The 72089-nt window shown below is 42.3% G+C and overlaps 1 protein-coding gene and 1 pseudogene across 2 annotated transcripts; one reads left to right on the top strand and one right to left on the bottom strand.

The window, feature by feature from the left end:
* Positions 1–16359: 16359 nt before the first annotated feature.
* LOC148013740 (uncharacterized protein At2g33490-like) lies at positions 16360–63729 on the bottom strand. Of its 2 annotated transcripts, XM_087668040.1 has the most exons (9): positions 63077–63729; positions 43882–43954; positions 43701–43775; positions 43534–43595; positions 43361–43429; positions 43240–43268; positions 17997–18171; positions 17714–17917; positions 16360–17590 (listed from the first exon to the last, which is right to left on the bottom strand). In XM_087668040.1, the coding sequence occupies exons 1-9, from the start codon at positions 63197–63199 to the stop codon at positions 16661–16663; spliced, it is 1740 nt and encodes a 579-aa protein (XP_087524166.1). In that variant the 5' UTR covers positions 63200–63729; the 3' UTR covers positions 16360–16660. The 2 variants fall into 2 exon arrangements, with proteins under 2 accessions (XP_087524166.1, XP_087524167.1); XM_087668041.1 differs by lacking the exon at positions 63077–63729 and having other exon boundaries at positions 16363–17590; positions 43361–43433; positions 43882–43944.
* Positions 31508–33812, top strand: LOC148013741 (uncharacterized; annotated as a pseudogene).
* Positions 63730–72089: the final 8360 nt, after the last annotated feature.

Below are 72089 nucleotides of genomic sequence, written 5' to 3'. Positions count from 1 at the left end.
CAAAGCAAGTACTGGTGGTAGAAATTTTATCTTTTTTGGTGGTACAACTTGGAAACCACATTAGAAGGAAAAAGAGTAATTTTTGAATTTATTTTAAGGTCATCATTGTAGAGGATATCTAGTCTTTTAGTGAGAAGGTGGAGCAATTAAGACAAGTAGTGGTGTTCATTTACTTGTGCCAATTCAAACTTGCCAAAGCTTGAGTCGCTTGAGCTATTCCTTGCCCTACAACAAATGTCTATTTGCATGCAAGTTGAACATGAAGATTCCTACAAAGAATATGCTAGCTTGCAAAACCAAGAGAATGGATTTTCCACTTACAAGTGATCGTAACTCCACCCCCACAATGTCTAAAGCCCCAACCCCCACAACCTAAAGTCTTTTCAATAACCTCCATGGGTACAAAGGGACAATGTTCACAACAAGATCCTTAGTAAAAGATATGTATTGAATATTGAAGTTGTACGTGCATACATCTAGGATTCTATTTCATAGCTCAAGAGAGCTTACAAACCTAGGCTTAGGGTTTTGGATCAAGGGTTTCCTCATAGTTGGAAGCATTTGACACATTTGTGTATTTGCACATAAGTATGCAAAGTTTGTGAACAATTGTTATATTTTGTTGTCTGTGCTTTGCATATTTAGAAATACTTCCATATTGATGATGTTTTATATCGGTAGGTTATGATTTTCCCAAATCTATCTACATTCTACTACTCAATCAAGGATACTCAATCGAGGAGCTCCACACAAAGTATGGCTTCAAACAAGAGCACACATTGCCTAAGATATTCCCAAAGATGAGTGGGTAACTCTTGTCAAATGAGCTCAAAATATTTATATTCACATGATGAAGCTAGAATTGCTTAAGAATTGTAGAGTTCTATATCAAAAGAGGTACCAACCAATCCCCTCACAATGAATTGATAACAAAACTTGCATCAAAGTTTGTGTACGAGAACTATGGTCCAACATTAACTAATCAAATGGCATATCATATTGAATGGGTGAGTTTCACAAAATGTCCTCAATAACTTAAACATGTAGAAATGAGGACTTGAAGGAAATCCAAACAAGTTTAAAAGAAAGAGTGATTGCTAAGACTTCGTGGATGATTAGATGGACTTGAAGGAAATCCAAACAAGTTTAAAAGAACGAGTGATTGCTAAGACTTCGTGGATGATTAGATGGAAAAACTTTAAAGAAAAAGCACAACTTTTTGTTTGCTTGAAGGATCATAATAGCCAAGTGGTGCATTCATAAATCTCCAAGGTTTCCTACTACAATGTGGAGTACTTGCACCTTTTTTTGGGACTAGTGTGCCTACCTCCGATCTGCAAAACTGGGGTATTTGTGAAGGATTTCTATGATTTTGTGCTTCTATGATTTCACATTGTTAGGTGTAGACATCACTTGGTGATTGCCCCACCTGGATCATCTCATGGTGTATGGCCTATTGTTGAGGGTACATAACTATCATTGGAAGAGGTGGAAGATCACTAGAGGTTGGGGTTCTTGTTGGAGACAAAAATGGTGTGCTTTGTGAACTCATGTGCTATAGTGGGGTGTGTCCTTTCTCAAAGAGGAGTAAGTTAAGCCTTAGTAACAAAGTGGGAAAGTTATTTGTTGGCGTTCTAAACTCACTGAGTTCGTAAACACTATAGAGAGGTTGAGCTACCCAACATTGTTGATTTCTATTCATCCTTTTTTTATCATACGAGAGCAGTCATATATGGGAATAATAGTTTTTGAAATGTGATTTTGCTCTAAATCAAAGGGTGTGAATGTGCAAGCTACTTTTTCTATACATTAGAATTGTTAGGAGCTATGTAATAAGTAAATGCTACCTTCTTTTAGTAATGCTACTATATTGGAAGATCCAATAAGCCCCAATGACCTTGTTATGAGGGGCCCTATACGGGAGTACTGTAATATTTCCACTATGAAATATTCAAGACCCTAAATCTCGTGCAAAAGTGGTTCAAAGTAATCTCCCGCAATGGAAAAACCTTGGGCTAAGTGCTCCCTCCGCATGCATCAACAAACACCAGCCCCGCGTTATGTATAGGAGGTCGTGGCTCAAAAGCCGTAGTTCCACATGAGAACACCCCTTCAAGGGACAAAAAAGGGATAAATTTTGCAAATTTTTTTATGTATTAACTCCCTCCCCTTCAGCCGTTGCATGGCGGGGAGAGGGAGTATGAGAGGAGCTTTAGTGTGGAGTAGGAGAGTACGGGGAGGAGGGCATACACCCTGCCACGTGTGTGGCTACCCCCCCCCCCCCACCTTCAGCATATAAACCCCCCCAACTTGGGAGGGGCATGAGGGAGTTGCCTGTCGCCGTGAAGCTGCTGCTGCCGCCTGAGAGCTACCGCCTTCGCCACGCTGATGTCACCTCTACCTTCATCATCGCCATCATCTTCATCATCATCATCATCGTCTTCATCTCCCCCATCGTCATCATCTTCATCTCCCAATCATCATCTTCATCATCATCCCAATCACTCTCTCTCCACATCATCTGCATGTTTTCAAAAGCTTGGAAGCTTTCATAGGCCTTATTCACCTATGCCTTCCCGAGTTCCTTAAAGCCGTGACTGCAAGGCCTAAATTCCTACGAAAAGAGGAGAATCTCGGACAGTAGTACCCTCGAAGTGCGTAAGGGAGCTAAGGAAGATTCACTGCGTCAATGGCTCCTAAGCAAAAGGTGAGAGGAGCACACGCGAGAGCTTCCACTCCAAGTACGCGAGTGGACAACGCCCCAATTCTTAATGCCCAAGTTCTGATAACATTCCCGCATGAAAAGGATGCTTTAAGCATATTTTTAATTCACGTAGGGAAATTTAAATGCATTTACACATTTGATTTACAAAGTTTACTGGCATATTGAGCACTTGCATTTGCTTGCACTTCCGTGGTCAAGAGTAGCTGCATTTTCAACATATGACGCATAAGTTAAAAGACAAATTTGTGCGAAGGCGTCCTTGCTGCATCTCGCAAAGGTTAGGACATATAACACATAACGCATTTAGGTAATAAATTCTTGGTTGTCTCATGATTAAGGCAACCATAGACAGACGTTAAAAAAGTTGCATTGAAAGAAAAAAAGATTTAAGAACCTTGTCAATAAAACTGATATAATCCAATTCGCATGCAATGAATAGTTACAATTTAGATTGGGTTAAGTGATAAAGGACGGATTAAAATCAATGATGGACTCATCGCATTTGCTCATGCATGGAGTTCTTTTATCAAAGTTTGAATGCATCTTCATTAAAAATATTAAAGCTTTGATTTCGTTGCATCAACGTAGGGTTTATAAGAGTTAGCTCTGAATTGTCAATCATTATAGTTTAGGGCAAGGAAAAGTAACGATCATTGTAGATCTTATAACTACATAGCAGGAAAAGTCTATGGTCTTAAAATCACATATTTGCATGGAATGTTATATCTTGCAGTTACTTACATCTTTTAGGGGAAAGTACTTGCAAATTTAGAAAAAAGTATTTGCATCTTTAAAAGGAAAGATCATCTTAAATCGTGGGTTGGTTAGATCAACTAAGTAATTCACATATAATTAAATAGCTTACATGAGAATCATAAGGGTATGATTAGTTAGCATATGACGATCACCTCAAGGTACTAGGTAGGGTTAAGCTATGATAAATTTCTGCCTAGTATCACACTTAGGTTGCCGACTTAATACTTCCAATCTTAAAGGTCCTACCCACATTCACGGAATGTTAGGGTTAGCTAAACGCCCATGCAAGAATGATCTAGGGTTCTCACCCTAAGGATCAATTAACCAAATACTAGACTTCCATATGAATTTAGGAACCCTAGGGTCAAAGCATTATCGGCCTAGTAGGGTTAAGGTTGGGTTGGGTCAAGAGGACTCCCAAGCTCTTATCTTGATCAAAGGTATTCTTGATCAAGAAAGACCGTACGAAGAAAGATATAATCCCACAAGTCAGATACTGACACAAGCTGCAACGCCGTAAACACAATATTAGTGAGTTTGGGAATCTCTCAATTCCCATTTTTTGAATACTAAAAAGGTGGCACCCGGATAACATCCCCATAAGTTTCTCAAAACCATATGATGTGACCTATCATTGGAAAGCACTTGAAAAATGGAATCTATTGAGCTATAGAGCGCTCAATTTAGAGTTATAGTGTTCAAGTTATGACAAATCCAAAGATTTGACCATGTGTCCCAAACTTATGGGAAATTCCCATATTTTCCAATATGGTGTTCGTACGATTTTGTGTCTAAATCACAAAATAGTATTTCCACTCCTTAGAATAAGGTGGGTGAGTTCTAAGTACAAGTCTAATTTTCTAGAGGATGAGTAGTCATCCTACTACATCACCCTTCCTTGGGGCTGATTTGTCAAGTTAGGGTATTTATGAATTGCCTAGCATCAAGTGAGGAGAACGAGGTTGTCCAGGATTTATTGACCATAATATATGGAAACCTAAAGTAGTGACAATTTGGGTTAACAGGGTATAAACCCTAACCCAAGGAGAGAGGGTAAACAAGCAACTCAGCTTACAAAACCCTTGGGATCTTGCCAAGTCAAAATTGATCCAGGATCGAATGCTAGAAGCATTCGGAGAGAAGGAATCACACCTTAGCACATGGCCATACAAACGACCACTGGAATGCTCGTGATTGTATACTTAGGAGCACTGTTTGTTCTTCTTTGCTCAAGGAACTAATGCTGGAAAATAACTAATGCTTCAGGTTGAAAGCCTGGAGGGAGAGGCAACATCAGTTACCTCCAACTGTTTGCCTGACCCTATATAAGGGGATTGTTAGCCGCGCCGAGTACATGGACCGAACCCGCCACGAGAGGTCTCTCTGTGGGTGCTATTTGGAGTAGGAGGACGCTTGGGTGCGAGGGGAGGCTCTGGCCGTAAATCCCTTGCCTCCGGATCCTGCACAAGAGGCCGACGTGACTCGAGATGGGATCTCGAGGCCCGCATACTAGTTAACAGGCGGAACTTGGAATAGCGATCCCTGAGGATTGCTGGAATAGCATTTGGGTGGATTATGTGATGTATTCCAAAGACTGATAAATAAAGATCAAATGTTGAAAAGGAACTTGCTTGACATTGTTTTTCTATGTCAGTGCCTAAGTTACGTGAAGGAACCAGTGATTAATTGGTTAATTAAAGAAGCTGTTCTTACTTGTCAAACTAAATGTGGTAGGTAATTAGATAACTAAAGCAACTCGAGGAAAGTGCGGTGGATGTGACCCTGGGTCCGTCCTTTGGAAGGGTGGTCCCGGTTGGCCGGAAACTTTTCTCAAAGGAATTGACATCGAGGTAACAATGACCTAGAATCTATAGAGCTAGACTCCCGATTTATGTTGTTTTAGGAGAACGGAATGGGACTATGACTTACGGGTAGAGAGGTCGAGCTTCGCATCCCTCTCGTTTCCTATTCTCCTTGAACCAAGTGTAGTATAAATCCACTTCGACCCGATGTTTCTGTGTAAAGTAGTTCGTCTGGGGCTCGAAGCTAGCTACCATTCTAGGAACTTGACCATTAGGAAAACCCTGATTCAGGTCAGTCCTAAGTGGGAACGGCCGGAATGCTTCTGCTTCGTGGAAGACTCGGGAAGACCTAGATCGCAAAACCCGTGACATTCCTTGGGAGTACCAGGCGGCATTTTCTAGACTCTCTTCCCGATGGGCTGCTAAGATGTGTCCTATAAGTGGACAGGGGGACACGTTAAAGTTGGTATCAGAGCGAACCAACGGGATCTAATATTTACAAGAAAACTTAATGAGGAAAGTAGAGCAATGTTGCCGTTAAGAACATTTCCTTACTTACCTATGGATTCTGGCCTATAGAGTTGCGAAGCATGGAACAAATTCTTGGTGTTCCAAGTTATGTTTATGACTGCAATGCATGCTTCGGATTATCGACGGAGGCTAGGTATGATGAATATCCTAGACCGCATCTACAATCCTTCACACCTGTACATGGAGCAGAGATGGACGGGTGAATCAGGAATTTATTACATAGCTGCCCACGGACTTACGTACCTTCGAACCAACTTGAAGAAAATCAAGTGGATGGAGGACTTAAAGATCGTGAAGCTGTTCATCTTTGTCGAGGCTCACGCAAACGCAACCCTACATGTCGGCGGTCGAAAGGTCAAGCAGAACAAGTATGTGTACGAGGAAGCGACTCGAATAATCCCTGCCGACAAAATCAAGGTGTTGGGATGTTATGAGAAGAACGGGTATCAAAGGAAAGGATATCCCAAGCTTTCTATAACCTATCGATTCCTCAAAATCCATGATCCCACTCCATATTATTACTCAGTTCCAATAGCCAAATGTAACACAATCCTGTTTTTCCCAAACTAATGTCCCAATCAGCTTGTTCTACCTTCCCAAATAAATGTACTCAAAAGGGCTATGCCCACATGAATGAATAAGATTTTTATCACTAACTGTCATGGCTGTAAGTGTTGATAAAGGAGTTAAGTGATTAGGTCACTTGGCTAAAAGCTGAATTGGGCATATTAATGTAATGTAAGAAACGTTTAGTAAGTTTTTAACGTAAAGAATCTTATTGCCCAGGCACAACCTCAAGTGCAGATTCCTAATCTGACCCCTGCACCAAGTACAGCCGTAATTTAGGAGAAGAAGTTTTTTCTCAAACAAATCAAGCCACCAGAATTCGATGGTAAGGGAAGGACCCCGTCCAAACTGACGCCGAAGTCTGGATCGAATCCATGGAGGATTATTTCGAGGCAGCATGTACTGCACCCGCTAACCAAGCGATGCTCGCCAAACTAAAGCTTACCAGTGAAGCAAGGGAAGCAATGGTGCAGAGACCAAGGGATTTCGAAAGGGTCAGTTACTTGGGAGAATCTTAAAAAGGTTGTGCGAGGGAGATATCTACCACCTGCCTACCGCACATAGAAGATGAATGAATTCTATGAATTAAAGCAGCTCGGACTATCCCTGGATGCATACTATTCAAAGTTCGTCTCTCTTTTAAAGTACGCGCCACAAATGGATATGACACAACAGGTGTCAAAGTTTTGTGCCAGATTAAACCCACCCATAAACACCCGCCTGAAATCAATGCGCCCAACAGACCTTCAAGACACCCTCATTCGAGCTGCACCAATAATATAGGAGGTGCAATCCAAGCCAAGAAATAATAGGACTTGGTCTTACAGGGATCAGAACAAGGGAGTGCATAGGTCTCAGACCAAGAGAGCGCAGGGCCAAAACCAGGAACAAATGAAGAAAGCTAGGGCAAACGCTGCTAACAACTTCGTTCCTGCACAAGGTAGTGGCCGCAATCTCCATTGCTTCCATTGCAATGAGCCTGGTCATTTTAAAAGGCAGTGTCCCAAGCTTAGCAGAGGATAACGTCAAGGGCCATTCCAAGCAGCCGCCCATGGACAAGGAGCCACCGTCATGGCCAGAGGGAGAACCTCCAGTGTTGCCAACAAGGAGCTGGGTGATGAAGAAGATCCAACCATGGAAGCTAACATTGAGAGGGCAACAGTTCATGCCACTCTTCACAAGAAAGGTCCAAATCGCCAATTCTCGGTGATTCAAACTCCATCGGATTATCAAGGTAAAAGCTTCAAAACCTTGATTGATTGTGGCAGTACACATTCCTTCATTTCACCAGTCTGTGCAAAAAGATTAGAAATAGGCACAAAAGATGCACCTACCTTACTTGTGAAATTAGCAAATGGTCATGAGGTCTCTTGTACCAAGAAAACTGCTAAGGTGAAATTCCTACTGGGTGGAAAGTCGACTTCAGTCAGATTCAGGGTAATGAACCTAGGTGTCCACGAATGTTTGCTCGGTATGGATTGGCTAATACCCAATGATACCCACATTCACTGTGGAAAGGGCCAAGTCTCCTTCCAAAATTCTGAAGGGGAACAAGTCACAACTCAAGGAGATGCTGGGAAGCCAAAAATTCAATTGGCAAAAGCAACACGGATAATGAAAGGAGTTAGGAAGGGGCTACCTGTCTATCTGATTAAACTAAATAAGCTAGATCAAAATCGAGAATCTAGGGAAGAACCTTCATGGTTAAAGAAATATGCAGAAGTATTTCCTAAAGAGCTGACTGAACTTTCTCCTCAAAGGAAATTCGATCATGAAATCAAGCTAGCGCTAGGAGCTGCACCAATCGCAAAGAGACCATATAGGATATCCATCCCCGAAGCGATTGAGTTGAAGGAGCAACTCAAGCAACTGTAAGACCAAGGCTACATCCATCCTAGCAGTTCACTATGGGGAGCTCTAGTGTTGTTCCAAAAGAAGAAAGATGGAACGCTTCGGCTATGCATTGACTACAGAGGGTTGAATCAATCGACCATTAAAAACAAATATCCCATTCTAAGAATAGATGAACTTCTTGACTGTCTTCAAGGTGCAAAGATCTTCTCTAAGATTGATCTCAGGTCTGGATATTATCAGATAAGGATCAAGGAAGAAGATACCCCGAAGACGCCATTCAGCACAAGGTATGGACACTTTGAATTCCTAGTCATGTCATTCAGGCTGACAAATGCTCCTGCTAACTTCAACAGGTTAATGCAGGATATCTTTAGGCCCTATCTTGATGACTTCGTACTCGTCTTCTTTGACAATACCCTAGCCTACTCCAAGCAGGAAGAAAATCATGAACCCAAACTTCATATCGTCCTTGAGACAATGAGGGCACACAAGCTTTATGCCAAGAAGAAGAAGTGTGCATTTTTCAAGCGACAGATTGAATATCTGAGATTCATTGTGTCAGCAAAAGGAATTTCAATAGATCCGGCCAAGGTCAGAGACGTTCTGGAATGGCCAACACCAACTTCTGTCAAAGAGATACGTAGCTTTCTTGGATTGACAGGATGGTACAGGGTCTTTATCAAAAACTATGCTTTGATTGCATTGCCTTTGATTGATCTACTAAAGAAGCAAGTATCAATTGTATGGCCACCTCTTGAACAGTCCAGCTTTGACAAACTAAAGCAAAGCTTGGTATTAGCATCCATCTTGAAACTTCCGGATCTTAGTAAGAAGTTTGAAGTGATAAGTGATACTAGTGCACTAGCCTTAGGATGTGTGCTCACGCAAGAAGGTCATCCTATAGCATACTTTTCAAGAAAACTGAAGATCCATGAAAGAAACTATGCTACCCACGATCTGGAGCTGTTGGCTGTTATCCATGCTCTCAAAATTTGGAGACGCTACTTGCTGGGTAACAAATTTACCCTAGTGACGCGGACCACAAGAGTCTTAAATGGATTTTCACCCAGAATGAGCTCAATATGAGGCAACGTCAATGGATTGAAGTGCTGGAAGAATATGATTTGGAAATCAAATACCGGCCTGAAAATGAAAATGTAGTTGCCGATGTACTCAGTCGCAAGGTATTTCTAAATTCTCTGATTTTGCAAGATCCATCAGCAGCAAGATCTCTAGCCACAAAGGTATCCATGCCAAACAACCCAATTCTTGAGCTAGCTAGAGAAGAGGCATGCCATGACCCAACCTATCAGAAATTGCTAAGGGAGATCCCCATCAAGGATCAAGATCCAAAGCTACAAACAAAGTATCAAGAATTCTCTATCAATAGTGGACTTGTCTAGGATAAGATTATGTATACCGGCAAGCAAATCACTCAAGCAGAAGATACTTTGGGAAGCCCATGACTCCCCTTTCTCAGGACATCCTGGCTATGCCAAGACCCTTAATGCGGTCAAGAAGAGCTATTACTGGGATAGGCTCAAGGGTGACGTACTCAAATATGTCACGGAATGTTTGTCTTGTCAACGCATTAAGGCCGAACATGTCAAAATGCCAGGGGAATTGCAACCACTTGATATTTTCCAAATGAAATGGGAATTCATTAGTATGGATTTGTTGCTGGCTTGCCCCAAGTTCAGGGAGGATACAACTCCATTATGGTCGTGGTAGATATGCTCACCAAGGTTGCACATCTTATCCATGTTAAGACAAACTACAAAGCCTCAGACATCACAAGGTTATTCATCAAGGAGATTTTCAAACTGTATGGGTTACCTAGAAGAATCATTAGTGATCATGACTCTCTCTTCACCTCACACTTCTAGAGGGCTATCTTCGAGGCCATTGGGACTCAACTCTGTTTCAGTACAGTTTATCATCCCCAAACTGATGGTCAAGCAGAACGAGTCAGCCAAGTCATTGAAGATATGCTTAGGGCACACTGTTGTCGCGAACACAAAAAGTGGATTCAATATTTGCCACTGGTTGAGTTTGCCTACAATGCTTCTTACCAACAAAGCATTCAGATGACCCCTTTTCAAGCATTGTATGGGCACGATTGTCGTAGTCCTTTAAGCTTTTCGGATCCAACCTTGAGGTTTGAAGCCTCAAAGCAGATGCTGGAAGACATGGATGACCAAATCAAATCAATAAGACAGGACATCCAAGCCGCCAAGGACAGACAGAAGACTTACGCGGACCTAAAATGGCAAGATAGATCCTTCGTCGAAGGTGATATGATCTTCATTCGCGTACGTCCAAAGAAGAGTTCCCTATCCTTGGGTAAATGCAAAAAGCTAAGTCCAAGGTATTGTGGACCCTACAAGATCCTCAAGTGCCTAGGGCCTAATGCTTACAGATTACAACTCCCTGAAAACCTAATATTTTATAATGTATTCCATATCAGCCTACTGAAAGAGTATGTGCCTAACCCTAGTCACATGCTTGATGATCAACAAGTTGTAATGCATAGCTAAGGAGTCCTTGAGCTACGGCTTGACAGGATCTTAGATGTTAGGGAGAGGCATTTGAGATCCAAGACCTTGAGAGAATACCTCATCCAGTGGAAAGATTACCCCGAAGAGGATGCCACTTGGATATATGAAAGTACTCTCAACCAACAATACCCCCAGATTTTCTCGAGATGGGGACATCTCGATTCCTCTAACGAGGAGAGAATGTAATATTTCCACTACGAAATATTCAAGACCCTAAATCTCACACAAAAGTGGTTCAAAGTAATCTCCCGCAACGGAAAAACCTTGGGCTAAGTGTTCCCTCTGCGTGCATCAACAAACACCAGCCCCACGTCGCGTATAGGAGGCCATGGCTCAAAAGTCGTAGTTCCATGCGGGAACACCTCTTCAAGGGACAAAAAAGGGATAATTTTTGCAAATTTTTTGATGTATTAACTCCCTCCCCTTCAGCCGTTGCATGGCAGGGAGAGAAAGTATGAGAGGAGCTTAAGTGTGGAGTAGGAGAGTACGGGGAGGAGGGCATGCACCCTACCACGTGTGTGGCTACCTCCCCCCACCTTCACCATATAAACCCCTCCCCAAGCTTGGGAGGGGCATGAGGGAGCTGCCCATCGCCATGAAGCTGTCGCCACCGCCTGAGAGCTGCCGTCGTCGCCACGCTGTTGCTGCCTCCGCCTTCATCATCGCCATCATCTTCATCATCATCAGCATCGTCATCATCGTCTTCATCTCCCCCATCGTCATCTTCATCATCATCCCAATCACTCTCTCTCCACGTCATCTGTCTGTTTTCAGAAGCTTGGAAGCTTCCAATAAGGCTTCCATAGGCCTTATTCACCCGTGCCTTCCCGAGTTCCTTAAAACCGTGACTGCAAGACCCAAATTCCTACGCGGAAGAGGAGAATCTCAGACAGTAGTACCCTCGAAGTGCGTAAGGGAGCCAAGGAAGATTCAACGCGTCGAAATCTACCACGTCAATGGCTCCTAAGCAAAAGGCGAGAGAAGCGCACGCAAGAGCTTCCACTCCAAGTACGCGAGTGGACAACGCCCCGATTCTTAATGCTCAAGTTCCGATAACATTCCCGCATGAAAAGGATGCTTTAAGCATGTTTTTAATTCACATAGAAAAATTTAAATACATTTACACATTTGATTTATAAAGTTTAGTGGCATGTCGAGCACTTGCATTTGCTTGCACTTCCGTAGTCAATAGTAGCTGCATTTTCAACGTATGACGCATAAGTTAAAAGACGAATTTGTGCGAAGGCGTCCTTGTTGCATCTCGCAAAGGTTAGGACATATAACGCATAACGCATTTAGGTAATAAATTATTGGTTGTGTCTCGTGATTAAGGCAACCGTAGAAAGACGTTAAATGTTGTCTAAAAAGTTACATTGAAAGGAAAAAAGATTTATGAACCTTGTCAATAAAACTAATATAATCCAATTCACATGCAATGAATAGTTACAATTTAGATTGGGTTAAGTGATAAAGGACGGATTAAAATCAATGATGGACTCATGGCATTCGCTCATGCATGGAGTTCTTTTATCAAAGTTTGAATGCATCTTCATTAAAAATATTAAAGCTTTGATTTCGTTGCATCAACGTAGGGTTTATAAGAGTTAGCTCTGAATTGTCAATCATTATAGTTTAGGGCAGGGAAAAGTAACGATCATTGTAGATTTTATAAATGCATATTTGGAAAAGTCTATGGTCTTGAAATCGCATATTTACATGGAATGTTATATCTTGCAGTTACTTACATCTTTTAGGGGAAAGTACTTGCAAATTTAGAAAAAAGTATTTGCATCTTTAAAAGGAAAGATCATCTTAAATCGTGGGTTGGTTAGATCAAATAAGTAATTCACATATAATTGAATAACTTACATGAGAATCATAAGGGTATGATTAGTTAGCATATGACGATCACCTCAAGGTGCTAGGTAGGGTTAAGCTATGATAAATTTCTACCTAATATCGCACTTGGGTTGCTGACTTAATACTTCCAATCTTAAAGGTCCTACCCACATTCACGGAATGTTAGGGTTAGCTAAATGCCCATGCAAGAATGATCTAGGGTTCTCACCCTAAGGATCAATTGACCAAATACTAGACTTCCGTATGAATTTAGGAACCCTAGGGCCAAAGCGTTATCGGCCTAGTAGGGTTAAGGTTGGGTTGGGTCAAGAGGACTCCCAAGCCCTTATCTTAATCAAATGTATTCTTGATCAAGAAAGAATGTACAAAGAAAGATATAATCCCACAAGTCAGATACTGACAGAAGCTGCAACGCCATACGATTTTGTGTCTAAATCACAAAATAGTGTTACCACTCCTTAAAACAAAGTTGGCGAGTTCTAAGTACAAGTCTAATTTTCTAGAGGATGAGTAGTCATCCTACTACATCACCCTTCCTTGGGGCTGATTTGCCAAGTTAGGGTAATTATGAATTGCCTAGCAAGCAATTGACCAATCAAGTGAGGACAACGAGATTGTCCAGGATTTATTGACCATAATATATGAAAACCTAAAGTAGTGACAATTTGGGTTAAGAGGGTATAAACCCTAACCCAAGAAGAGAGGGTAAACAAGCAACTCAACTTACGAAACCCTTGGGATCTTGCCAAGTCAAAATTGATCCAAGATCAAATGCTGAAAGCATTCGAAAAGAAGGAATCACACCTTAGCACATGGTCGTACAAACGACCACTGAAATGCTCGTGATTGTACACTTAGCACTGTTTGTTCTTCTTTGCTCAAGGAACTAATGCTGAAAAATAACTAATACTTCACGTTGAAAGCCTGGAGGGAGAGGTAGTATTAGTTAGCTCCGACTGTCTGCCTGACCCTATCCAAGGGGGTTGTTAGCCACGCCGAGTACGTGGACCGAACCCGTCGCGAGAGGTCTCTCCGTGGGTGCTACTTGGAGTAGGAGGATGCTTGGGTGCCAAGGGAAGCTCTGGTCGTAAATCCCTTGCCTCCGGATCCTGCACAAGAGGCCGACGTGACTCGAGATGGAATCTCGAGGCCCACATACTAGTTAACGGACGGAACTTAAAATAGTGATCCCTGAGGATTGTTGGAATAACCTTCGGACGGATTATGTAATGTATTCCAAAGACTGATAAATAAAGATCAAATGTTGAAAAGAAACTTGCTTGACATTGTTTTTCTATGTCAGTGCCTAAGTTACGTGAAAGAACCAGTGATTAATTGGTTAATTAAAAAAGCTGTTTTTGCTTGTCAAACTAAATGTGATAGATAATTAGATAACTAAAGCAACCCGAGGAAAGTGCAGTGGATATGACCCTGGGTCCGTACTACGGAAGGATAGTCCCGGTTGGCCGGCAACATTTCTCAAAGGAATTGACAGCGAGGTAACAATGACCTAGAATCTATAGAGCTAGACTCCCAATTTATGCTATTTTAGAGGAACGGAATGGGACTTTACCTTATGGGCAGAGAGGTCGAGCTTCGCATCCCTCTCGTTTCCTATTCTCCTTGAACCAAGTGCAGTATAAATCCGCTTCGACCCTAATGATTTTGCATAAAGTAGTTCGTTTGGGGCTCGACGCTAACTACCATTCTAGGAACCTGACCATTAGAAAAACCATGATTCAGATCGGTCCTAAGTGGGAATGGCCGGGATACTTCCGCTTCGTGGCAGACTCGGGAAGACCTAGATCGCAAACCCCGTGACATTCCTTGGGAGTGCCGAGCGGCGCTTTCTAGACTCTCTTCCCGATGGGCTACTAAGACGTGTCCTACAAGTGGACAGGGAGACACGTTACAAGTACAAATGCCCTTCTAGTCAATATTGATCAATAACCTTGAGAGTCTTCTACCTACACTGAAATCTTTTCTAAAGTCAAAAGCAAATGCTTTAGGATGAGAGAGCCTAGCGGGCACATTAGCCACCTAGGGAGAAGTTAGTGGGAATGGCTCTTAAATATCGCATGGTTTGTTGATACTATCACCGGAACAGGTGATACTATCTAGGCTTGTTCAAACACAAGCAAGGGATATTGATCAAGTAAGTCCAATAAAGCTTGCCATATGTCCTTTCAATCAAAGGTTACATCCCTGTCGACCACCAGATCCTTATCCTTTCCATTCGAAGGCCAAATAAATAGAAGGCATTGGGCGATTAGAAAACACCTTAAAATAAATCTAGGTGTTAAGCTTGGCCCTGGTGTGCATATGCATATACGATCCCAAAGATTTACCATTAGAGACCTTGAACAAGACCATATGTGGATGTGGGACTGCTGCCATCGGGCTTCAATTCAGAAGGCGCACCCAAGTGTTAATCACTGCTAATGATACGTGCTTGATAAATAAGCCAACCTGAAGTTGGGGAATTCCCTTAATTAGCTTAGCCTAAGAGCTCTCTTGAGGATCATTGTGGGGTGTGGATGTCCGAGATGATAATGGCATAGACTCTCCCTATCACAAGGTACTCAAAACGAGCAGTCACCAGTACTCGACGTGGGCAGGTAACATGTATGGCGAAACTCTTAAGCCCATTGTGGTAGCCTTGCAAGAAATAATCAAAGTACGATTGTCTGGGATCACAATATAGGCTCCAAGAACAAGTCTCCGAATGCCTTGAGACCCAAGAGACCACGTGCTGAAATTTTCACCCATTTTAAATGAGCCTTATCTTATAGCTAGCTAGATGCCATTTTGGCTATGGCAACACAAGCTGACTGCTAAGGGAAATACAAGGATATGGAAGGAGCAAAGCATACTCCAGAAGTGCCCACCACCGCCTATAGTTTTGAACAACCCAAACTGCCGTAGCTCTAGCTGATATATGATGATGTAGCAAGCTCCATGGTTAGCAGGTATGGCAAGAATCCTCCTAGATGCAGAAAATACAGCTGAGGGAGGGCTCAAGGACACCAACTAGCTGCACATCTACTCGGACAACAATATTTGCAGCACAGGTAACAAATTGCAACAATCGAGATTGCTGAGGTAGGTAAGAAAATCCAACAGCAATAACAATAGACTCCACTCAAAGCTGATGGAAGGATGATAAACACAGGCACTGGGCTGAAGGCAATGATGATGATGGCGAGGGGTAGAAAGTGTGTAAAAAGGGATGACAGAGTGCCTAGTGGCATTCTTCTGTACGAGGTTTTGATCAAGTTTTCCTACGAAAAATATAGAATACATTCTAGAATCTCTGACTCTTTGAATTAACTGTCAAACAAATCGTATTTTGGGGCTGTGTGAGAGAGAGAGAAATTAGTCATTAAATACCGGATTTACACCAAGGCTAAATCTTTGATAGCTCAACGCACACGTCAACTATTCTCAAGATTCAATTCTTGGATTTAGTTGCATCAGCATTCAAGTTCTTTAATTCGGTTGTTTTTGGGTGGCAAAAGGGTCTTGTTTAGAGCTAGACTATAATCACCTCTTAACTTGTACAAGAGAATCGGAGCATTAGTAAAGAATTTTGTGACCGGTTTGTCTTCAATGCAAGAGTTTGTGTGATGGATGATCATTGGAATAATTAGCTGCGAGAGGATACAGCTCTTTGCGTCTTAATGCGCAATTTCTGAGTTTTAGCTCATTTGATGTTTTGTAAAAATGCATACCATTCTCAGCAGTCCTGCTATTGAGACATACCTTCCCCAACATTGCCCATTTTAGGTTCTAAAGTACCAACAACAAAAAGTTTGTCAATTTGAATCAATTATAGGTACATGCATATATATAGCCAACATTTAAATATTACACATTCAATAGAGAGCCTTATTGGAGATCTTTAACTAGTGCCTAAAGAGGCCTCAATTAGCTAACTCTAGGAGGACTAATACAAACAGCTACAAGAATATTAAATTACCCTGTTGAATATTGAAGGGGTGACCTTTTTACTCATGGGAGTATCTAAAGCTCAACTCTGGGTCATTAGACAATGGAGATTCAATCGCATCGAGCTGCTGTAGGTTCCTGTCAAACTTCACCGAAGATGGGATGGACCTGCTCTTCTTCACGGCAGCTAGAGGGGGAGGAGGTGGCAAGGGGGTCTTGTAATCCACATCTGTCTTGCCCAAAGGTGCTGAATAGGCTATGGTGGCCTCAGGTTTTGGAGGTGTAGGTAGCTTGTGCAGCTCGCTTATGACCGGGGTAGATACAGGTGGGGGAGAGGGACAGGGTGAGATTTTGGGAGAAACAAATCCCCATGGAGCAGAGCTGCCAATAGGACCTGACTTGTATAGAGGGTCAACCTGCTCGTTACACACAACAAAACCACCACCTTGCATTGCTTGTCTTGTGTAGGGCTTAGATTGAGCTGCCAAGGGCCCTGACAAACTGTATCTCGGGATTGGAGATGCATCCATTTGGTTGTATGCATAATTAGACGCACGGTTTGGACCCCTGCTGGCATTGTCAGAGAAATGGTACCTCTCTGTGAAGTCACCATCCTCTTCTCCTACTAAGACTGATTGTCTCAGACCAATCTCCTGGTAAGTTTCAGTGATTGCTCCATGTGTAGTCTGTCTCTTTTCTTGAAGGCTAGCATGTTTCCTGCCCTGTCCCTGTACTTCATTTCCACGAGGCTCCAACAACTCACTTGAACATAAATCACTTCTCTTTTGCAGAGGAGCAGCCTGCCTTGTTACTGTATCGGCAGGGCTTGGGAGCGCATATCTGGTTATAGGTCTTTGTACAAGGTTCTCCAACGAGTCTTTGATGTTCATATGGTTGCTGCTAGCAGGGTACATCGATGGAGAAATAGGTGCTGACTTTGTACTAGCATGTATTTGAGGTGGAGGTGAGAGCTTTTCCCAGGCTTCATGCTGAAACCCATGACAACTCTTCATAAGCATAAGATCGATTCAGGGGACAAACACATATATCACTTCAAGGGGACCTGGAAACTTTCTTTGGTGGCATTTAACCAGAAAATAAACAAAGTTTACCTGGAATGATCTGGGACTACTAGGTAAGCTCTCCTCATCTCCATTCTCCAAAATTTCACCACCCATCTCCACATTATACACATTCGAGGGGAACTCCATATCTGCTTCACTTAACGTCGTGTCAATGTTGCGATTCAGTGAAAAGTGTCTCACAAGTGACTCAACAGCATTGAGTGAATCAAGACTTCGACCAAACAATCGAACCTGCAGAAAGAAAAGTTTAGACCAAACCTAACGAATTCCAAAATGACCTCGAAATCTTCTCCTTGTCTATACAATATACCTGTGCAGTATGGTGCCTAGCAGCCTGTGTGGCAAGGCTAAGTTCTCGTCCAAGCTTCAAAGATTGAAAGCGCAAACCAAGCGCTGTAGCATGGTCACTTAGCTCTTTTTTCATTGCTCCAAGTTGCCGATCCTTTCCCTTTGGCCTTAGTGTCCTCGTTTGGTTGTAGAGTCGCCTGTGAAAGGACGTGTTCTCTTCAGCAGTTGTCTTTTGAGCTCCAGATAATCACAGAGCTTCCAGGGTTTTTCAGCACTGTAAATTGCACCAGCACAGCTGGGCACTTGATTAAAAAAAAGGTCTTTGGTTCAACCGTCTTGAGTTCTGATAGAGACCTCTTTGCAGCAAATTACCAGATTCTTTGAAATGATTAAAAAGTAGTCTGTGGATTCAACTTTCAGAAAGTTCCCTAGATTGATAAAAAGTGACTCATGAAAAAAACCACAGACAAAGACACGCATTGCATTGAGGTGACTGAAACAAATTGTCAATTATGAGTTCTCTCATCCAAATTTGTTATCATTCACTAAAAGCAACAGCAGATGCATGGTCACAAGCTATAGAAGTGGGCTTAATAAGGTATATTGAATGTTGTTGAACTCAAGTTCAGCACAATTTTTCAAATGGGAGCAATCAAGTACGCAGTCATCTTGCACAAAATCACAAGATCTCTCAAGATAAAGGCTTAATGGAGCACAACCCCATACTAGCCCTAAAAGTGCCCATTAAGCACATAAACACTAAGGCCACTCCAGAAATGACATAGCAATAGGAAACCAAAGGGAACAGATGACATGAGCAGGAACTTCCTTTCAGGGCAGGCAGGAATCTGGGACACGTCCCAAAACTGTGGAATGTTCTTGCAGTATCAGGAACCACTCCTGTACAAGAATATTGCTAACCCATTCCCTTTGTTGGGAATAGGATGAGAGGGAAAGGACTTGGGGGAATCACTTTGCCCCTCCCGATGCAAGATGTCCTCAGGTCCATGATTCCTTCTACTTGAAAAGGATCATAAGGAATCATGAGTTCCTACACTTCACTGATGGCTTTAATGTTTGCCATCAAGCATTTTCCACAGAGCAGGGGCATCACCAAGCAGGATGTCATCCTTCTCTCACACCTGGTTATATGTGATTGCTCTGTTTTGCTGTTTGATTTTAGCTTCATGACTCAATTGTTTTTCTTCTTTGCACAAGGGGGTTGGGCTAGATGGAGCATAAGCAAGGATTGGTAATCGCGGGATGAAGTCAATGTGGAGTACCCTACCCATTGGAGAGAAGCCCGTTAATGAACATGCAAGCTATGTAGCTACATCTAACCCAAAAAGAGGAGGTGGCTTGAGGAGCATGCTGCAAAACAGAGTCTTAGCAGTCATGATCTTATTCATGCCTTTTTGTGTGTCATCTCACAACTTCTTGGTTGTGAGCCTCAATTTGAGTCACATAGTGACATTTGGAGTTCTAACAATGTCTATACAAGTTATTCTTGTCCATTCTATTCATCCAAGCCAAGCACCATGCCTCCCCTGTCAAAAGATGACGTACCAGCGAGACAATAGGGTTTGCGGGGAGGAACATGGAGTGAACTCGGCAAACATGGAGAAGAGAAGAGAAGAGAGAAAAAACTCTGATGAATGGAATGATGAAGTTCTGAATCATGGAGTGAATGTGATACAAGGGAACAAAGGTGCCGTAGCACAAGGAAGATGATGAAGACAGCCACGAACCACAAACCACAATGTCCTCATGAAGGGGTGTGAGGGTAGTGGCGAGGCTGGAGAGAAGAGGTGACGGACTGAATGAATCAGCCGTGAAGAATGAGTGAGAGAGTGGCTATAAAGAGGCACAGTCGGTCTAGGATGGCGCTCCTTTTTGGGGCTGCAAACCATAAACGCAAAACGCAAAAACGCAAAAACACAAACTGCGGGTGAAGGGTGAAGGGTTTCTCAACACCTCCTCTCAGGCCCAAAAAGGGGAACAAGAGAAGAGTGAGGTGGAGATGGAATGCTACATGTTGAAAAATGCTCATGCAGCAGGTGCCACTTGGACAATGTCCCTCGTGAGAAGATTGTTCACTTACCCAAGCGCCATAGTACAAAGATGATGAAAGCATGCAATACATAGGAGGTAGAGGATCCCTAAGATCCAAGATTTCCACCGAAAAGGGAACCTGCAGTTAAGAACAGTAGACAGAGTGAACTGGAGAACCCGAAACTCAACCTCGGGAGAGAAGCCACTAGCTCCATGCATCCATGTTGGAAGGAATACGAACGTCACCAAGTCGCGGTTGAACCTCCAAGGTCCTGATCCAGGTGGTACCTAAAGATCCTGGGTATCACTAGAAGAGATAACTGGTCGAAGACAACCACCCCAAAAAAGTAGAGCATGGGTGAAGAACTTCATGTGGAGTATGTTTCCCCTCTGAGGTGGGAGGTGGAGGGGTCCCCCGCTGAAATCGAAGAAGTAGATTGTCCCTTTGAGAGCAAAGAAATAACATCTCCCTCTGAAGTAGATAGGGAATCCAAAAACTCATGGATCACGGACTCCGAAATGTCTAATGACGAAGGAAGTGCAACCGGTCGTGTCAAAGAAGGTATCTAGGGTGCCGAAGAGCTCCCAGAGGTAGCCTCTCGAACCTGAGTGGTCGAGGGTGGGGAAGGGTGGGGCTCAGAATGAGCAAGAGGTGGGCAACAATCGTTGTCTCTCAGTGGGGCGGACTGGGTAGCCGAAGAAAAGGAAGGAGTCGAGCAGCCACTATCTCTCGAAGGAGCGGACTGATGAGGAGACGGTATCAAACAATCACTATCTCTTGATGGAGCGGACTGCAGATCCGTAGATTGTGGAAGCCACTGTACCTGAAAATAAATAGGAAAAGACTGTCGTTGGCATTGTGAGGATCTCCAGGAGGTCGTAATGCCAATCGATCCTCCATGTGCTTGAAAGGACTTAGTGCGCATCAGATGCATCTTATTGCCTTAAGCATAGTACTCTGATAGCCGATGCAGAACATTCTCTATGGCCCAAAAAGGAGAGGTGGCACAAGGAGTGCTTGGTGAAAGATGCATATACTCTGAGGGAGGAGGGGGAGGCAAAGGTCAAAGTTGGCAAGCATCGGTGGTGTGTCCGATGATGCCACAGTAGGAGCACCTAGTAGTTTGGTCATCTGTGTAAAGAAGCCATGGATACCAGTGTGCCTTGCTGAAGAAGGAAGAGGTCAGCCACCATGAACCATGAACCGCAACGTCCGCCTCAAGGACATTGTGAAGCACGAACCGCAATGTCCGCCGCAAGGGGTGGGAGAGCAATGGAAGGGCTGGAAGTGAGCTACCAATGGGAGGAGGATGCGACCAGCAGTAAGAGGTTGCAACCAATAGAAAAATGCAGGTGAGGAGAGAGAAAGACTAAAAACGGAAGCTGCGGGAGAGAGAAAACAGCAAATGCAGGCTGCAGGAGAGAGAGAGACTAATTCGCAGGAAAAACCAGTAGCAGCAGTCAATATGTTGTAATCAGCTCCGAACAGTGTGTGATAGGCTGGAAACAGGTGCCAGACTATTGTAGACAGCAATAGCCAGCTTCAACCGTGATGTCCTCCATGTTCGGGGCGTGGGCAGCAAGCTGAAATACCTGAAATCTGCAAAAACAAGATTGTTTTCTAAATGGAGAGTGATCAACAACAGTCGCTTTGCTGTAAACAGCTGCAAACTGCGGGTGGAAGGCTGGAAACAGGTGCCAAACTGTAGATGACAGCAAGGGACAGCTGAGACTGCGATGTCCTCCACGAAAGGGGCGTGGGCAGCAAGCTGAAAATACCTGAAACCTGCAAAAACGAGATTTTGATACAGCAGAAAAAGAAGAGAAGTGGATGCCAAACCCACCACCGATCTTTGCCTTCTCACTAAAGTGGAGGATCTTTGTCGCTATTTGAGCAGAGATCCAACTCTGATACCATGTCAAAAGATGACGTACCAGCGAAACAGTAGGGTTTGCAGGGAGGAATATGGAGTGAACTCGGCAAACATGGAGAAGAGAAGAGAAGAGAGAAGAAACTCTGATGAATGGAATGATGAAGTTCTGAATCATGGAGTGAATGTGATACAAGGGAACAAGGGTGCCATAGCACAAGGAAGATCATGAAGACAACCACGAACCACGAACCACAATGTCCTCCTGAAGGGGTGTGAGGGTAGTGGAGAGGCTGGAGAGAAGAGGTGACAGACTGAATGAATCAGCCGTGAAGAATGAGTGAGAGACTGGCCTATAAATAGACACAGTCAGTCTAGGATGGCACCCCTTTTTGGGGCTACAAACCCAAAACACAAAAACACAAAAACGCAAACTACGGGTGAAGGGTTTCTCAACATCCCCTATTTTTCTGGGGTGTCCAACCATTTTCCCCGTCTCCTCAGGGCTATTTTATCTAGGTTGTGTCATCCCAACTTCTTGGTTGTGAGCCTCAATTAGAGTCAAACAGGGACATTTAGAGTTCTGGCAATGTGTATACAAGTTATTTTTGTACTTCTGCTCATCCAGGCCTAGAGGCTAGCAACATGCCTCCCCTAATCTTCTGGGGTGTCCAGACTCCAACCATTTTTCCCAGGTCCTTAGGGCCATTTTATTCAGGTCATCCAGATTTAGGGTATGGGTCCAACCTTGTAAAGCAGGGTGGTGAGTTTTGCTGATCTTGCCTGTCTATGCCCCGCCAGTCGTCGAATTCTTCCTGTACGCTACCCTGGACTGCAGTCATTTCGTGCTTCTCAGCCCCACCAGTCCCCAGCTTCGCAAGCCCCCAGCCCTGCTAGTCCTCCCTAGACACTGCCCATGACTGCACTACCTGTCTCCCCTTCACGCCCTGCTACCCTGCACCCCCCTGGGACTTTTGGAGTTCTAACAATGTCTATACAAGTTTTTTCTGTCCATTATATTCATCCAGGCCTAGCACCATGCCTCCCCTATTTTCATTTTTCCCACCTCCTCAAGGCCATTTTACTCAAGTCATGTTTTTGTGTGTCATCTCACTACTACTTTTTTGAGAGTCTCGATTTGAGTCAGATAGGGACATTTGGAGTTCTGACAATGTCTATACAAGTTATTTCTGTACATTCTGCTCATCTAGGCATAGCACCATGCCTCCCCTAGTTTTCTGGGATGTCCAGACTGCACCCATTTTTTCTAGCTCCTCATGGCCATTCTATTCAGGTTGTCCAGATTGTGTATGGGTCCAACCTCATAAAGCAGGTTGGTCAGTTTTGCTGATCCTGCCTGTTTAGGCCCCACCAGTCGTCAGCCCCTTCCTGTGCACTACCCAGAACTGCAGCCGTTTCTTGCTTCTCATGCCCGCCAGTCCCCAGCTTTGCCCACTCCCAGCCCCGCCAGTCCTCCCTAGACACTGCCCAGGACTGTGCCACCCGTCCCCCCTTCACACCCTGCTGCCCATTTGAAGTTCTGACAATGTCTATACAAGTTATTTCTGTACATTCGGTTCATCCAGGCCTAGCATCATGCCTCCCCTAATTTTCTGGGGTGTCCAGACTCCAACCATTTTTTCTAGCTCCTCATGGCCATTCTATTCAGGTCGTCCAGATTTAGTGTATGGGTCCAACCTCATAAAGCAAGTTCGCCAGTTTTGCTGATCCTGCCTGTTTAGGCCCCACCAATCATCAGCCCCTTCTTGTGCACTGCCCAGGACTGCAGCCGTTTCTCGCTTCTCATGCCTGCCGGTCCCCCAGCCCCGCCAGTCCTCCCTAGACACTGCCTAGGACTGTGACACCTGTTCCCCCTTCATGCCCTGCTGCCCTGCACCCCCCCTGTTGAGAAACCCTTCACCCGCAGTTTTGCATACTGCGTTTTGCGTTTAGGGTGTCGCATTTTGCGTTTAGGGCTTCCCAATGGACAGCCCCAAAAAGGGGCTAGGTGCCCACAGTGGGGCGCCACCCTAGACAGCCGGTGCCCTCTCTCTCCGAGCGTCACCCTAGACAGACTCTTGCCTATTTATAGGCTGCCTCTGTCACTCATTCTTTACGGCTAATTCATTCAGTCCATCACCTCTTCTCTCCAGCCTCTCCATTACCCTCACACCCCTTCAAGAGGACACTACAGTTCGTGGTTCGTGGCTATCTTCATCATCTTCCTTGTGCTACGACACCCTTGTTCCCTTGTATCACATTCACTCCATGATTCAGATCTTCATCATTCCATTCATCAGAGTTTCTTCTCTCTTCTCTTCTCTTCTCAATGTTTACCGAGTTCACTCCGTGTTCCTCCCCGCAAACCCTACTGTCTGGTTGGTACATCATCTTTTGACATGGTATCAGCATTGGATCTGCTCAAACAATGGCAAAGATCCTCCACTCCAATGAAGGCAAAGACAGGTGGCGGGTTCGGCATCCACTTCTCTTCTTCTTCCGTGCATCAACACCCTAACTGGCGGCTGCTCCCTCCTGCGTTTGCTGTTTTCCAGCCTGCATTCAGGGCTGCTATTGCTGCCTCCACTTCCCCTTTGCTGTGTTTTATTATTAGCAGCTCTTCTGCTGCACCTGGCGATATTCTAGCACCTACTCCCTGCTGCTGGTGGCTCAATCAGACTGTTGGTGGCTCCTTCTTGCTAGTGGCTCAGCCAGACTGCTGGCAGCTATTCTCTACAACCCAACAGCTCCACCATACTGTTGTACCCTACGTGTTTCTATTGGTTGCAACCGCTTACTACTGGTAGCATCCTCCTCCCACTGGCAGTTCACTTCCAGCCCTTCCACTACCCTCCCACCCCTTGAGGCGTACGTTGCGGTTCATGCTTTGCATTGCCCTCACACCCCGTGCTTGCCGACTTCGACCTTTGCTCCCCCCCCCCCCCCCCCCCCAGTATACGCGTCTCCCACGTAGCACTTCCTGTGCCACCTCTCCTTTCTGGGCCACAAAGATCATTCTGCATCGGCAATCAGAGTAATATACTCAAGGCAATAAGACACATCCAATGTGCATTAAGTCCTTCCGAGCACATGGAGGATCGATTGGCGCTACGACCTCCTAGAGATCGTCGCAATGCCAGTGGCAATCTTCTCCCACCTATTTTTGAGTACAGTGGCTACCACGGCTTGCGGTTCTGCAATCGGCTCCATCGAGAGAGAATGATTTTTTGATACCATCTCCTCGTAAGTCCACTCCTTCGAAAGATAGTGGCTGCTCAACTCCTTCCTCTTCTTCAGCTTCCCGGTCCACTCCATTGAGAAGCAACGACTTTTTTCCACTCATTGCTCAGTTTGAGCCCCACCCTTCACCCTCGCCTACTCAAGTTCGAGAGGCCGCCACCTCTGGGAGTTTTTAGCTACCCCACATACCTTCTTCGGCACGACAGGCGGCACTTTCGGAGTCCGTGATCCATGAGTTTTTGGATTCCCTATCTACCTCAGAGAGGGATTCAAAGGGGGATAATCTTTCTTTGCCCTCCGACGGGGCATCTATATCTACTGCGACTTCAGAGGGGGTTCCTATTCCTCCAGGTTCAAAGGGGGTTCCCACACATCGCTCAATCCTTCGCACACTATTGCAAAGGCCTTTTACCTTCTTCTACCCTTGGCTCTATCTAAAGAAAACCACCTTCTTTACAAAAAGTAGGGTTTGTGATGCTATTGACAAACTCAACGAGGGCAAGGCACAAGATCACAATGGACTAGTAGCCAAGCACATGATTCATGCAGAGCCATGCGCCTATCCTTAAGTCAAGGGATCCCACTTATGCTCCATTCTTGAGAAAGAATTGAGCAGGTGGATGGAGATGGGGTCTTAGAGCACAGGGACATGCTAGCTTTAGAAGAGGCTTCTCTACATTAAATCACATCCTCACAATCATAGCAATCATTGAGGGCAAAGCTCATGGCCAACAACTATTGCTTTGTGGATTTCTGCAAAGTCTTTCATGCTCTATTGAGAGATCGGTTGATACACAAACTACATGTTATGGGAGTGCCTAAGGAGCTGAGTTGAGGGATTCTCGCACTATCAGAGGGTTGTTGGCAGAGTGTAAACACCAAAGGACCACTCAACACCTATTCACTCCACCCTTGGGATGAAGCAAGGATGTCCCCCTCTCTCCAACACTATTTGGCCTATACATTGATGGAATTGCTAATGACATATCTCAGGAAGAAGATAGAAGAGCCCACTAGCTGGCACTTGGTACCTCTCCTATTATATGCAGACGATATTGTAATGATAGCCCACTCTCCACAGGGACTACACAGACATTTAGATGCACTACACTCTTATGCATAAGACAGTGGGCTTTCAATGAACCTTGATAAAACCAAGGTGATGGTGTTTAACACTACACCGCAATGGGTCAAGAGATGAGCACCTAAACTCACATATGGGCAAGAGTTGAAGTATGTGGATTCCTATATATATTTGGAAGTGTTATTTGCAAGACCCACTTTCTTTATGAGAGAGGCAGTAGATACTTGACTGACCCGAGGATATGCAGCACTAGTTGGCTTGGAGAGGATGTGCTCACAAGTTCAGTTTCAAGAACCCCACACTAAGATGTAGCTCTTTGATACACTAGTCACATCCACATTACTCTATAGAGTATAGCTACAGGGGCTAGTCTTGATCACCGCAACCAATCATATCGCACATATGATGGCTAGAGGTCAATGGAGAGGCAAGTTGTATCCATGATTTTCAAGATCATCAGATGCAAGGCCTCAATACCACATAAGATTTATCAAAGCTGAGCTAGCGGCCACACTGATTGTAGTAGAGACCCTTACCGATCAGTCACATATTTACATAGCCTATGGAATCTACCCAGACATAGATATGCATGAATGGCTCTTGAGTCCTCTCGATAGCTTGCTAGAAAGGATGACACTTCATGTTGGTATGCACAGACGTTACTTTGGTTTGAATTACATGAGTTTAGCATGGACAGCAAGCCCCCTACACCTCCATGATTTTATATCAATTAGAGCTCTTTATTTATTAGCTAGAGTTCTCCTTATAGCTTTTAATTTTTTTGTATTGTTTACTGCACTTGCATTTATTATTGTTTTCAAATAGTTATACCATCATACAAATGATTGTAACTCATGGTCTCATAGCTCATTTTGGCCTTTCACAAACATTATTTTTTTTAGGATGACCAAGCTCCATGAGCAGTTCCACACCATACTTGGAACGCATATGAATTGTACCCAGCCTATATACCATTTTGTATCTACTCAATTTGTTTATCATAGCATTAGATGGTAGCTTTACTGGGACCTGGAAAGTTTCCTAGACATTTTGTATGTAACGTTTTGGTCTCATAGGCCAACTTGGCCCTTCGTAGACGTTAATACAATTCTCTCTCTCTCTCTCTCTCTCTCTCTCTCTCTCTCTCTCTCTCTCTCTCTCTCTCTCTCTCTCTCTATGGGACACACCTATAGGCCTACGCAAGAGAGCCCAAGATAAAGAAGTGAGTGCCTATGGGACACACCTATCGGCTTTGGGAAGTGCATATAGACTAGCCATCTTTAATGGTCTGCCACAATGGCCAAGTTCAAACAATTTGACATGTTGGAATCACAAAGGAGGGGCAAGTATTGTGGACTACTTGATAGGCTCACCAACATTGATACCAGACATCCAAAACTTTAAGGCATCTAAGAGACCAATCAGCATAGTAGCAGATTATGCTATTTCGGCATTCATACTGCCACAATGGCCAAGATTTGACAATTTGACATGTCGGAATCACAAAGGAGGGGCAAGTACTCTGAACTACTTGATGGGCTCACCAGCATTGATACCAGACATCCAAAACTTTAAGGTATCTAAGAGACCAATCAGCATAGTCGCAAATCATGCTATTTTGGCATTCATGCTCTCTTATGGACATATGAAACATGAAACATCATGCCTCCCTAAACATCCCAAATACTACTTTATAGAAGACACCTCACATATCTACAGTGGTTCCAATTTACATACATTGGACTTGATCAAATCGTTGGAAGAATGTACAAGGGATTTAGCAAAGGCCATACATGGATCAGCCATGTACGCATTCCCACACACCTTGCCCCGATGTAGACCCACACGCTCTAGTGCTCCCCAAAATAGTTGCTATGATGATGAGTGTAGAGTACCCAAGCTTGATTACAGAGAGTAGTGGAGCTAGGCACTCAAACACATCATCAAGCAAAGGCGTTCTTCAAATGCCTTGTCCGGAAGAAGAAACAAGACTACTTAGCGAAAGCACAAGTAGAGATATATCAACTATTTTTGGAACAAGATAGCAAGAGTTCATGAAAGATGTTTCATGAAAGGCAGTCCCCCCATATAGATTACATCACTATATGCTTGGCTTGACTATGGGAGACAGTTGTATGACTTGCTAGGACAGCCACCTATGCAGCCCCCAAAGGCCTGTAGGCCAACATAGTGGTCTTTCTTCACCTGGAAAATGGTTAGGGATGTGATTTATAGATTACAAAATGGGAGGGCACAGGATGAGGATGGACTAGTGGTAGAACATTTCTCACATGCTTGTAACATGCTAGCACCCAGACTAACACATATGTTCAATAGAGTAGTATGTGAAGGCTTCCCTATGAGTTGGTTAGACAATACTATAATTCTACTATTTAAGAGTGGTGATCCCCTGATCCCTAGCAACTATAGGACTATCATGATTGGTCATACTTTGGCCAAGATATATGGATCTATATTGGAGCATGAACTCGGTGAGTGGGCTGAAATGCAAGGCAAGAGAGCACAAGGACAGACAGGTTTTAGATGAGGATATACCACGCTAGACCATATTCTCACACTAAGAGACATTATTGAGGAGGGTCGAGCCTGAAACAAGAGGATCTATTGTTGCTTTGTCGACTTTCGCAAAGCTTTTGATACAATAACTCATACATGTATCACGCAAAGATTACAAGATATTGGAGTACCAGAGGGTATACAACAGGGTATCTATGCATTATATGAGATAGTGACAGGTCATGTACGGGCACCTGGGGAGCTATCAGAGAGGATTGACAGTGCCATAGGAGTGAAACAAGGATGTCCACTTTCCCCCAGATTGTTTGGTCTATACATAGATGAAGTGTCTAATTACATTGACCGAGGAGCCAGCCTAGTAAGGGTACTACTTTGTGTCTCTCTGATGATGGTTTCATTGTTTGGCCAGATTATATGGACACCCATCTCTCCCATAATATACGGGATGCTATCGGACGGATTCGCACCTCCTCACATAGGCTTCAGATGGAGACAGGCAGATGAACAAATACCCTAGTAGAGGATAGGACTTGCCAACTTTGTGGTTGAGATCCCGATACAAAGGATCACTACATATACAGATGTACAGTATACTAGGACATACCCATACGGTACCACTGCCTCTTCTGTGATGGTTTTGGACCCCTCATCACGTCATGGAGTACAAGGACCAAAGATGCCTAGGTCTTTTTCTCCTAGAGCTCTAGAGGCTCCACACAACGCTATTGCAAGACAAGAGGCCAACTCATCCAGAGGGACCCACACAAAGAGCAGTGATAGACTTTTCTGGCAGACCCAACCCTATCGACACTACTAGCTTGGCAAAGACAGAGCCATCCCGGTAGACACCTTACATGCCACGTCATGGAGTCACATTGGATAGAGCAATTTCCCTTTGTCGAGCACGACCCCGTCTACCAAGACCACGTCCAAGGAGGCCACACCACAGTTGGATCAGAGCCATTATCACAAGACACTGAAGGCTCACCACCAAGCATATCAATGAAGCAACTAGGGACCGCATCATAGCTAAGATCATGTGCAAACCTTGAGATCAGCTATAGCCTATAGTCTCCACTACATTATTGTACATAGTTCTATTAGATCTTGTTCTCCTTTTCTTTTCTTTTCTTTTCTACCAATGGGACAACACTACACGTGGTTCAACCCTAGTATAGTCCCATTGTATAGTTATTCTTAGCATGGTTTCATAGGCCACCCACTTATTTTTAATGTTATCTTTACCTTACTAATGAGATGACATTAGACATGGATGTACTCTAGATTTTGTCTCATAGGCCACATTGGCCTTATGTGGACATTAATCTCTCTCTCTCTCTCTCTCTCTCTCTCTCTCTCTGTGAGGCCACGTCAGCTAGACACACGCGATACGAAAGGTCGTTTTCGTTCGACAACTCCACATCAAGTTGCGATCCCATTCCGCCGATAGCGCCTACTAGCCAGCCATCGGCCCTGCCGTTAGATCCCTCGCCATGCCGCAACCCCTCGTCACCTGCACCACCTCAGCCCTTCGTTGCTTGCTTTATCTGCACCACCCAACGCCACCCTCTTCCGCCATCCATTAGCTCCCCACCCACCACCTCTACAGCCCCCAGTTCCCTGCTACCGTCTCCTAGTCCCACAATTCCTCCTATTGCAAACAGTAAACCTGTCATGAAATGATTGTTCCTCACATACACTAAAATAGTTATCCTCTATTCTGAACTCTGAATCGAGCTCCCCCACAGGCCCAACACAACAAGATGGAGTTTGCCCCCAAAATGGAGAAGGTCCAGATAGAGCAGATGATTACCAATGCCATCAACAAAGTCAAGAAAGAGTATGACAACGGACTGAGCATAATGAACAGGCAGCTGAACAATAAGATTAAAAAGCTGGAATTGAAGATAGAAGCCCAAGATGGGGAGATTCAATCACTTAGGCAGCTACTGACTGACATTCAGCTCAAGCCCCAAGCTAGAGGAAGGAGAAATTCAACCTAGCATCACCGAGGAGCTCACCCACATCAAAGAGGAAGTACAACAACTCCAAAAAAAGGAGGAGGAGACGACGAAGGAGGTTGTTTCTTGGACAAAGATGCTCAAGAAAACCCAACAGCAAGTAGAGGAGACGGAGCAATGGATTCAAATTGCAAAGAAGGGGAAACACCTAGCACACACACCTACAACAACCATACTCAATGACACACTGTAGGAGGAACTAAAAAGGAAAATGAGAGCACTCCATGTTCGGGTGACGGGGCTGAAGATGCATGAAAAAGTGGACGAGGACACCAAGGTGCTATACACGTTAATGAATATTAAGAAAGACACGCATGTATCCGCTTGGAGAGTGGGCAAGAAAAGCACAGAAGGGGAGAGCTCAAAAGAGCGTGCACTCATTCTCTACTTCCCCACCATGGAGGCTAGGAGAGACTTCCTAGCTCAACGCCGTACATTGAAGGGGACCGGTGTGTTTTTGGGTGATGATCTCACACCAACCCAACTAGCCCACATGAGGGAGTGCATGCTAAAAATTAAGGCAGCCAAGGAGGAGGGAAAACTCGCCTTCTACAGAGGAGGGAGAGTGATAGTCATGGAAAGGCGCCACAAATGACGGTGTGAGACCTATGGGACCAACCTTGCAGTGGCAGTTTGGAACTGTAATGGAGCCCTCTGATTGGATGTGGGAGCTTTTGAGGAGACATTCAGAGGGAGAGATATAGAGTTCTACTCAGAGACACATTAGGGACCACATACTACACTTCCACGGGTGACAGGCTATAGGTGGGAGTCAGCTTGCAAGAAGGAGATACGCACAGACCACAGTAATCGTGAGTCGGGAGGAGTGGCAGTGTTATTCAAGGAGGAGCTACAGCGGATGATCCAGGTAGTCCGCAGAGATGAGCAGGCCAGATACATGTGGGTGAGAGTGTGTGGTGAGGAACGCACTTTGTATGTTGCCATATGCTATTTCCCCCCTATGATGTCTTGAATCGCCCCACCCAAGGGGCAATCACCATATGTGGCTTTGGATAAGGATATTTGGGAGTTCTCGAAGAAGGGAGAGGTTATCTTACTAGGAGACTTTAATGCTAGGACAGCCTCCAATCAGGTGTCTTTCTTTGATGCATCTGAGGAGATGCTACAAGAGCAGAATGTGTCAGAGCTACAGCTGGAGAGGACATCTCAAGATATGGGGGGAAGTCACTGAATATGGGAGATACCTTGTGGAGATGGGCACAGTACACAGGTTGGCCATTCTCAATGGCATGGCTAGATACCCCCTATCCGACGCCTTTACATGTTATTCTCACCGACACGGTACTAGCATAGTAGACTATGTTCTTGCCCCACCAATGCTGATATCTCACATCCAGGACCTCTCAATATCCCCACGCCTTCTCGGAGTCGCAATGGATCATGCCTACCTATCATTCACCATCGACCTCCAATTCACTGACATGCAGACCCATCGTGCAGCCCACTAACACCCGAGATAACTCTTTTCTAGAGAGACAGAGGATATCTATGAGGCGGAGATCCTTAGATTGTTACATGATGCAAACCCCGACGTTCCATTACAGGAGATGACTCAGCAGTTAAGTGAGGCCCTACAAATCGCTGCAGGTGTAGCCTTCCCACACTCACAACCCACACAGAGAGTCTCCACCGGGGTGACACCTCGGAACAGATGGTATGATGATGAGTGCCGTGAGACCAGAGCATGACTACAGAGAGAGATAGCACTGGGGTCCACTACCCACAAACAGGCACAGATACTCTTTAGACGCGTCACACGGTGGAACAAGAGATTATTCTTGGCCCAACTGGAGCGAGACCTATATCAGTTATTCTTGAGCCAAGACTCTAGAGAGGCTTGGAGGCTTTTTAGAGAGCATTGCCCGACCACACCTATTACGTCCACCGCTGTATGGGAGGAGTATGCAGCTAGTCTTTATATTGTGGAGGGTCAGCCACCTCTTCCTAACCCACTTGAGCCTTGTCCAGAGACCACCACTTTCTTTACAGAAAGTAGGGTCCAAGAGGCCATTGACAAACTTAGCAGAGGAAAGGCACAAGATCATGATGGATTAGTAGCCGAGTACTTGATCCATGCTAGAGATTTGGTGGCAGCATTCCTAGCTTATATGTTTAACAGAGCCATGTGTGAAGGCCTACCAGAAAGCTGGAGCACGAACACTATCGTGCCTATCCTCAAGTCAGGGGACCCTACTCTATCCAGTAACTATCGCACTATCATGGTTGGGCATACATTGGTTAAGTTATATGCTTCCATCCTTGAGCATGAGTTAAGCAGGTGGGCAGAGATGTGGGGTCTTAGAGCACAGGGACAAGCTCGCTTTAGGAGAGGCTTCTCCACATTGGATCACATCCTCACACTCAGAGCGATCATTGAGGAGGGAAGGGCCCATGGCCGACGGACCTACTGCTGCTTTATGGACTACCGCAAAGCATTTGACATAGTACTGAGGGACAGACTGATACATAGATTGCATGCCATGGGAGTACCGAAAGAGCTCAGTTGGGGTATTTTGGCACTGTATGAGAGAGTTGTGGACAGAGTCCGAACATCTGAGGGCATTTCGGCACCTATTTACTCCATTGGGGTGAAGTAGGGATGCCCCCTCTCTCCGACATTATTTGGCATGTACATTGATGGGATTGCTGATTATATTTAACAGGAAGGAGATAGAAGAGCTCCACTAGCTGGCACTTGGATACCTCTCCTAGTGTATGCAGATGACATTGTATTGATAGCTGACTCTCCAGAGGGTCTACAGAGACACTTGGATGCATTACACTCCTATACTTTGGACAATGGGCTTTCAATGAATCTTGGTAAAACCAAGGTGATGGTATTTAATACTACACCACAATGGTCCGAAGATCAGCACCTAAATTCACATATGGATCTGAGGAGCTGGAGTATGTGGATTCTTATACATACCTGGGAGTCTTATTCACAGGGCCCACCTTTTCTATGTGAGAGGCAGCAAGCACTAGACTCACTCACAGATACACAGCACTAGGTGATTTGGAGCGGATATGCTCACAGGTGCAATTTCAAGAACCCCGCGCCAAGCTATGGCTCTTTGATACATTGGTCACATCCACACTACTTTATGGAGTACAGATATGGGGGCCCATTCTTGACCACTGTAGCAGATCAAGGTGCACTTATGATAGATGGAGGTCGATGGAGAAACCCCTAGTGTCCGTGATATCTAGGATGATCAGATGTAAGGCCTCAATGCCACATGAGATCATTAGAGCCGAGCTAGCAACTACACCGATTGTGGTAGAGGCCCTCACCCGATTGGTCACATGCATACATAGCCTATGGGACTTACCCAGGTACACATATGCACGGTTGGCCCTTGAGTCCTCCGGGCAACTTGCCAGAGAGGGTGATACTTCATGTTGGTATGCATAGATGTCGGCCTGGTTTGAGCTGCATGGCTTTAGCATGGACAAGTTACCCCCCTTCCAATACTCCCTTGATGCACCATCTCTTGATCTGAGCAAGTTAGAGATTCACAAGATCATCAAGATGGATCTTACCCAGTTGGATATCAAGCGGACATGGGTGATGCCAGGGCAAGAGCTAGGGCCAAAGATGGCTTTCTACCGCGAGCATTTCCTTCATACTACAGATGATGGATTTATTGTTCGCCCAAGATACATGGACACCCACCTTTCCCATGGGATCAGATGTACTATTGGGCAATTGCGTACCTCCTCACATCAGCTAGAGATTGAGACTGGCAAATATAGATCCATCCCACCAGAGGAGCGCATATGCCAAATATGCCAATTGGAGCCAAAAACAGAGGAGTATCATATCTACCGCTGCCCAGCGTATTATGAGGTTCGTGGTCGTTTCCACTATATCTTTAGAGACGGATTTGAACCACTATCCAAAGTCACGGATTTTACCAATCAGCAATGCCTTGGCCTCTTTCTTCTTGACATACGATGGCTTCGTGACATGCGCCTTAGGAGTACAACTGCTCCAGGACACCGAGGCCCTTCACAGAGGCTCACAGACTTCTTTGCAAAGGAGACTCAAAAGACTTCAATACAGTTACAGCCACAGTCCACACGAGAGCCTCTCTCACCGCCACAGTCCACACACAGACAAGGAGTACTGATTGATCGAGCATTCAGCTTAGCCGATCTAGACGTCCTAGGCCTCGACACACACACCAACGACACCTTCATAGGCGGATACATGGGATTATTGCTTGAGCTAGAGCTAGGCCCTCCATACCCACATGAGATTGTACCATTTGGAGCTCATTGTTACTAAATAGAGCTCTATGTTTTACACATAGCCATAGTTACTTTCCTTTCTTATTTTGCTTTGTGCTACATATTTTGCCTAGACAGTTGTACCATCATACACATGATTGTAACTCATGGTCTCATAGATCATTTTGGCCTTTTGTAGACGTTATTATATCATTTCATTTCTCTCACACCATACTTGGAACACATGAACTGTAACCAACCTATATACCACCTTGTACCTACCCAATTAGTTTATCATAGCATTAGATGGTAGCTTTACTGGGACCTGGAAAGTTTCCTAGACATTTTGAATGTAACATTTTGGTCTCATAGGCCACCTTGGCCTTTCATAGACATTAATATGACTTTCTTTCTTCTTTCTCTCTCTCTCTATGTATACATACATTATGTATGTATGTATGTATGTATGTATGTATGTGTAGGAGCATTCTTCCTAATGCCGATAGCATGGAGGATGTTCTTGATAATGGAAAGACCGATAGCTACTACTCATCTCTCTTTTTTTCCGTAATAGGTAATTGTATTAATTACAAAAAGGTACAAGATTACAAGATGCAAGATGGCTCTAGACCATCAAGCATAAATCAAATACAACAAACTCAACGGATACTCTAAGACATCACAATCCAAGTGCAAAGGAATTAGACACACTAGAGTGGAGCAAAAGAAACTGCAGCATGCCAAGAAAGTAAATCCTATCTAGGTAGAATATCTGCCAACCCAATCAAGTCAAGCTGCCAATGAAGAAGTCCTTTCAAGCAGACTATATGATTCTGCGCTCCTAAAAAGCATCAAAGATGAAGGTATTCCTCATAGTCCATAAATGCCAACAACCCTAGAAACATAAGAAATGAAAGAGCATTTCCATATCGGCCTGCACAAGATCCACAAACTTGGAATGCCCAAAGACCCAATCTTTTGAAAACATCGATAGCCCAACCACACGAAACCAAATGGCCAATAGTAGTGATCAAACCTTTCGTGCCACCAGGTAAGTAAGGAATCGATGGCAGGGAGTTTCTACAAATGTCTAACAAAAGAAGTAGCAACCATTGAAAATCCTCCTCTTGGAGAGTGTAGAGGCAAGAGGAAGAGCACCAATCAACATTCGTCAAATGAAGACCTTGGATTGGAAAGGCGTTTTGTTAAGCCAACCTCTCATTACCATAGATTTCCACCACAAATGACCTTTCCGAAGACCCCAGTGGTGTTGCCCTTCTAGGCAAGCCAGTCCTTATAACATATAAGCAAATGGTATATCTCATTGGCTGAAGCCCCGCCCAAATGTAGTCAATCATTATACATCCAATCCTGCCAAGGGGCCTCTTGGTCCAAAGAGGGGAGAGGTAGCACGGCCCGCAAAGAGGTCGAGATGGTGTCCCACAAATTTTGATAGTCTCAAGGAACACAAAAGTAGCATCAAACTGATCTGAAAGACATGACAGCCCCACTTGCATGCAGAAGGGCATCAGCAACAGTGACCACTCCCAAGCACGCCATCCTATTCAACATCGGCCTTTGTTCCTGCTTGCTTATCAAGTGAGAAGCCTCGAAATAGCCACCACTTCAGCTCTTAGAGAGTTTACTATCTCTCGATTCAGAGGTGGGTGTCAAGAAGATTTAACAAGGACCAATTTTCAAGAGTGGACCAGATGATTCAAAAGCATGGAAGACTTAAGATGAAAAGGTTGTTTAGCATTAACCACGTACCACCATGAGGCAAAAATACTAGTTTCCCATGCTTAATACCTTGAGTCTCAAGGAAGAACCTCACAATCAAGGATCAAGGCTGCTTACCCTTACACAAAGCCTAGAACAGTGACCAAAGGAGAGCAATCATATGTGTCTCCAAGTCCAAAACAAACCCACCACCCATTCTTTTGAGAGTGCAAACATGGTGCCAAGAAATCAAAGATATATCCATCCCTGTAGAGTCTTTTTTCCAAAGCAAGAACCAAATGGGTTGAGTAATTTCCCGTAATTTAGACTTTGACCAAGGGAGCAAGGGAAGGTAATATGAAACCATCCGTACCATGATTGTATGAGCAATTTTCAATCTTACATGGAAAGGCCAAGCTTGTGATTTCCAACACACAAACTTATCCATAATGCCCAGGGAGATCTAATCCATTAGTACTTTAGGCAAAACTTGCACCCCCCAAGGATAGCCCAGATGCCTGAAAGCATAGCCTTTAAGCACCACCTTGCTAGCCAAGGCCTAAAGATCACTGTCAATCCAACTGATAAGGGCCAACTTAGATACATTAATGTGAAGTCCCGAGGCAAGGGCAAATACGTGGCCATTGCTCTTCGTATATTATCAAGATCAGCCTTGAGAAACATGAAAGTGTCATCCGCAAAGCTTGCCTACCAACCAATTGTTCCTGTGAAGGGAGAGAGAGTCTAACCACGTCACCATTAGCCGCTAGGCAAGACAACATCATCAGAATGGGATGAGTGGCTGGGGCAAAGAACAAAAGATATTTGTGCAATCTATTAGCTAAGACTTTGGTAAAAATCTTATACACAAAGCCCATCAAAGAAATCAATCGCCAATGCTTGAAGGCTGAGGGGAACAACACTTTCAAGATCAGTTCAATGAGACCCTCCTTCCAAGAGAGTGTCATGTGTCCAATCATCCAAACCTGCTGGCATAAGGCTATCAAATGTGCGCCTAAATGAGTTACAGAGGTCTCAAAGAACTCGTCAGTGATACCATTTTGCCTGCAGCTCGTCTTTAGGCAAATGCAACAGAACATCCATCGCCTCATCTTGTGTAATGTCCATATCCAAACTATTAGCAACATCTGGTGGGACTTCATCTTTAACCAAGTCACAAAACAAGGAGCAAGCCACCCTGACTGTATGAGAAACACAGGATTGTGATCCAAGCAAGTCCATGAAATAGGTCGAGCACATTTGTACAATTGCTTGAGGATCTATGGTCATTTCACCTTCAGAGTTGCTCAAGTGGATCACATTTTCCCTAGCAAAGGAAGTGTGCAATCCCCGATAAAATTTATGCAACTAACAATGATTGTCCTACTCTCCCTCTGACAAGGCAGCAAGTTTAGCCTACTGATATGATCTCTTTTGCAAAATATCCACAAGTTGTGTCAATCTTGTAGAGATAGGAAGTAAAAGGGGATCTTGCAGCAAATCCATCAAAATAGAGTGTGTCAAAGCTAAGAGTTGCTTGGCAGCTTGCAACCTTTAGCCTCTATAGGTTAGCATGATGTATTCCATATTGTCTAGCAACCGTCTACACATTGCATATCAACTGATCAAGGGAAGCTACCCCTTGAGATGAAAGACCCAATGAAAATTGATGTAGCAACTATTGCATATAGCCATTAAATATCTCATGATGGAGAAATGTTGAGTTGAAATACAAATGCAGCTTGCTCGAAAGGGCTCCAAAGGGATGCATAGGATGCATACGCATCTCAAGCCCACAGGGAAGTGATCAAAGAGAACATAGCCTTGCAAAACCCTGATTTCCAATATCTCTAGCAAAAAGGAATCATCATGCATAACGTACAGCCAATCCATGCAGCTCCACATTTCCAAGTGTTCCATCAAATGGAAGGTGTAGCTGTGGTCCAAGGGAGATAACCAAGACCATAGATCCTATTTCAACACTGTTGAAGCAAAGACGTTCCAGTCCTAGCATTCACGGCCATCCATGAGCCCATGTCTAAAAGTCAAATGAGATAGATCAACACACATATTGAAAGCACCCATAATAAGTCCACGTCTTCCAAGGGAAATACACTTTCACCTAGTGCCATAACTTGCAATGACCAAAAACATCATTAGGTGCATACAGGCCCACCAACCATAGCACTTGCCCATCATAAGTAATTTCCACAACTATGAATTTGCCTAATACATCTCTCTTAATCACTAGTGGCTGGAATTTCTCCCAAACAATTAGTAGCATACCGGAATCTAAGGATTAGTAGCTACCAATGTCTCCAGTACACCGTCGTCAAAAAAGTCTCCCAACATTGCAAAAGGATTAGGCCTCTAAGGATCAGGCCATGAAGAAGGGTTGATCTACACAGTGGGACGTAGAACCTGGATATTTGAGATCACACAAAGTGAACACCCGACCATCAACATCAAAGCCAACGAGGCTGATGGATCACAAGGGAGTTGCTGTTGTTGCGGATCATTGGGGGGCTATGGCTCCTTGGGAGCAGTAGAGACTGAAGCAAACGGCAAATCTCGACAACGTGAATAAGTGCGAGGAGGATCCGGTGATGAAGGGTCACCATGTGCTATAGGCATAGAAGAATCCTTAGCTTTCCCTTTGGTGTGGCTGCTGGCTTCCATCCATCCTTGTGTCTCTAGATCTGAGGGAGGAGCCAATGGTTTTGGTTTTGGTTTAGACTGGCTAGGGTCAATAATCTATCGCTCAACAAGACAAGGGTGCAATTAGCTCTTTAGGTTGTACCTTGGGTGTTAGGTCATGAGACAGGCACAACAAGAACAACCGGAACAATAGTAGGGAGGGGGGCAGGCTTCACGTTGTGAGACAAGCACCCATGTGCAAGCTTACAAGGTGGCTTCCTGTGCAAACGGCGCACTCACCCAAGGGAACTCCAAGGCGATGAAGCAACTACAGATTAGCATCAAGCGATAGGTCACAACAAACTCCCATAGTCAAGCGACAGGGCACAATAGTCTCCCGCAAGTAAAAACCCTGGATAATAGGGTTATTAGCAGTCTAGTCAACTCATGTGTGAGTGTGAGTTATGCTTAATATTACTGGGTAATTTAGGCATTTTATAGTGGTCATTTTAGTGATTATTTAGGCATTTATTGCTGACCGACCAACTGCCATGTTTGACATATTTTGGGCCTATTTATTCAGTGGCTCCTCCTTTCATTCAATCACCATCATTCTTGGAATGGTATTCCTATTGGAGAGAGGAGCCAATGCCGGTGCCCAGGCAGCCAATTACTTACTATTGTACACATCATTCTCGTGTTTGTTATATGGATTCCATTTCTCGAGCACATCTCTGAGTTCTCTTCCTTTGCAATATTCTTTTGTTCTTTTGTCTTTTCAGCAGTTTATTTCAGCACTTGTCTATGCTTCCATTGCAGAACCACTTCTGACATGGTATCAGATTGCAGGACCTAGGTTCTTGCTGTGATTTTTCTATTGATTACAGGTCTTTCTTTCCCCTATTAATCAGGCTTGCGTTTTTCAGACCAGCAACCTGCATTTTCAGCCTGCACCTGGATTTCAGCCTGCAATCGTCAGTTTGCTGCATTCAATGCTCCACCAGCTTGCGTTTTTGGTTTTCTGCCCCTAACAGTGGCTGAGCAATTGTTTATACAAGCCGTTTTTGCTGTTTTTGGTAGTTTTTCTTCATTTTGCAGCAGTTGGTCTTCGTTTTTCATCAGATTTCTGGTTACACTACATGTTAACTCTCATTTTGTGAAGTCTTTGCTATTGGTTTGGCTGTATTCCCTCTCCATATACCCTCTATCCTCTATCTTCTCTTCTTCTCCTCTCTAGATGGCTCCTCCATGCACTTCTACAGATGATAAGATACATGGACCTAACTATCTTACATGGAGTGTTGGATGAAAGCTTGGTTTGTGTAGAAGCGGCATTGTATGTGGAGCTATTCCTCAGCCTTAGCGTCATTTTCCTCTTCCCGAAGATTTTGATGAGGACAACCATGAGGAACCTGTGCTTACATGGGATTTGGACGATGCACGTGCGTATTCTGCACTACTTCAGTGTATTTCTAAAGAAGTTCTACCGACGGTTACCTCTTGTAGGACATCACCAAACATATAGTCAAAGCTTTAGATGTTGTACGAGACACCTTTCCCAATTGCATGCTGTGACCCTTTATGGACAGCTTCAGCAAATGAAGTTTGAGTCCAAGGACACCATTCAATCATTTTTGCTCCGTGTTACACAAGTACAGGACCAGCTTCGACACATGCAATCTGCCCTCCCAGAGATGCATCTAGTGGGCACCGAAGTTTGAAGGAGTGGCGAATGCTTTGAGGGCACAGACATCCTCTACACCTGTGAGCTTACACATATGTCGTCGATGCTACTTGAGCATGAGACATCTTTGCATTTACAGGGAAGGCTCTCATCTCATTATGGTGGTTCTAGTGAGACCTTTACAACTTCAGAGAGGGGTAATAGGAAGAAGAAGTCGAAGACCCAGTGTTATCACTATGGAAAGAAGGGTCACTTGCAAAAGGACTACAAGGAGTTAGCAGCCTCACGGAAGAAGAAGAAGCGGGATGCGGTCTCCTTCGACGCGTCATCCTCTTCCTCAGACTCCGACTTCAATTCTCTAGCCAAGAAGTCCAACTTCAAACTACGGGAAGGGCTTGATTGCCCCTTCCTCAACTGCTTTCTAGTCCAGGTGATGCAATCATCCCTCACAACTCTCCAGTGCCAGAGAGGGAGTGTGAAAGGGTGGTGAGATGGGGCAATCAAGCCTCATCTATATAGGTATACAGGTGCACAAGTTCAAGAGAGGGACGTTCCTGATACATCGACTGAAGTCCAACAAGTTCAAATCCTGGAGTTGGGATTGACATCCAAGTTCATGATGAATTGTTTCTTTGACGACGAGCGGGATTGGCTCCTAATCTTGAGCTCACATGAGGGGACACTTTGGCAGTCTTGGCCAAAGGCGGGGAATCCATGGTCACATATGTTTAGAGGCATTTTTGACAGGATGGTCTTGTATGCTACTACAAGACATTGTTGACAGACACAGAGATTTGTTATGATTCTTCTCTATTTTTGGAGCTGGTACAATCAACATTGACCTTAGGTTCTCTCCGAGGCACCTTGGTGGTGGCTTGATCACCCACTACTTCGGTATCCATGGTTCTACTCTAGTGGTTCTTTGTTGTATATGATTATCACTGTATCATTGTATTGTATCAAATCACCCATGATCTGAGAGAGAGTGCTAGCAGTCTAGTCAGCTCATGCGTGAGTTTGGGCTATGCTTGATATTACTGGGTAATTTAGGCATTTTATAATGGCCATTTTAGTGATTATTTAGGCATTTATTGCTGACCGACCAGCTGCCATATTTGCCATATTTTGGGCCTATTTATCTAGTGGCTCCTCCTCCTCTCATTCAGTCACCATCATTCTTCAAGTGGTCTTCCAATTGAAGAGAGGAGCCAGTGCCGGTGCCCAAGCAGCTAGTGACTCACTGTTGTACGCGTCATTCTTATGTTTGGTATATGGATTCCATTTCCCGAGCACATCTCTGAGTTTCTCTTCCTTTGCAGTATTATTTTGTTCTTTTGTTCTTTTGTTCTTTTGTCTTGTGTTCAGCAATTCATTTCAGCACTTGTCTATGCTTCCATTGCTACACCACTTCTGACAAGGGGTCAAGCGGGACTCTCTCTCTCTCTCTCTCTCTCTCTCTCTCTCTCTCTCTCTAATGGTGGGAGGTGATCCATGCGTAATCCATGTAATTGTAGCCATGCCTCTATTCGGGCATACGAGTACTCAGAATCCCCCTGTAATGCTAGCTATCTAGATGACACTAGTGCGAGTTGGGAGAATCTCTATCTCCGCAAGGTCCAAAGCCTATGCAAGAAAGTCCCTGTTTGGAAGAGAGCCTTTGTCTAGAGGTGGTGCTCCCATCTCTGCTCTGATAATCTCATGTGGTATAGAGGGCTTACTTCGAACCATCCATGAAATCATTAGTACTAGGGGTCTCTCCATCTGCTCCTACCCCTCATATATCTCCTTTTCCTTGGGTAGTGGCTGATCATGTGTGGCTCTCCTCATGTGGTAGAGGCTCGATCCCCATATGGGGGCCCCATATAGAAGTGCTGGTTTGAGCCAAGTGTTGAAGAGCCAGAGCCTTGTTGGAGGCTCCTGAAACTGTATGTGTGTGCACTGGCTCTCTATTGCCCCTACAGCCCCATAGCCTCGTGTCAATCTATCCTCTGCTACTCTTCTCAAAGTGGGTCTCAATGTGGTACTCAACAAGCCATTATTGTTCTCCTTGTGTTCTACATTCTATACAGATCACATACAAGATGATGAGATGCTCATAGCATCTCTAAGCTTGTGAAAAAAATCATGTACAACCTGAATATGGGATTCTTTTGAACTTTTCTTACCTTCTTTCTTCGTACTGTCCTTGAACTTCCTGAAAAGGCAAAGGTGCCAAGTTCTCAAAATGATCCTTCACCACATCCAGTCAAATAAATATGTAGAATGACACTTACATAATATTCTTACCTTTGCTGACTGGAGCTCTTTCAATAGGCTCTCAGTAGGCTTAACAATTGTTTGTGACACATGTGATGCCTGTCTACAACCACTTTATTAGAACTTCAAATTTAACAAAACTTACTGTTCTTAAAAATGAGTCTGACAACTTAAATCAATATGAGGCAAAGTAAGTGGCTTACATATAGATCAAGCAGCTTGGAGATTTCATACTGAACTTTTCCTAGCATGCTGAAGAGAATTCCTTCAATTAAGAACAAGAATGTTTCAGTTCATTAAACATCTCCATGCTGAAGCAATAGAAAAACTCTAAAAGAAACCATTAGAAGTCACATAAGATGATGCAGACCAGTTTCCCCATTGCCAACCCTTTCAAACATCTCCATCATGTATGATGCCAAGTCCTGAATTGACCTTGAAAAATCTGCTCAAAGGCAAGACAGCCAGGATTGAGATGCCTCCCTATGACAGCTAAACTAACAGCTGCTTCCTAAATTGTGACTGCAAATTAAAGAAGTTAACAGCCATACCAAAAGCCGCACCAGATACTGCTTGAGCAACAGCAAAAAGACCATCGTAACGGTCCTGCATGTCCTCTAAATCCTGGTAATTAAGATTGATAAAAGTGAACATTTTAAGGGGAAAACAATTCAAGCAGAGTTTAAATGTACATCTTTAAAGCTGACCAAACAAATACCTATGTGAGCACGAACTTGTATGGATGGCAGTGAATGATGCACTCAAGAATGTAACATGCAATCTTGTGCAAGAAGGCTACAAGGCTACTAATGAGCACAAGCTTCTTCTCATAATGTACCGTGGACAATATCAACTAGAAAAATAAAACACGGAGTGACTGTCACAAACATTCAGAACCCTCCACCCCCCTTTTCCTTTGGAAGAGAAAATCCCAGAGTATATTAACCAAGTGTAAAGTGGAAGCACAAAAAATAACCATGGAAGAATTTTCCATAACAACAGTCATCTAATAACTACATCGGCATCAGCAGCATGGACCAGCATAGAAATGCAGGCAAAGGTAGCACATGTGGGCTACCCTTGTGTTTCGCCACCAGGGCAAGTCGATCTTTGCCATGATGCTCTGTGGCATGTCTTTGGAAAAAACAGACAGCTGCTTCCCCCGATCTGGTGCACGAGGTGATCTAAAGGAGGTTAGGAGGGAAGCACCCATCATTAGGTCCACCTTGGCATATGGTAAGAGATGAATCAATATCACCATAATAAATTTCTATTCATTGGTGTAACCATCAAGTAGCTTAAATAAAGTGGAACTACCTTGCCACAATCACTGTCTATTCCTGAGGCATTGAGGAGGGGGGCAAGAAAGTTTAGCATCCATTGCTGCTGTATCTTTCCCTTGTGTGTGGTGATTTAGAGCCAAGGGCTCAAATGTTGGATAGATAGTGCCCCCCCCACACACCCACTGAGATGTGTGTGTGTGATTTGTGGGCTGGTTGCATCTAGACCATGGTTTGGTCAATCAAATCTATCATCTCTTGCTTATAGATCGTTATTGGCTAGTGGCCAAGGTCAATGTTGTTTGGGGCTTACACAAGAGCAAGGAATGTTGGAAATCAACTATTATGGAAGGATGGCTTACTAAGACCCCATTCAAATGCAAAGTCTTCCTTTGGAGAATGCTAATAGGTGGTCTGCCCCTCGCCTCCACCTTCTCTCAAATGGTAACTTCTTTTGTACTACCAATATGGAATCTTCCCATCATAAATTCATCTCCTGCAAACTAGCCAAGAAGATCTAGTTCATGATGTCTAACATTTGCAGGGCTATGGTGGGACCTTCCCTTCATCCAACAAATTGGGTCTTCAGCAAGGTAAAATATCCTACTCCAGTACAACCACACATGAAAATGTTATTTCATTTTCTTAGATTTTGGGGCTGTTGACACAATTGGGTCAACCAAAATGCTTTCATCTTTCATTCTACCTTCGGGGTTCAAAGTCATATTGCTAGGTTGAAAGGTCTTCTTCGTTGGCAATTGGATCTTGTTCAGCATGCTTGTTTTCTCCCTTAGGAGGATTTAGTCCCTTAGCATACAATAGTCTCTTCCGTTGAACTGCCATGGCTCTTGTATTTCTTGTGTGATTACTAATATAATTACCCATTAAGGGGAGGGTTTTGGGGGGGGATATCTAAGAGCTTTGTAACTAGGGGGAGGGGGATGTGTAAGGGCTTTGTAGTTATACCATGGCGTTGCTGCTAGAAACACCTTTATCAAGAGTAGTAGTGACTCTAAGCCGTGCTTGGTTTCCACTCCATGTGTGATTTCCTATACCCAGTGGTGAACCCTCACATGTGCGACATCACAAGGGTGTAGACTTGGGATGTGCCTATGTTATACCATTTCTTTCATTGAATAATACAAGAGTATACCTTGCTCTCACATATCATGTTACCTTTTTGTGCCATGTCGAGTAAGTGATTGAGTGCAGGTGCATTACACTTGGTATCAAAGCAACTCTTACTTGGAGTTAAAAAGTGCTCACGGAGGCAAGAGAGAATATCCATCGCCCCAAGATTGTGTCATGACAACCCACATCGTCACACTCCACATCACAACGCCTCGCGTCGTGTCGCTCCACATCGTTGGGGAAAAGGCGCCCGTATATTACTACACTAACAGTATCCGCACACCTCTACACTACAAGTGGTGGGTGCCCATCACTCTCACTTCATTCTTTATTCTTTCAGTGACATTTGAATAAAGGGAAAGATCACACATTATGACTGTTGGAGTTCCCACATCTTGTGTCTCTCTCTCTCTCTTGCTCTTGCTCCTTCTACCATAGCTCTTACTTTTACTTGCGTGCTTCCACTCCGAGCTCACTTCCTTCAACTGATATCAAAGCCAACCATTCGAGGAGCTTCTTCATCCTTTGCTTCAGCCCGGATTCAAAGCCTCAACTCAAGGTTTCATGGCAGCCACTGTTTTTTTCTCTCGAGGTATGCATTGAACCTTTTCTTCTTCTGGCTTGTTCCAGCTTGCTCCGCGCTTGTTGAGAAACTTACCAAGACTTATTTGAGCCTTGTTCAGTGTTTATTGAGCTAAGGAGCAGCCACTTTATCCATTTTGAGTGGATACAGAGTATGCTATAGAAGTCATGGACAACTATGGCAACTTGACAGCACTGTCGTATTTTGGTCATAACTTTTGCATACGGTATCGAATTTAGGTATTCTAGAGCCAGAAACGAAGAGCACAACGAGATCTGCAAATCTAGGCACTCACAAAGTGACTCTGCGTAGTGTTTTGTTCTTTGTTTCACACAAAACAGAACTGTTCTAATTTGGATAGCAAACAGTAAATTCCATAATGTATGTTTGATGCTCCAGGGATGCTATTTTGGTGCCCACATGGTATGTTTATGCTTTTGGGCTAATTTAAACACACATTTTCAAAGATTTCATTGCTGTAATAACAAGACTGAATGTCATTTATCTGGGAAAAGTTGAGCTCACTTTTGACTGTCATATCCATGCTGTTCATAGTGGACAGCAAGTAGTTATCTAATAAAGATTATGCTCATTATGCTTTGAAGCTACTCAGGTACCAAATATTGAATGTACCGATACTTCGGTTGTCATGTATGCCTATGGATAAATTTGTAACATGCTCCTAAGCTAAGATTGGAGCTTGGATGCTTTGACATTGGCCATCATTTCTATCCTTGGATGCTAGGTGGACACTACAATCAAAATCTTGCAAACTACTTGGGTTCAATGTTTCCAAATGTATGCTCTATGGATCTTGGATACTCCGATGTCATTCACATGATATTTTGAGCTTTGTTTGCACATTTGGCATTCGATTTCTGCTTCAATGGGAGCTACTCGACTTGATGTACAGAGCCACATTGGCACTTGGATGTACTACAGAGCATTTGGTTTATGCAATTGAGCTTGAGCTTATTACAATGAGATAGTGGGCCTCATTGTGACATGTACATGCTCTCTTGATATTTATTGGATGCAGTTATCCTATCGTGGGCTGATTTGATCTCTTAACTTGGACCTAATACTTATGTTTGTCAGGTGTTGTCTATGGTATTTATATGCTTCTAGGTTATGTATTGAGCCTTTGCTCAGTGGGTTATGCATTTGGCAATTCTCTTCATTTATCCTTAAGACTTCCCCTATGCATAACGTCTATGCCTATTGCATGTATGGTTTATGACACCTTGCAGTAATTACACATCATCATCATCATGTTTAACATTGCCCAATAGTTTTTGTCAGAAGAACCATGTTTTGGGTTCCAACTCACCAAAACAAAAAAACAACCCACATTTTTTACTCTCAAAAACGTTTCGTACTTTAAGAAATGTTTCATAAGCTTCAAATTCAAAGAAACGTGTTTCTTAGCTGCTATGATGTTGTCTCTTTTGGTGATTCCTCATGAAAGATTACCCGTGGGAATCTTGTTATTGCATGTGGTGCTAAGTCTAGTACCCTCTATCATTTGCTTGTATTTGGGTCACTTGACCATGTTTTGGCTATGGCTACAGTTCCACATGTATCTCTTTGGTATCGTCGCCTTGGGCATATGTCTTTGAAAGAAATGAAAATGCTTACCAATTTGCAGTATCTTCCACCCCTAAACTATAAGTGTTTTGAGTTTTATGATCATTGTTTATATGGCAAGCAAACACGTAGTACATATAAGAAGTCTCGCATAAAGAACATGGGTGAGCTTTTGGCTCTTATTCATTTGAATGTATGCGGTTTCATGCCCTGTTAGTCACTAGGTGGTACAAAATACTTTGTCACATTCATTGATGATTACTCACATAAGGTCTGTGCCTTTTTTGTTAAGCAGAAATCGGATGTCTTGTCTACCTTTTAGCATTGGCTTGCTCTTGTTGAGAACCAGTCTCAGTATAGGCTGAAATGCCTAAGGCGAGATAATGGAGATGCGTATGTCTCAAAAGCTTTTGAGCAATTTTGCGATGAGCGAGGTATTAAGCGTCAGTTGACCGCCCCTTGTACTCCTCCCCAAAATGATATTGCCAAATGCATGAATAGGATGATTCAGAAGAGATTCTACAGTATGCTTAGCCAAGCATGCTTACCCCAATACTTTAAACTGAGGCAATTACTACTATCGTACACTTGATAGGTCCCCTTGCACTACTATTGATCGCCAAGTTGTAGAGAAGGTATGGATTGGAAAACCTTCATCATATGCTCATTTGCGCGTCTTTGGTTATGAGGCATTCTACCATGTTCCCAAGGACAAGCACAATAAGTTGGATCCTAAGTCCGTGAAATGCATCTTTCTTGGTTATGGGAGTGTAGGTGAGATGGGCTATCGCCTATGGGATCCACAAGCTTACAAGGTTATCCTTAGCCATTGTGTCATTTTCCATGAGAAAAATATGCATAAGCAACCTGAGCAGATGGTTGAGGTACACAGGGTGATCTTTCAAGAGGAGCCTCTTGCTCCCGTATAGCTAGTTGAACAACCTGCAGCAATAACTGATGCTCCAATGGCCCAAGCCCCACCTATTGTGCAGGATCATCTTGCTTTGAGACGCTCTACTAGAGCTAGACATCAGCTTGAGTGCTTTACGCTCTCCATGGATTACGTTGTGGTAGCAGATGTACCTGCGCCTCTCTCTTATGATAAGACCATGCACAGAGATAATAGTCACTCATGGGATAGGGCTATGCAGTTGGAGTTTGACTCCTTTACAAACTAACCATACGTGGGATTTGGTTCCTTTTCCTAGTGGCAAAAAGACACTGACATGCAAGTGGATATACAAGCTAAAAAGTATCCCTGGACGTGCCAAGTCCACTTATAAGGTCAGATTGGTAGCTAAGGGTTTCAAGCAGGAATATGGTGTTAACTTCAATGAAGTTTTTTCTCCTGTGATCAAAATAACGACCCTTCACTTTGGAACTCGCATCGGTTGCTCAGCTAGATCTAGACCTTTATCAGATGGATGTAAAAATGGCTTTTTTACATGGAGACTTCTATAATGAGATTATATACAGCAACCTTAGGGCTTTGAAAAAAAGGTAAGGAATACCTAGTGTGCAAGTTGAGAGAGAGCATTTATGGCCTTAAGCAGACACCTAGGGAATGGTACCACAAGTTTAATACTTTTATGCATTCACAAGGATATGGCCGTAATTGTATGGATCTACCTTTCTACACAAAGAAGGCTCATGATGGCAATCTTATGATTTTAGTATTGCTAGGAAAACTGATGATGAGTTTGATACCTTGAAAACTCAACTTAAGAAGAGCTTGGAGATGAAGAACATGGGATAGACCTCGCATATTCTAAGGGTACACATCATGCACGATCGCTCTATGAAGAATGAATGATTGATCTTTCAGGAGAATGCCCATACACAATCCCATGAATATGGTATTCAACATGCATCTCTTGTTAGAGCTGAATTCAAGTACTTGCAATCTTTGTTGAAACATACTTTGACCTTACAATAGGCTAGGGATACATTTGAAGACTCGGTCACTAAGCACTTATATAGAATGGTTGATATTGGGCAACCAAACTCCAAAGTCATCATTTAATTAATTTTTAAAATTAAATAATCCTAAAAATTTATTTTTTCACTTCTGACCTTGCCCAAAATTAAATGTGCCTATCCTTAATTAAATTGGCTAGACAATTTGCAACTTGGAGTGGTCCCCAACCTTTGTTGACCCCTAGACTAATATTAATTAATTAATGCTACTCCCTAGTGTCACCTCCAACACTTATTGGCTAAATAACTGTCTTAGGGTCAAAACTGACACCAACTAACCCCCAAAGCAAGCTAGCATAACTTATCACAACTTTTGTCTTTGACCTTGGGGTCCTTGGCCTTTTAGCATGAAATAACTACCATGTGCAACAATTTACTGCAAAAGATAGCCATCTGGGGCCTCAGCAAGCAAGGGACAGAAAGGAGCTAGACACCTAGGGAATGGTACCACAAGTTTAATGCTTTTATGCATTCACAAGGATATGACCGTAATGCTATGGATCTACCTTTCTACACAAAGAAGGCTCATGATGGCAATCTTATGATTTTAGTATTGCTAGGAAAACTGATGATGAGTTTGATACCTTGAAAACTCAGCTTAAGAAGAGCTTGGAGATGAAGAACATGGGATAGACCTCGCATATTCTAAGAGTACACATCATGCACGATCGCTCTATGAAGAATGAATGATTGATCTTTCAAGAGAATGCCCATACACAATCCCATGAATATGGTATTCAACATGCATCTCTTGTTAGAGCTGAATTCAAGTACTTGCAATCTTTGTTGAAACATACTTTGACCTTACAATAGGCTAGGGATACATTTGAAGACTCGGTCACTAAGCACTTATATAGAATGGTTGATATTGGGCAACCAAACTCCAAAGTCATCACATGCATTAACATTTAATTGTAATTTGTATTGCATTAATTCCTAATTCTAGTTTCCATTAACAACCCTAGTATGGTGTCACATGGATGTGAAATTTTGAGATGTTTTAGTCTTGTTGATAACATTTGATTAAGTTATTACTCAAATGTGCAAGGTTATTTAGCACATGTGATGCACATGGTAGTTATTTAATGCTAAAAGGTCAAGGACCCCAAGGTCAAAGACAAAAGTTGTGATAAGTTATGCTAGCTTGCTTTGGGGGTTAGTTGGTGTCAATTTTGACCCTAAGACAGTTATTTAGCCAATAAGTGTTGGAGGTGACACTAGGGAGTAGCATTAATTAATTAATTAATATTAGTCTAGGGGTCAACAAAGGTTGGGGACCACTCCAAGTTGCAAATAGTCTAGCCAATTTAATTAAGGATAGGCACATTTAATTTTGGGCAAGGTCAGAAGTGATAAAATGAATTTTTAGGATTATTTAATTTTAAAAATTAATTAAATGGTTGGATAATGCTAAAATGGGTTTAGAAGGCTACAACTTGGCAAAAATGTCTATGAAAACTGAAAAAAGGTTTTTGGGCTGGGTCTCAGTCATTCAGTTAGTTTATAGCTTGGGAAAGAGAGAGAGAGAGAGAGAGAGAGAGAGAGAGAGAGAGAGAGAGAGAGAGAGAGCTAGTAGTCCATTTTCTGATCAGAGAACAACAATTTGCTGCAAAAGATAGCCATCTGGGGCCTCAGCAAGCAAGGGACAGAAAGGAGCCACCTTCCAAGGGCTAGCAACAGCATTGCTAATCAAGTGACTGCATTTTGGAGGTATTTGGCAATAGATGACTGCATTTAGTCACCTATTGCCATTTAGTTAGTTTACATCTTGGGGAGGGGGGGGGGGGGGAGGGGGAGAGAGAGAGCTACTAGTCCATTTTCTGATCAGAGAACAGCAATTTGCTGCAAAAGACAGCCATTTGGGGGCATAAGCAAGCAAGGGACAGCAAGGAGCCACCTTCCACGGGCTGGCAACAACATTGCTGATCAAGTGACAGCATTTTGGAGGTGTTTGGCAGTAGGTGACCACATTAAATGCAGACTGGAGCAGACAGCAATCAGAATTTAGGGTTTTTGTATAAAGAAAATCAGATTTCTCTCTCATCTTGGCTTTCTCTCACCTTCTCCAACCCATTCTCAAGAGATCTTAGCATTTCTCAGCCATTTGGAGCAAATCTCAGCCAAATTTGGTGGACAACAGAGAGATCTCTATTGTAAACCCTAAATTTTTGCAAAAATTAGGGTTTGGTCGCAACCTCAAGACCTGTGCCAATTGGTAAAGGCATCGTATACTAAATTTGAAATTAGGGTTTGACACACACTCAAGACCCGTGCCAATTGGTGAAGGCATCGTACACTAAATTCAACACCTGAAATTTGTGTAATTGTCAGTAAATTCAGATGCCACCACATTCGTTGTAATTTGGGGCAGCATTTGACTAGTTGGAGGTTCCATTTGTGCAAGTCCTAGGTGAAAAATCAAGGGGCAATTGGCCCGAATGGATTGCTAATTGTTGCTACAGCAAAGAGGCTTTGGAATAGCAAAGGAGAGTGTAAATCTCAACTTGCACTCATTTCATAGCAATCAAGTTAAAGAAATACCAAAAGGGGGGCTAGTTTTGGGGCCAACAGGATGTCCAATTTCCGAGATTATTAAGGTAATTTGTGCATTTTGAGACATGTTCATTTGCTAATTGCTGTAATTAAGTGCTTAATCAAGGAATTACCACCCTTTCCAAGAAGGAAGGGTGATTTCACATGGCTTTATTTGTATTTATTGGCACTTATTTCACATGGTAGGACAAATGCTCTAAAATCCCCTGAAAATAGGTCACATTGTGGGCATTCTTCACTCTCATTATTTCTGCCGTGCTCCATTGACAGCAGGTTTGCCCCTGCATCTACAATCTATTCAAATACCTAGGATTCATGAGGCTTCCTCGATTGCTGCCTGTTGAAAGACAAAATGGCATGCTCTAATCCCATGTCAATAGACGGTAGGGTTTGCGGGAAGAAACACAGCATGCACAGCAAACATTGAGACAAAGAAACTCAAAAACACTGAAGAAGGTGATGAAAAAAGAATTATGAGCACTGAATCATACTAAATGAATCATGTTGATACAATGAAGTGGAGCTCAAAGATGATTGTACTGTCCTAGCTGATCAAGTAGTAGCACCTAAAAGAGATCTGCATTGTGAAGGGAGCAAATCGCAATCCTTCGAGCAAAGGTATCGATGACAAGAAAAAAGGCTTGGTCTATGGAGGGAACGAAACACAATCCTTCGAGCAGTGGAACGTCGAAGTAGGCATTGGAAGATGAAGGACAATAGTAGAGGGAGTGAAACACAGTCCTCCAAAGCTGTCAAAGATGAAGGATATGCTGAAACCTCTTTGGGACAATGGCTGCCATCAAGGCCACTGCTGGGCAGCCCTTCAAGAGTGAAGAAAACACAAAAACGAAGGTACCTAATGTAGGTCTAATAAATAGGTGGTAACCTGCTGCAAATGGCATAAATTTGCTGCAAATGCAGCCTTCATAAAGTGCTGATGTGGCTGGGCACTATCACCTAGGTGTTGAGCTGGCAACAAGAGCTCGAAACAAACAATAGTGATCATATTGATTTGCTGTACTAATCTAGGGGGGAGTGAAACCAGCAAACACAGCAATGGAGATGAAGAAGAACAATCACCAAGCTGTGTGGACTCAAAATGCAGCAATCTAGTGTCTAGAGATGATGGCAATGTGAAGTAGACCCCCAAAATGAAATCATATGCCAATAAGGTGTCACAATCAATTGGACAGCACCACGAACTAAGATATCCGTCAAGGTAGGGGTTTGGACCGCAATGGTAGAGGGCTGACACTGAAGGTGTGATGGGGGGATAATGAAGAATGAATGAGAGAGTAAGTATAGGGTGAAGATGGAGGAATGCCCATGTCCTATTTATAGGCACATGAGTCACTGAACTATCTACGGTGGCACCCCGTCTCTCTCAGGTGGTGCCTTGACCCTAATAAACGATACAAGTAAAGCATTTTTGCGGTTGTAAATGGAAACCCAAATAAGAATTGGAATAATGGAGCGGATTGCAAAGCACTAGGCCATGGAAGCCACTAGACTCGAAAGTAGGTGGGGGAAACCTCCATAGAGCATTGTGGTGGTCTCCAAGAGGGCTTATCACCTCATGAGGTCTTAGAGCCTCCTTTTCCTTGCAAGGTCTTGGTGTGCATCGTATGCATCTTATTGCCTTGGGCATAAAACTCTGATAACCAATGCAGAATGATCTCTGTTGCCCAAAACGGTGAGGTGGCACAAGGAGTGTGCTCTGATGCAATAGGGAGCAAAGGTTGATAATGACAACAATTCGAGGTGAATGACTATTCTTGCTAGAGTAGGAGCACCCAATCTCCGTCCTATCTTTGGAGAAGCCATAGCACTGGTGTATCAAACTTATAAAGGGAGGGTGAAAGGGAGAAGAAGATAATGGTATCTCCCAAATCATGCGACAAAAACAATCTAGAATTTGAAAATGTTGCTGATCCCACAACCTTTCTTCACCTTCTCTAACAAAGAGGATCTTTAGCTCTTTGAGGACCTCTGCTATGATACCATGCTGAAAGACAAAAAGAAACTTAGAAACACTAAAGAAGAAGATGAATGAAGAATGATGAACGCTGAATCATATTGAATGAATCATGCTAATATGATGGAGCGGAGCTCAGAGATTACAACACTTTCTTGGCTGATCAGGCAGCATCACTTAGAAGGGATTAGCACTGTGAAGGAAGCGAGATGCAATCCTTCAAGCAAAGGTGTCGATGACAAGGAAAAGGGCTGCTCTATGGAGGGAGTAAAATGAAATCTTTTTGAGTAGAGAAATGTTGGAGTAGGCAGTGGAAGATGAAGGACAGCAATAGAGGGAGCAAAACACTATCCTCAAGAGCTATCGGAGATGAAGGATATGTTAAACCTCTCCAGGATGATAACTGCTATGAAGGCGACTGTTGGGCAGCCTTTCAAGAGTGAAGAAAACATGAAAATGTAGGTATCTAAAGCTTTAATGTAGGGTTGATAAAGAGGGTATAACCAACTATAGACATCCTAAATCTATTGCAAACGTAGCCTCCATAAATTGGCTCATGGCTAGGAATTGTTGCTTGGGTGCTAGGGTGCTAGCAAGAGCTAGAAACGCACAATAACGATGAGGATCATCTACTGTACCAATCCACGAAGGAGTGAAACTAGCAAACACAACAATGGAGATTATGAAGAACAAGCTACTAGGCTGTATGGACTCAAAACACAACAATTTGGAGTATCTAGAGCTGATTGTGATGTGAAAAAGACCTCCAGAATGAAATTGATTGCCAATAAGACGTCATGATCAGCTGGATAGCACCACGAACTAAGACATTCACCAAGGTAGTGTTAGAGAGTCATTCCCTGTACAGCCGTGGGCAGAGCAATACGGCAGCAGCGCAGTTGCAGAGGATGCCACGTCAGCTGGTTGGACAAGGTGCCACGTGGCACAGTTTGCTGCAATCGACCAGTTTTCTGCAGCCGGCTGCATTAAATGCAGTCGACCTGGTGCTGGGAATTTCCTATTTTTTGACTATTTAGCCAGTTTGTGGCACACTCCAGCATTCATTATTTCAGATTCCAATCTTGAGATCCGTTGGCTGAGACAGACAGTCCTCGGGCTGACGGAGATCGAGGTCATCAAGTCCGAGACATGTGTAGATATTTCCTCTGCCCCCTTGTGTATTTCTGCACTCTTATACAGCATACTACACCCCAGATTTTCTGCGTTTACACTGTCTCTTTTTCTCTCTCTCTTCTCTTTGTGTTCACTCTCTCTCAGTCTTTGTCCTACGCTTCCGCATCGCTGCACTCTGACAGGTAGAGGGCTGAGGGTGGAGGTGTGATGAGGGGATGATGAAGAATGAATGAGAGTAAGTGCAGAGTGAAGAGGGACAGCACCACAAACTGAGATATCCGCCAAGGCGATATGAATAAGACCTCCAAAATGAAATTGCTTGTCAGTAAGATGTTACGATCAGCTCGATAGCACCACGAATTGAGATATATGCCGAGGTAGAAGATAGCAATGGTAGAGGCTAGAGGTGTAATGGGGAGGTGATGAAGAATGAATGAGAGAGTAAGTGTAGAGTGAAGATGGATAAATGCACATGCCCTATTTATAGGCACATGAGTCGTTGGACTATCTAGGGTGGCACCCCAACTCTCTCATGTGGCGCCCGGACCCAATAAATGATACAAATAAATACTTTTTGGAGCTGTAAATGGAAATGAAAATAGGAATTAATGGAATAAAATGCACTTAATGACTTTGATATCTCAACACTGCCTATACTAGCAACATCTACGTTAGCTGCCAGCAAATCTAATCACGCTCTCGTTTATGTTTTCCTTAGAGAATGGGCCAAATGCCATCCAATAGGAAGGTTTTAGTGCTTCAACTGTTATGAAAGGTTCCTTACTTTCATGCTTTGGAGTAGTAGAAACCCAATTTTGTAATGGGATCATTGTATAAAATCTTCTCCAAGATCATCCCTAATAGGCTTTACAAAATCTTTCCAAAGTTGATTCACCCAAGGCAACATGGTTGCTTTGAGGGATGGAACACTCTGCACAATATCTTCAATGCTCAATGGGGGATTGATTATACTACAACTTTTGTTCAAGAGGTTATTTATGATTCATTTGAATATTTAAAAAGCTTTTGATCATAATAGTTGGCCCATCAATGTCTTCATGGGTTTTGGCCCTCAAATGACCTCTCTTATTGATACAAACAGCTCTGATAGAATGGCGAACGTAGTGCTTAAAGGGGGAGTAATTGAAGAGATTGCTCTCACTCTCACCCTTCCTAAGAGATGCCCCCTTAGCCTTTTGTTGTTTACATTGCTAACTCATCCGATGCTCTCTCTACTACATAAGCCAGTGAAACTGTAGGTAATTTGGCTCGTTCTAGTGGGGCAAAGCTTCTTGGTCAGATTCATTATGCCTCTCAAGGTTGAAAAGACTAATTTGGATAGAACAAAGACCACTTAGCCAATTAGAGACTATTTAGTTTGGCCTCTGGCCTGTGAACATTAATGCAAAGACCAGTATGCTTTGTGTTGGCAAGGTGGGATAGTTTCTCAAGAGATATCGGTAGACACTTGGGATATCCCATTGGATCAAAGGTGGCCCCTTGAGTGTAGCTTGATTAGACATCTTTACACATTCATGACAAGTTTATGTATTGGAAGTTTCAAGGCGTCTCTACATGTGCACCTCAAAGTTGCACTAACAATGATGATCAATATAATTTACCTTTGCTTCCTCGGAGACAAAAGTCCTTGGGGGAATTGATGCAGCCCATGCATTATGCTATGGGAAAAATTAGGGAAATTGTTTAGGTCAAGTATGGGTCTCTTGGCATCATGTTATGACACCAAAGGCATATGAGCAGATAGCCATAAAATTGCTTTGTTGGATGTCAGGATTCATATGACAGCTTTGTGGATGGCCCTTTTACAAAAAAGTCCCCTCTCATCACTTATATATAGAGAGACTTGCATGCTTTATGTTAGCAAGGTGGGATAGTTTCTCAAGAGAGATTAGTAGACACTTGGGATATCCCATTGGATCAGATGTGGCCCCTTGAGTGTTGCTTGATTGGATATCTTCACATATTTCATGACAAGTTTATGTATTGGAAGTTTCGGGGCGTCTCTACATGTGCACCTCAAAAGTTGCACCGACAATGATGATCAATATGATTCCTTACTTCTTGCCTTTGATTCCTTGGAGACAAAAGTCCTTGTAGGAATTGATGCAGCCTATGCTTTATGCTATGGGAAAAATTAGAGAATTTGTTTAGATCAAGTATGACTCTCTTGGCATCATGTTACCACACCAAAAGCATATGGGCAAGGAGCACAAAGTTGCTTTGTTGGATGTCAACATTCATATGATAGCTTTATGGATGGCCCTTTTACAATTCTTATATTAGCAATAGCCCTGGCGACACATTGCCATGGCAAGTTGATATTTCACAATACCATACACACAAATAGCTCGCAAATGAAACCAACAGCTAAGGTCTTTTTTTTTTCTTGGGGGGGGAGGGGCTTAAGTTGCTACGCCAAACACATACCATACACACAAGAGGAAGCTCACTCAAGAACACAAGAAGAAGAGAGATGGAGGCCAAAACATTTTCTTGCTAGTTTTTTATTCTTCTTCCACACACAATACAATATACACAAAGTACAGATAAGATACAATATATAGGAAAGTGGCCTACTAAGTCAAACAGTGCATAATTGACTATATTAATTGACTGGCGCTATAACTATGCTAACTATAGGTAGGTGCAACAAACTAAATATAATAAGTGATAAGTCAAAGGCCATGTAAGGATCATAATAACCATTGATGTGCTAAATGTAGACATGTGAACCCATCTAGCTAAGCGGTCCATCATCAATGTCTGCACATGTTGAGCTTGCCATCTCAGCATTCCACCTCAAGCTCAACTATATCTCTACAACTTCAAGTAAGCTTTGAAACTTTCGAAGCTTCTCTACATCCAATGCCTTTGTGAAAATGTCAGCTATCTGATCCTATCTATTAACATATATCAAGTCAATCTCTCCTGCAAGTACCTTCTCTCTCACAAAGTCATAATGCACCTCAATGTGTTTTGTCCTAGCATAGAACACTAAGTTTCTAGCTAGTTGTATGTTACTCATGTTGTCACAATGAATGACAACTGGACCATCTCCCTGCACATCCAAATCACCCAATAACTTTTACAACCAATACCACCTCACATGCTGCCATAGCACGACCTCTGTACTCAATAAAGCAACTGTAGGTTGCTTTTTGCTACTCCATGTAACTACTGCACTACTAAGGAAAAATATAAATCCACTAGTAGATCTGTTAGACATGCTACCAGTCCAATCTGCATCTGTGTATCCAAACACCTATATATCCTTATCTGCCTCATTAAAAAAAGTCCATTATGCAAAGTGAACTTCACATACCTCAATATGTGTCTAACTGCATCCAAGTGAAGCTTTCTAAACATCTACATAAATTGACTGACAATGCCAATAACATAGCTCAAGTTTGGCCTTGTGATAGTTATATAAATTAAACTTTCTACTATTCCTAAACATAGTAGGGTCTTCTATCTCATCCCCAACTTCACATTTTTCTCCAATGGCACTAAAAAAGGCTTACACGCTGTCATACCATACTTGGATAGCATATCCAAGCCATACTACCTTTGGCACAGCCATATACCATCATTACATCTAATCATCTCAATACCAAGAAAGTACCTCAGCTCACCCAAATCCTTCATCTCAATTTTTTCTTCAAAAAGTCCTTAACTTCAACAATCCCACTATCGTTGTCACCTGTAATAATCAAATCATCCACACAGATGACTATAATGACCAAATCTCCATCTCCCTTTCTCACATAAAGTGAGTGCTCGGCACCAAAAATATACAAGTCAATGTTAACAAGATACTCTCCAATCTTGTCAAACCATACTCTAGGTGCTTGCTTCAACCCATAGAGCACCTTCTTTAACCTGCACACATATATGCGATGCTCTAAATCCTCAACCTGTTGGCTACTCCATATACACATCTTCTTGCAATTCACCATACAAGAAGGTATTCTTGACATCCATTTGCTACAAACTCCAACCTTTGGCTACTACCAAAGCAATCAAGCGTCTAATAGTTGCCATCCTAGCAACTGGACTAAATGTCTCTTTATAATCTATGCTATATGTTTGAGCATAGCCTTTTGCAACTAACCTAGCCTTATATCTGCTAATAGAACCATCTGCATTATGCTTGATTTTGTAAACCCACTTACAGCCAATAGCTTTCTTGCCCTTAGGCAATGGTACCAAATCCCAAGTCTTATTGGCTTCTAATACAGCTATCTCCTCTTCCATTGTTGCATCCCAATGAGCATGACCAACAGCATCCTTAAAACAAGCGGACTCAATATCCTTAACCACCTTTATCATATAAGCATAACGCTGAGTTGCATAACCTTCAAAACTAAATCCTTTAACAGGGTATCTGACCCTACTAGACCTGTGTGCCACTGGATCACTCAGTGTAGCCTTTACATTACCATGTACTCTCTGTATACCTCGTGTCCTACAGGAAAGAGCATTTGGTTTGTAAGCTGAAACACACCTTATACGAGCTGAAACAAGCCCCTAGACAATGGTACAAAAAGTTTAATACCTTCATGCTCAGCCATGGTTTTAAACGCAGTCATACAGATCACTATTTATACACTAAAAAGGCTGATAATGGAAGTCTTATTGTACTGGTCTTATAAATGGATGACATACTTTGAATGCTCTTAAAAGGGAGCTAAGTTCAGCCTTCTCTATGAAAGATTTAGGGGCAACTAAACACATTTTGGGTATGCGCATTAAAAGAGATAGAGGGTAGCACTTGTTGTTTCTCTCACAAGATAAGTACATTAGCAAAGTACTTGACAGGTTTAATATGGCTGATGCTAAGCCCCTTGGTGTGCCTTTATCACCACATACAAAGCTTAGCAAAGCTGATTGCCCAAAGGATGATGCAGCTGCTAGTGCTATGAAGAGCATACCTTATGCATCAACTTATGGATCTTTAATGTATACTATGATTACGACTCGCCTTGACATTGCTCATGCAATGGGAGTTATTAGCAAACTCGTATCTAATCCTAGCAAGCCACATTGGAAAGCAGTGAAATGTATTTTTAGATACTTAAAAGGTACACAAGAGAAGTGTATATACTATGGAAAGGGTACGCTAGAGTTGCAGGGATTCTATGATTCGGACATGGCAGAAGATCTTGATACTAGAAAATCTACTAGTGGGTATGTCTTTATTTTGGCTGGTGATACTATCTCTTGGTGTTCAAGGTTGCAAAAAATTGTGGCACTAAGTACTACAGAGAGATTGAATATATTTCAACCACAATGGCTTCTAAGAAAGCTATTTGGCTTGGCCTCTGGTCAAGGTTTTTGGTCTTTCTTCACGTACTCCAATGCTTGGATGTGATAGCCAGAGTACAATATGTATGGCCAAGAATGCCACGTTTCACGCATGTACCAAATACATAGATGTTCGATACCATTTTATTCGACGGGTCTTGGATGATGATCTCATCACACTAACTAAGATCAAAACCCAAGATAACCGTGTAGATATTCGCACTAAGAGTCTTGCAAAGGCTCAACATAAGCACTACATCCGATTAGTGGGAGTTGATTAGCTTAAAGGTACCGCTTTGGGCCTTTAAGTGGAAGGTTGTTGGGTGTAAAGTGCCTTCGTCTTCGTGTAAAGTCATACGAGTGTGAACACACCCTTATTTGTACCCTAACACATAAATACATTCTTTATTCTTTTTGTACCATCGTAATCTGGTACACTCATCTTTGAGTTCACACACTCTCTCTTAACACTGTTGCTCCACTTCTGACTTGACTCCCATTGCGTACTCTTCCCTTCACCTACTTAGTCAAACAGTGCATAACTGACTATACTAATCGATTGGCGATATAACTATGCCAGCTGTAGGTAGGTGTAACAAACTAACTATAATAAGTGATAAGTTAGTGGCCATGTGAGGATCATAATCGATTGGCGCTATAACTATGCCAGCTGTAGGTAGGTGTAACAAACTAACTATAATAAGTGATAAGTTAGTGGCCATGTGAGGATCATAATGACTACTGACGTGCTAAGTGTAGACCTGCAAACCCATCTAGCCAAGCGGTCCAGCATCAATGTCCGCACATGTTGAGCTTGCCATCTGAACAGCGCGTTGGGCTGTAGAGAGAGAGGAGACTTTTGCAAGCACACAAAGCTAAAGCTGAATGACAAAGACTGAAAGATTGAGTGATGATAAGTGAGATGAAAGGACAAAGCTTAGAGCCTCAATATAAACCTTTGAGCCTTATTTAGTGCTAGGTGGTGTAAAAGGTGTTCATAGCAGCTGTGCCAGCACACATCATGTGTGCACTCATCTAATACACGCAATGGGTGTGCATGCTGTGAGTGAGCTGAATACACACAACAGCATGGCTGGCATGGAATAATGCAAGGCAAGACTGGTAACTTGATCTGTTTTGCAAGGGCTGATTGCCCTTTTATACAAGTAAATGCTGCCAGTCCACTCTGGATTGGCTATCTGCCCCTCCAGGCTGCTACAATCGTATCAAATAGCTCTACCTTATTGTCACCCAGCTGTTCCGAATGACCCTGCTGCAGAAAGCAGTTTCGCATCTCCATTTATGCACTCTCCTCTGACCTTGAGTTTTGACTGCATTAACAGTCCAACTAATTTTTATTAGAGTAGTTACTGCGCAACACTTAAACCCATTTATAAGGCAGTAGGTAGTCATATTGAGGGAGTTGAAACTAGGTGCATGAAGCCAGACAGTATTTTTGCCATGAAGAAACAGACTCTAGTGTAATTCAGATAGAGTCTCTACATTCTATAGTTAGAATTCTCTGAGGACGAAGATGGGGCCTTTCTTGCTGCATGTAACACAGGCACCTTCTTCCATCTTGGGACTCCCTGTATGGTTTGTCATTATAGAGCCTGAGGTCAGATCTCTTCACAAGCCTTTGTACTAGTAGGTATTCACCCTAGAGAGTGGCCAGCTTGGGAGATATCTATCCCTATGTGTATTCTATTTCACAAGTCAAACTCATATCAATGTCTTTTACACTAGTGATGAGCTCAATGATAGGGTAACAGTATTAGATCTAGCTGCAGGCTGAAAGAGCTAACAATCGGTGCACTTAAAACCTATAAGCTCTTATATTCAGTGTTCGCTTTGCATGCTAAGACCATAGGCTCCCTGTGCAAACTGCCAGCACCAAGACTGTAGCACCGAAATCTGATTCTGCAGAAGGCCATCGGGCAAAATTGTAAGACTCACAAATTCACCATCTCCGTGCCCTGCCATTCTCTTATTACCAACCTGTTCATCTTTACAGTCTGCACTTGCACCATCCTTATTGCAGCTTCATCTTCCAACGAAAGGAAGTTATCACTCTCTCCCGGACAGGTAGAAGCAAGTTTGTGTAGCACAACTGGTGCGCACACTTCTACCAACCGATTGAAATTCGCGAATTTGCATTACATTCGGGTTGGGGTCACGTGCATGATAGGAAATGAACGTACCCGTATGCCTGCTTTCAATTCATCTGGTATCTCTGCTGGTTGGAGATGATCCACGGCTTGAACATCCCTTGATGCACGCTTGGTAAACGTGAATTCACGGATCTTTTTGAAGGAAGACTTCATATCCTTTAGCTGTGCGAAGTGCTAAAGCTGCATCAGCAGCGACGGACAGGAGGTTATGTATGGTTGAAGCTGGATTCAGTAAGGATCTCTTCGATGGGAAAATGATACAGGCTCCTAGCAAGCACGCAAGAGGGAGAGCAAGAGCCTGTCGAAAGGTCGATGTGGAAGGCAGACGGAGGTGGAGAGTGTGTGTGTGTGTGTGTGTGTGTGTGTGTGAACTTCAATGGCTGTAAAGGAGGGAGCTGAGGGGGAGGCAAATGAAGGTGGAAGGGAATGTTTTGCAAGTTGAGAGAGAAAGAGAAAGAGAGAGAGAGAGAGAGAGAGAGAGAGAGAGAGCGTATGTAACGAGTGTGTGTGTGTGTGTGTGTGAACTCTTGTGGCGACAGACTGACTGATTTGGTTTCTTCGAGCAACGTGTTATTAATGGCGATGAGGAGGATGTGAAGAAAGAAGATGCGATGAGGAGAGGATATTTATCCTTTCATTGACTTGACATGAGAGAGAGAGAGAGACAGACAGACAGACAGATTGTCCAGACTTGTTGTGCAAAGCCTTTGACCAGCCGCTAGCAGGCTAAGGCCCTTTTGCCTTCCAAGACCCGCGTCGGCTGCACGTATCCTCTTTCCGTGTGAGATCTTTGATGGATGTCCCCAAGTCCCCTCCCCTTCTTTGACCACCATGCCTAACACCTCCTGAGTCCTCACCTAACCACCCTCTTGCCTTTTCTTTCCTATGAAACTTCCCCCCCCCCAAGGACTCCCATTTGGCTCCACCCCACCCGCGTCCATGTGTCACCATAGCACTCTTCACATCAAACATTTTTAACTGCCTCGTACAAAACCCCTTTAACCCTGCATTGCTCCGAAGGGATCTTCTTACCCAAACTATACATTTTTGTCATTTCCACAATCGAAATTTCTCTCAAGTTCAAGGTTTTGAACGATCTTCTTTAAATTCTTGGGGGTTTTCTTGAACCTTTTGCAGTTCATTTCGCATTAAACCTTGGTTTTCTATCAACACTTCCTATGACTTCACTGATTTGGGCATTTTTACAAATGTTTTATGTTGGATAAATGCGGCCACTTATTTAGGCTTAGAAGCATAAGGTGATTTCTAGTCCCCCCACCTCCAAAAAAAGGGACCATCTCTGGTCAAAAGTTTTGTCAAAAACCCTAAAACTACCATCTTCATAAGGAAAGTATGGGTCTCTACAAAAAATTTTGTAAACATATGCATGAGATAAGTTCTCTCCCAAGTTGAGGACTCTCTTGTCTAATGGTGATGATCAATTTTTAAGGGAGGTTTTTGAAAAATAAATGTTTTCTTATTATCCCCTTTTGCTTTAGTCTAAATGATGTGACAACTTCCCCTTTACTTCTCAAGCTCGAAACAATGGCTCGCTAGTTCCCAACATCCCCAAATGTCTTCAATCTTGAGTCAAATAATAAGCTTTTGCAATACTCGCTTGCAAGATGTAGCATCAAGAAGCACCCCAACATTGTCACCAAGCCTTTGGATATATTGATTTCCAAGAATCGTCCATCTATGGAGAATGTAATAAAGTAGCTAAATTGATTCGTGGTAACTATCATTGGTATAGCTCATTCACAAGGCCCTTCTACTACTAACCAAATCTACTTCTACAAGTAGATTTTATCTCACTACAAAGGAGGCCCAAACATCTTTATACACAAATGTCTTCTCCAAAGGAGGCCATGTGAGGTCTCCTGCATCGGTTGTTAACATATCAATGCAAGATAGAGAGGGCCTCTTACATTTGTAGATCAATATCATTACATGGGGAGCATGCCACTATCTTCTCAATTGTCCATCCTTCAAAGGATGTATCAAATCCACCCATCAACTCTACTGCTTCACAAAGTGTGCTTAGTTATCGGTCCTTTAAAAAAGGATGTCCTTTGTTAGACATGTTATGTACCACTTTGGCAACACTACCTCTGAGGGCATGCTATTATCATGTTTATTGTGCACTCTTGGTTATAGTTATTGAATTAGTCCAACTTGACCATAGCAAATAGCACATGTGTTTGTTCAACTTCTCCCTCTCCTCTTTTTATTCTTTCCACAAAACTAGTTGATTTCTCTTCATATTATCTATTCATTTTCTTTCGAAGGAGACACACATAATCTCTCTCTCTCTCTCTCTCTCTCTCTCTCTCTCTCTCTCTCTCTCTCATGTTTGTGTGTGTATATAGCGTTCACTCAAGGCAATCAGCCTACTCACCCTAGTGCATCCTTATTTGTCAAACAAATGATTTTTTAAAATTGAGCATCTAACAAAGGTGCAAGCCATGACATTTGATTGGTAAAAGGTGAAATTTTTGACATATTTATTGTTGAATATGAGACTTGTGGCCCAATGGTAGGCAATTCAATGTGAAAGCAACCAAGCACAATGTTCTTAAAGGAGGTCTACAAGGAAAGTATTCCAAAGTAAGTCTTAACGTTGAAGTGGTCATTTTATCTCCTTAAGTTTCACAATCTTTATTCATAGCAAATTATCATAGGGGGAACAAACTTCAAATGTATGAATGCATGAAAATGAAGTTTTTGAAGTAAGTGTAGGTGTTCTATTGAGCAAACTAACTGAGCTAAGTGTTTTCTACACTCTACCAAGTTTATGGAACTAACTTATCCAAATCTGTATCCCTTTTATAGACTTTTCTTTTGTATTGTGTTTTTACTCGTCTTTTGATGGGAATTTCTTCAATAGGATTATCTTGCATTCCACCCAAAGATAATCACACCACAGAGCCACCTAGTTGTGGGATTCAATCCTCAAACTTGCCACAACTCGTGCACATGCCTAACCAATTGGGTTGTAGCTCATTGGTCCCTTATATAGACTTAGGAAAATAGTATTGGAAATAGAAAATAATCATTACAATTTCCTTTGAAAATAAAAAGGTTTGCATTTGGGAAGGAAAAATCTAGTGCTCACATATCCCAATTTGTAGTGTAAACTTTTCAATTGAAAATGAGATTGTATAAATAATTAGATTGGCCCTTAATTTGCAAGGTCAAAATGTGAGAATATTAGCTATGAATTGTGGTAAGTAACATAGCTTTTTATGTGAATCCTAGTTGTATGATTAGCTTGCCCTCCAATTTAGGGGCCTGTAACTTCTTTTTTCAAGCGTCAATTTCATCCCATGCAATTTGTCCCTTCGAGCATCATGAGAGAGTTGTTTGGCTCATCATCCCTAATAGTTTTTTTCTTCCATCACATTAGACACTTATACACTAGAATGTAAAGGTGGTAATGCACGGACAAGGGTGTATGTGTGTTGATTAGCAAAAGTTGAGATCTCACTCTTTCTCTTATTATATTCCCATCATATTTCCCTTTGTGCATATTGTTTTAATAGTAGGATATATACATGACACGTTTTGATCATGAACTCCAAGTATGAGAGAATGCACTAAACTAGTGAAATGAAAAATGTTTGATTGATGCACAAACGCATTTAGTTAACTCAAATATGAAATTATTGGATATCAAGACTAAGCACTATACAAGAAATTCGTAGAATCTACACTTTAAGCATCATTGACAAAGTGGACCTTACATAGAGTCATGAAATGAATGCTTTCTTTAACACTACACTCATGATTATTAGAAGCTATGAATTCCAACTATTAATTTTTTTAAAGATTTTACAAAAACTTTCTTAAGAGTGCTTCATTGCCTAAAGTGACTGAGAAAACACTTTAAGCAAAGGTGGCAAATTGCATCATATCTTACTTCATGAGAGGATTAATCAATTCAAACATATGATATTGCTCAAATTGGCTTATGTGATGTAACTTATACCAAGTAGCAATAAATGATATATTTTGAATCATGAATTTTAAGTTGACTTATGATAGTAGTCAATTGAGCTTGTGTAATGTACCATGTGCCAAAGCAGTTTTTTTTAAATATTTAGAATTATAGAAATTTTAAGTTGACTTCTACTTGAGAAAGTCATATGGCTTTTATTTTATTTCCTTCTCTTCAAGATAATTTTATATTGTTGAAAACTTTAGAGTTTCTTTGTTTCCCAATTTGCACATTCGACGATGAACCATTCATACAGTAATATTAAATGAATATAACATTCATTAATAATGTTCATTTATTAATATATTGCTACATATAGTAATATACATTTTAATGTATAGATAGCAATATATTGATAATAACATCCATTTATAACATATTACTTAATGTTAATGTATTATATATATAACATATTATATAAATTATTATAATACATTGCATTATTATTAAGATATAATTATAAGACTAGTGTAATAGTTAATCTATTACTTATCTAGCAATAACTATAACTATTAATTATTGTTAATCATAGTTACATTTAACATTAACAATATATAGCATATTATTAGTAATTGTTAATATGTGTCTAATTAACATTATAATTAGTAATAGTTACACACACACGCACATGTATGCATGTGTGTGTAGTTATTGTTGTTGTTGTTGTTGTTGTTGTATCAGGTATTATAATTATTAAGACTATTATAATATTATAATTAGATACATGTATAATACTACTATATTAATTAATCAATATATGTATCATTAATATTGAATAAAGTATTACTAATTGTGATGTTAATTGTTATTATACATTATTATCACGTATTATATATATAACATATTAATAGCATAATAACAACTTTTATAACATATTATTTATATTTTGTGTGTGTGTGTGTGTGTGTGTGTGGGAGGGAGTGAGGTGAGTGACGCGTGGCGAGAGCTCTTGCAAGGGGGAGGAGCTCAACACATGGCACTTGCTCCAAACCTCCCCTTAATATATAAGAAGATAATGGAACTTACTTACCATAGTGACAATCCTCAAGCTCAGCCACATGACCATGGATACTTGAGGTGAAATAAAAAAAGGAAGTATTATGAGTCCTCTAGATATGCCAAGAGACTATTCCAATAGAAAATGGAAGAGATGGGGATGCTTCATTTATAGAGTAGCTATTGATGGCAACTTGCCCTAAACTAGTAATGGATAACTATAGTTTACTATGTCAATAAAGTCCATACTCAGAAAATGAAAATCTATACCTATCTAGCTATTGGGTAGAAGATGAAGAGACAAATAAGAGTCTCATCACATCTGGTGCAAAAGTACAAATGTAGTCCTCTCTCTCTCTCTCTCTCTCTCTCTCTCTCTCTCTCTCTCTCTCTCTCTCTCTCTCTCTCTCTCTCTCTCTCTCTCTCTCTCTCTCTCTCTCTCTCTCTCTCTCTCTCTCTCTCTCTCTCTCTCTCTCTCTCTCTCTCTCTCTCTCTCTCTCTCTCTCTCTCTCTCTCTCTCTCTCCTTGTTGGAAAGCACTTTGATAAGGATGTGTGTGTGTAGATTATTAGGTAGAATTAGGTGAGCTTGTATTTTTAAAAAAATTGTGAAGTATACATAACCTTTAGGTGAATCTATATAATAAGTGTAATGTATAACAACATATGTTTACATGATATTATAATGCATATACATGATATTGTATACTATTAAAATTTTTATTATATGTGTTATAGGTTTAAGCTTCTTTAGTGTGGTAATTTTAACTAAATCATTGGTCGTTAGTACTACTAACTTATTTGCTTGAATCTCTATAATATAAAAAATATTACAGTATCTGATTTAAGATATGTTTTTATTATAATACGCTTTCTTCATGAAATGCTTTGCTATTTTCTTTATATGGTCCATTTTTAGAAAGCTTTCCTAGCTTTTTTATCAAAGCAACATGAATGCACAAAAATAGGAGAACATGGTGAAAACAAGGTTTTGTTGTTTCTCCCTAATCCAAAGTCAAAATTAATAGCTTTCAGATTCATTTAAGAGATTTGCTACATTTCAAATGTGATGGTGATGTCAAAAAGTCATGATTTGGTAGACAAAAATCTCTTCAATAACTACAAGCTATAGGAAACCTCTTGACATACAAAACTTTGTATTTTGATTGATATTTGTATTTTCTTTGGAATTTGATATATGACATGAATGTAAATAGCTATAGAAATCAATATTCCATAGTGGAGAATGGCAAACCATGGCTTTTGTCAAGGGAGAGGTTGGGCCCTATCATGCATTGTTCTCTTGTTCTTTATGAATTTATTAACTTATTCAAATCCTTTTATGTTTAATAAGCTTGTCTTTATCTAAGTTTGAGATTCTAGAGTCATCGTGCAGTCCACTCCGTAACAAAACATTTGGCTTTTTCCCTAGTATTCCATTGAGGAAGCTGCAAGGCTAATTGGGTCCATCCTTCCATAGAGCACTTCCCTTGATGGAGACATTCACCTGCTTCCTACTCATGTATCCAAATCATCTTTAATTTTCTAATTAGGATCCTAGCACATTGTTTGAACACATAAAGTCACCATTAATTATTCCTTTACACTGAGTTCATTCACGTAATATTCGGGCACTAACACGAAAACAAAGGGAAGGCAACCCTCTCAAAGCAAGTCTCTTATTTGAAATCTATAGATGAACACAAAAAAACACCTTCTCCATCCTAGGCTAGTGATAGGGATTACTAAATGAAAGTCCCAGTAGTCTCCACCTCATCATAGGAGCAACCTTCTCCTTTGGAAGATCTACACAAGGTGTTGGTTAGTGCACTAAATGATTTGGCTCCCAGGAAAGGAGCTCAATGATGACTTTAGTGGAGGTCCCTCATCCACCCACATTGATGTTGAATCCATGTATATCACAATCACAACCAAGACACATGGTTTAGTAATCTAAAAAAACATTCATTTCATGGGACAAAACATGATAATTGCATGCAAAAAGCAATAACTTTTCAATCCATGGTAGGAACAACCCATGCACTATATCGATACAATAACACCTAACTTTAAAGCAATTCATGTCGCTTGCTCTTAGATGTGCATTTATGAGTGAGGTCCCAAAGTACCAACTCATTTTCTATTCTAGTTTCGAGATACTACACATTGACCTTTGATGTCTAAACCACATTCCCTAAAGGAGATTTCACTTCACAATTCGTCTTTTATAAGGCACAAGGACACAAGGATCTCAACTACAGAATTTGCATACATACATGTTAATCTCAAACCTTGTCAAGTATTTTAGTAGCCAAAATTGATATTTATTGGCCACATTTTCATTATAATTCTAATCGTTGTCTAGCATCATATATTTGTAAGGCACTAATTCAAACTTGGGCAAGTTCATTTAACAATTTACTAAGAGTGGATCTAAGTAGTCAAGGTTCGTCTTGCAAGATCTCTAAACTCTCCTTATGAATCTAGTCGCAAGGTTTCTTGAGTTGCTAAAATCTATCTTTCAATCTTCGAGAGACAAGCTCAATTATATATTTCCAAGTTTTCCTTTTCATGACAAGAATCACCCCTTAGCCTCTTTGCAATGAGGCACAACCAAATAGGAACTTAGTCCTGATGAAAATCAAGCTATCATCTTCAACTTAAGTTCTCCTATCTTGTTTGTATATGGCTTCTAAACTTTTGGGAGTTTCATGGCACTAAACTCATTAGAGAGAGTTTCTTCCCCTCCATCGAACCTCAAATACTTAACTTTCAAGCCTATTTCTATTTCAACCACCACCTTGAAAGTTCTGAAGTGCTCAAACGCTTCACTCTTTTCTTTTATTAAATACACCAATAACTTTTTGGAACAATCATCAATAAATGTAACAATATACTAGAATGCTTGCTGCAACCAAGAGATACATTTTGAATAGGCCGCTAAACATCTATATACACAAGATCAAGTATATTCCTACTTACATTTCTATCATGCAAAAAAGGTTCTCTTGCTTGCTTTCCCAAACTAACATGTTTCACAGACCTTACATAATTCAACAACTCTAAATGCATGCAAACGTATGACCAAGCCTTTGGATTGCATAAATTTCAGCCTTTGCACATTTGTATGCCTAAGATATTTGCACTATATTTCAATATCTACAACTACACCTTTGCCTTTAGATACATAGCAATATTTATAATAGGAATTCCAACATCTAAAGTAAACATGTGGTAGACTTTGTTACTTTTTCCAACTAACCTTGCACTAATTATTGAAGTCCTCCACAAAGCAACCTTTTTCTAACCTCCAACCCTTGCTCTACCACATCTAACCAATAGACAATAATTTCTTTGTTATGGAGGGTACATGTAATACATCCAATAAACACTTTGTCTAACCATTATGCAAGGATAAAGGAATGTTCCCAATGTGTGAGATCAGGTGGCATGAATTATCACCCACCTTTAAATAAATTAGACTCTTCAAATTATTCTTCATAGCTAGTCATATGATTTGATGTACTATAATTTACATACAGAATATTATTATATGTTCCCTTTTTTGTAATAGCATTTATCATAAGTTGCATAACAAATGCCATTCTTTCTTGAAGATGATGCATCATTTTCTTGGTGAAATTTATCACTTTTTAATATTATTTTTCTTATCAAAGCACTAGGTTGATCAGTTCTTTCACAATAATGATAGATAATACTAGAATTGCTTACTATTCTACCATCCACCTCTTCCTCTAGAGCTTCCCTAATCACTAGAATTACCATGGCCTCCTAAAATTTGCATGTCAACAAATTGCTTATTAAGCTTGTTTTGTTGGTTACGCCAATATGCCCCATACCATGACCTCTTGAAGATAACTTGCCATGTTCCCTTCTTAAACTTGAGGAGAATGCTTGGATATACTTACCACTTCTTTCTAACCATTCATGCTACATATTGATCTCTTTAATAATCATTAGGCACTATGCACCTAGTTTCCTCACCACTATTACTATTAGTTAACAAACATTCTAATACATTAAATTAAAAA

Source organism: Lygodium microphyllum, chromosome 26, assembly GCF_053477565.2.
Source record: "Lygodium microphyllum isolate KBCC chromosome 26, Lygodium_microphyllum_v1.1.10, whole genome shotgun sequence".
Taxonomy (NCBI): Eukaryota; Viridiplantae; Streptophyta; class Polypodiopsida; order Schizaeales; family Lygodiaceae; genus Lygodium; species Lygodium microphyllum.
The sequence above is the reverse complement of the archived record's forward strand: the minus strand, read 5'-3'. Positions and strand labels throughout refer to the sequence as shown.

Excerpts from the sequence above, each read along its gene's own strand:
- LOC148013740 (XM_087668040.1), bottom strand. The coding sequence starts at position 63,199 with ATGAAGTCTTCCTTCAAAAAGATCCGTGAATTCACGTTTACCAAGCGT. Across the intron at positions 43,269-43,360 it reads AAGAGCTCCAGTCAGCAAAG|GAAGTTCAAGGACAGTACGA; the intron begins GTAAGAATATTA and ends TTGCCTTTTCAG. Across the intron at positions 17,918-17,996 it reads CTAGGCACCATACTGCACAG|GTTCGATTGTTTGGTCGAAG; the intron begins GTATATTGTATA and ends TTCTTTCTGCAG.